The sequence below is a fragment of the Phragmites australis genome, chromosome 13 (genome assembly GCF_958298935.1).
Source record: "Phragmites australis chromosome 13, lpPhrAust1.1, whole genome shotgun sequence".
NCBI lineage: Eukaryota > Viridiplantae > Streptophyta > Magnoliopsida > Poales > Poaceae > Phragmites > Phragmites australis.
In genome coordinates, this window is record NC_084933.1 from 2,112,791 (window position 1) to 2,184,879 (window position 72,089).

Below are 72,089 nucleotides of genomic sequence, written 5' to 3' on the forward strand. Positions count from 1 at the left end.
CGTAGTTTTAGAGGCTAAGACGCTTGCCGCCAAACTTTGGCGTAGGCCACCGTGCATGGATTACTTCTCGCTCCCCTTCCACACAGGACAGGTCGTGCAGCCATACCTCAAGAGCTTCATTGACTGCGCAATGGCTTGCGTGGTGAAGGACCTGCACTTCCGGCTCAACGTCAACGGCGGCGAGGGGTGAAGCTCGTGCAGAAAGAGCGGGAGAAACAAAAGGTGAAGGGAAAGAAGCTGACGGGTGGGACCGGAAGGCAAGAAGGTTTTTTTGCCTCTTCACTTAACTGGATTTTGACGAAAGTGGCAACAAAGGCAAACAATTTTGGCACGATGGCAATGGTAGAAGTTGAAAAAATTTAGTAGCTCACAAGGAAGAGCTAGTTTTTTTTTTTATGGCATTAGGCAATTGTCTCCGATGAAAATTGTTAGTTCCTCCGTAATGTTCTAGGTGCTGATAACAAATAATAGGTAGATTTTGTTGTAGGGCATTCCCACTTCGTAGTTTTAGCTGTAGCACACTGAAATTTTTCTTCTTTGCTGTTGGACACTACAGAGAGGTGGATATTTGTTTGAGTACATCACGGGTAATAGGAGAGAGAACAGGATGAAATATCTATTTTGCCCTTAGGCCCACATGTCAGATCCTTCTTCATCCTCCCCTTCCTCCCCCACGCAGGAGCACGCTGTCGCCAAATCCACCTTCTCTCTCCCCCTCCCCCCCCCCCCCCTCTGGTATTGCCATTGCCATTGCGAGAGGACGAAGAGGCAGTTCATCTGGGGAAAAGGAGAGGCAGGAAGAAGAAAGAGAAAATATTATTATAATCGTGCTAGTGTTCTCCAAGTAAATATCCGCATTTTCATAGTGTCCAAAAGCAAGGATGAAAAATTTCAGTGTCTTCCAGCTAAAGCGACGAGTTAGGAGAGTCAAGGCAGAATTTTGCAAATTAATAAGGCCCTGAAAATTAAAAGCAGAAAAGAAATTTGCTAATATAAAGTAGAGAAAAGAAGCATACTTCTTATTTCGCAGGTGTGCCTTGATCGTGCTAGCGAGATTGCACGACTCTAGAGCATCGGGTGGCCGGTGTTGTCGAACTTGCAAGAGTATGCTGGTAAGAAGTTTCTTCAAGTCAGGCTTTTGGGATGACCGCACAAAAGCCCGGCAATCGAACCTCCATCCAAGCCTGCAATACAGTTGTTTGGCGAGAGTTGTCTTCCCAACTCCAGCAAAGCCAACAATGGACGCCACCCTTAGCCGCCGCTCTCCTTGGTCGGTCAACCACTCCTCGAGCTTGCCCAATGAGCTTTCGATACCAACAAGGCCTGCAGCCTCCACCCCATACAGCGGTGGAAGCCGGCATGCATCCGAATCGATGCTGCTTGGCGAGCGCTTCATGCACCTGTCAGGAAAATATCTATTGTATCGCTGAATCGCCTCCTCCAAACGAGCCCTGAACCGTGAGACCTCGTTGGCGACCCACCGGCTCCGGCTTCGGCCCTGGAGGAGCCTAGCGATCTTGCCGCGGAGTTTCTTGTGGGCGGCGTTGGCGTGGACGAGCTCGTCGAGGAAGTCGTCGATGTCGTACGACAGCTCGCGTACCTCCTCCGCCCAGCACTTGGCCGTCGAGGCAGGAAACTCGACCTCCGATGGCTCCAACAGATAGCCGTCGATCAGATGTTGGAGGTGGTCCTTGAGGAGGAGGATCTTGTGCTTCTCTCCCTCGCGCAGCTCCTGCTCGGGCTCCGACAGCAACCGCTCGATCTTGGCAGGAAGGGAGCGCACAAGCCCCTGCGAAGCGCTGACCGGATGCGCCTCCATCGTCTTCGTCTCCGCCGCTGGAATCTGGAGGGATCAAAGCACAGCACAGATAATCGGATCTACCAGTTCCATTATTGTAGATGGAAGTAGAACATACCTCTGCCGAAAATTAAACAGGTGACAACCATACACAAACAAAAAGGAAATTTTGGAACCATATGTACCTAAGAAGAAGAACGGGGAACAAAGATTCGAGAGCTCTCTCGAAATTAATTTGCTGCCAGAAGTGATGAAAGCGTCGGACATTTCACGCGACTTTACCAAGTCTCAACTTGTGGCCTCATGCTGCCAAAAGACTTGTAGCACGATGAGGTAGCCCACTCTCTCTCTATATATGGCAAAAATAGAAAAATAAACAATATATGTCATCGTATTTGCTAAACGAGATAATATATCGGTGTATTTATAAATCTAATACTCATATTCGGTACCTTCCATTCCAGAAAAAGCATGAAACAGTGGGCCCGGACCATAAGGTGCTGAATATGGCCAACATTATCATATTTGGCACCTTAGTTGCCGAATATGAGCAATAGTGATGTATTCGGTACCTCGGGTGTCGAATACGGCCCGAACAAGTGCGTCTGTCACCTCATGTCTCTACTTTCGACGTGTGGTCACGTCGTGTCATGTCGCTGTCACTTCATGTCTCTCTGCTTTTCGCTATAAAATGAGAGCACATCCGTGAGGAGTAGCATCAGTGCATGCACGAGCCGCAGCGCGAGAGGAGAGCAAAAGCGCTAGCAAAGGAGGAGGAGAGAGGAGAAGCAGCAGCGTATCGCGTGGAGAGGAGAGGAGAAGCATGGTGAGGTGAGAAGTAGTAGCAGCGCAAGGAGAGGAAAATTAGCCCGAAGCGAGGAGGAGCAGCAGTGCGAGATACAATAAGTACTTAAATTATGTTTTTAATTAGTACTTGCATCAATAATAGTAATTGGAGTGTTTAATCTGTTTAATTACATTTGTTCAATTATTTGCTTAGTTTGATTATATGAGTCTGATTATTTGCTTAGTTAGTGTAATAGTAATTAGCGTGAATTTGTATAATAGTAATTAGCGTGATGTTGTGTAATAGTAATTATTTGCTTAGATTAGTAGATTGTATAATAGTAATTAGCGCGAATTTGATTAGTAAAAAAACTCGGGTTGGATAAAAAAATTCGATTCAAATCACAATGCATCGATAAATTGTCAAATTGAATTTTTTAATTAATAGTGGTGTGCGTCGGTTTAATTAGTTTTTAATACAATCCATTAAAATAGTGATGCACACATGAACTCTTAGCCTTAGTTAAATAAAAGAAGCAGCTATGAAGTAAAATAGAGAAATATTTTTGTGTCTTGTACTCACCGTACACTCCATTACTACCATCAGCTCACTCAACACAAAGAAAACTATGAATAGGTTAATAGTCCAGTGTAAATTTATAATGAGATTGAATATTTGCTCAATATAACTTTTTTTAGTTTAAATAATATTTTAATTCAATATTGAATATTTACTATTTCATTTTTATGCAATAATGATGATTTAATTAGCATTGTTAATTACTTAAATATTTAGCATGTGTATCGTGCAAACATATAAGTAGTAATTTTATTAGATGTACCTTTGTTTAGTAGATACGATATGACTTTCCATATTTATTAAGGAGAGAGTCCCGCAGTTTTGTACGGGAGACTCGTAACAATTCAGAACTGTCAGCATATAGAGAGTTCAGTTGAGGTATCTAATGACCTAGATGACTTGAAATCACATGTTATGAGTCTTTTGTGTGTAAACCAGCAATCTCGTACTGTTGTCCTGGAGGGTGTGCGAACATGAGTTATTCCAAACAGCTCGATCGTTGTCCATACGTTGTTCGAGATGAGAAGGAACGACGCATGGGCTTTGTACTCACGCAAGACATTGGAGGAGAACTTTGATATGGGGGTGTACGTAAATATAGTGCCACGGCTGGTACATGGTGATGTAGTGAGTATCGTGGAAGGATCAGGCCAGCAGGTGATACATGAGAGGATGGAGGGCATGTTGGGAGGGCAGTTCTGGTAGAGATGGAGCTAGAGTAGACCATTCTGATGTAGATGCAGGATGCATAGATGATGAGACCGGTGGTAGCGAGGATGAAGAAGATGCTGACAATGATGACCCGGTGCCGGCGATCCAGTACTTTCGTAGTGCTGGTTTGCTGGATTGCGTCGTCGTTGAGTATAACACCTTATCTAACTAGGGATACCAGAATAGGGGCATTTAGGGTAACAATTTTGTAATAGGGGAAGGTCGTCCACTTTATTAACAACTATGTTGTAATGATAAGAAGGGACCATAAGTGCGCCCGGTCTAACCCTACAGAGTATGAGATCAGGTGTTTCAAGCACCCGATTTGTCCTTACTTCGTACGAGCACATAAGCCAAAATATGAGAACTATTTTGTGATCAGTAGACACACCCCACATACATGCAGCGAAGAGGCTATTAGGAATGTGAGCCACGCCGTTGATGCAAGGTTCATAGCCCAACTCCTCATCGCCCTTGTTGGCTCGAACATTTGTTTGTCACCAAAATCCATTATGGAGGAGGTGCAGACTAAGACGGGTATGCCGATCAATTATCACACCGCGTGGTGAGCGAAGCAGAAGGCGTTGATGATGCTATTTGGAAGCTTCGAGGAGTCTTACAACTATTCTCCGAGGCTACTACAAAAGATTGCCATGACGAATCTAAGGACTCAGTGGGCGATGGCGGATGAGCCGATCAAGCTAGAGGATGGGTCATACAACACCACAGACCGATATCTCATTAGGTTATTCTGGTCCTTTGGACAATGCATCAAAACTTTCAGACATTGCAGGCCGGTTCTATGTGTGGATGCCATATTTCTGAGCGGCAAGTACCATGGTACCCTATGACAGCGATGATGGTGGATGCAAATAATCAGATCATTCCTCTCGCCTTTGCAATGGTTGAGAGTGAGAATAATGATAGCTGCATGTGGTTCCTCACTTTGTTGAGGACACGTGTCGTGGGCAACAAGGAACGAGTTTGCATCATCTCTGACCGCAACAAGGGCCTTCTGCATGCATTGGATGTGCTGCATGATTGCACAAACTACTCCATTGCATGGCCTTATGTGGAGAGAAGGTGGTGGATGCGCCACTTGGGAGCGAACTTATACACAAGGTACCATAGCAAGTCTCTTGTAAATAGATTCAAAGGTTTGTGTCTGCAGAACCAACAGACGAAGTTCAACGAGATATGGAGAGAGTTAAATGAGGTCACTCGCAAGATGATAGCAGATCAACAAGAATAGGAGGACCATCTGCGAACATAAATGGTTGGGGGACAAACTATCGTTAGCCGTTCACGTGCTACGCTTAGCCAGTGGATAGCGGGGAGGCCGGCGGAGCGTTGGGCCCTAATCCATGACACTCACGGTGCTAGGTTAGCACTTATAATTTAAATGATCATATCGAACCCTATCTTATGCAAATAGGCCTTCTAAATTTTTTGTATCCCATGTTAGGTACACCATCATGACAACGAACATAGCAGAGGTATGCAACAATGTCCTAAAGGGAGTACAGGGCCTCCTGTTGTGTGACATCATTGAGCTCACATTCTATAGAACAGCGAATTACTTTTGAGACCGTGGTAATACTGCTGTGAATTACAGCACGCGGTTCACACCTAAGGTGGAGGCAATCTTATTCAGAAGGAGGAACAATGCACGCTTTCATTAGACGAGAATCTATGACATGGCCAACAATGATTTTGAGGTCATGTGCCACCATAGGTATGCTTCAGGGTATAGCGCTGGGGACACCATGTAGCAATGTCAACTTGGCCTCACGAGCTGAAGTGCACAAGCAATAAGCCAAAATTGCACCATATCCCGTGCTCGCATGACTTAGCCGCTTGCAGGGACATGGGTGGCAATGGCGGATCATAGTACGTAGCACCGTACTTTACGATAGATGCATTGAGGAGCACATGGTTTCCAAAGATGCGGTCCTTCAACATCGGAAGCAGCTACAAAGCGATCGAGGGGCCGACGTGGGTACCTTATCCCCGAGCACGACGCACGGATCCTGGAAGGGCTAGATCCACGAGGCTGCAAGGTGACATGGATGAAGCAGATGCTGTTGACGGCCTACGCAAGTGCAAATTTTGCAAACAACATGGCCATGATATAAGGACATACCCGACCCGGCAGTAAACTATCATGCACTATCGAACTGTAGTGTTTTAGAGTTGTTGCATTTTATTGAACCATGAAACTTGTTTTTTACCTATTTATTTTTTTTGAGTGGAAAAGTTTTTCCTTAAACCAAAGGTCCAGCTAAATTGATGGCTACATAACTGGTTACAAAGTCCGGACAATGGTCTAGCCATAACCTAGGACCATTCCCAACAAGACAAGCCCCAAATTTTGCTAGAGCATCTGCTACAGAATTACATTCCCGTGGGCGAAACCCAACCTCGAAAACATTGAAATATAACGGTAGCAGACTTAGAGCCTCCATAGCGAGAACACCCACCGGGGATAGGTCAAATGAAGTAGTTTTTAGAGCAGCAACTAGGTTTGTAGCATCAGATTCCACAAATTTTTTTGTCATTCCCCATTCACTAGTTTGTCGAATTGCTATTAGGACAACAAACAGTTCAGTGTGCAAAGCATTTGCTGCTCTGTCAATTCGGCATGCACTTGCTGCCTGAAACATACCGGCTTCATCCCTCACAAGAAAACGCCAACCTCCAGAATTGTTCCTTTCATTGAAAGAGCCATCAATATTCACCTTTAGGATTTGACTTGGGGGAGGAGTCCAATGTGCGTTCCAGCGGATGTTCGACTTTTGTGGTTTCTTCTGTAACCGATCAAAGTCCGACAAAAGAGAGGCTATACACCGACTGATTTCTCTGCTATTTTTGTTGCTCCCCTTTGAATTGATCTTGTTCCTTGTTGACCACCACACCCATAGCAATGCACAAGCTATCAGCTGCAGGTCTGAGTCCAAAGCCCATAGAGTTCTGAACATCTCATGTGATGTTGTGCAGTTCAACAAACTCACCTGGATTTCCTCCATATTTTCATTTCTCCAAACTTCCTTAACCCATTTACATTTCAGGAAAAGATGACCTCCATCCTCATCAAATCTGCTGCACACTGGACAGAGGGTATCAATGTGGACTCCCTGGCGAGCAAGGCAAGTATTCATCGGAAGGCTATTATGACCCAACCTCCATAAGAATAATTTCATCTTGTTCGACACCTGCAACTGCCAGATGTTCCTCCATATCGACCTGCAAGCCTTGGCATCGTTTGATGCTTGTGAATCACACATATGTTTTTGATCTCTTAGACTGATTCCCAACTTATATGCCGATTTCACTGAAAATTGTCCCTTTGAATCAAAGTGCCATGCAGGCATGTCATCAAAATTCTCTTCTAATGGGATTGACAAAATGGCATTAACATTGCTGGGACAAAAGATAGATTGTAGCAGCATTGAATCCCACTTCATTGTGACAGGGTTGATCAACTCTGATACACGAGTTAATATGCATTGGCTTCTATGCGTAGAAGGCATGCGGGTTGTACCTCTAGGGATCCATGGGTCACTCCATATGTCACTAGAAATACCGTTCCTGACTCGCCATATCATTCCTTGCTTTACTAGTTGTACAATATACTCCGCCACATGTAGGATAAACCTACCCTTGGTGTCGCCTTGAGAAGGTTACCATCCTGAAAATAGCGAGCCCTAAGGACCCTAGCACAGAGAGAGTCCGGGTCCGTCAGGAACCTTCAAGCTTGCCGAGCCAACAGGGCCTGATTGAAAAAATGCAAATCTCTGAATCCCAGGCCCTCCTTTTCTTTGGGTCGGGTCATCCTTTCCCAGCTTATCCAATTTATTTTCCTATCTTCTTCCTGTTGACTCCACCAAAAACGTCCAATAATTGTGTTCAGGTGATTACAGAAACTTTGTGTGAGATCAAAGCAAGACATGGCATAAGTTGGTATTGCTTGGGCTACTGCCTTTATCAGAATTTCTTTCCCTGCTTTTGATAGTAATTTCTCCTTCCAGCCCTGGATGCGCCCCCAAATCTTTTGTTTAATGTACTCAAGATTTGGTTTTTGATTGGCCAATAAAAATTGGTAGTCCCAGGTATTGATTATTGTGCACTTCATTAGATAAGTTCAATTGATTCAAGGCCCACTGTTTCTATGAAGCTGGTGTGTTTTTACTAAACTTGATTGCTGTTTTTCCATTTTCATATAACTGCAGCAATTCTTGCAGGTTCCTTGCCGCATCATCATTTGTCTTCATAAAAATCAAAGAATCATCCGCGAAGAACAAATGGTTGATTCTTGGAGCACCTTGGCAAATCTCAATCCCACTGATATTGCTATTTTGGTCAGCCTCCTCAAGCAAGGCAGAGAGGCACATATAATAAAAAGATACGGGGATAACGGGTCTCCTTGTCTTAACCCTAGCAGCGGCGTGATCACATTTGTGAGTACATCATTCACCTTGATTTAACATGAAACTGTAGTTACACAACACATTACCAATTTTATCCATCTTCTTGCAAACCCCAATTTTCTCATCATGCCTTCCAGGAAGCTCCACTCTACTCGATCATAGGCTTTACTCATGTCTAGCTTCACATATGCCAAACCCTCCAAACCACCTCTTTTGTTCTTCATATAGTGAATCATTTCATATGTTATCAACATATTGTCTGTGATTAATCTTCCAAGAACAAAAGCACTTTGATACGAAGAAATGATTTTTGGGATTATCACTTTTAGCCAATTGGACAACACCTTTGATATTAGTTTGTAAAGAACATTACATAAGCTTATTGGCCTGAGGTCCTTTATGTGTTTTGGATTCGTCACCTTCAGAATGAACCATGAAGCTTGTAACATATTCTAATTTGTTATTCACATACTTATTGAACCATGAAGAGTGTAGTATATTATTTTTTGTTATTCACATACATATTGAACCATGAAACTTGTAATATATTCATATTTGTTGCTCACCTACTTATTGAACCATGTAGCTTGAAATCACCGTCATAGCTCATGCTGGTCTTCCTGAGCTTCTTTAGCGGCGGTACGATGAGAACTATAGAGGACATATGATTTTCATAGGGCAACAAGTACAACGATTATATGTGCTTTTTAATTGCCAAGATAATTTGCTACTAACTCAGTACATGTATTGGATACCTTTTACAGTTGCTTCCGCTGCGAGCCCAGAGTGTCCACACGATTAAGGGTTGGACCCTCGATTCCACGAGCCACTCGCACGGGTAGGCTTACTACCTTTCGCTCTCATGATGGCCAGAGCTCCCATGGTGGGTGGTGGCAGGACACCTCTCCCGCCAATTGAGGAACCACTGCTCACAGGTCTCGTCAACCGGTGGCGTCCTAGGATGTAGACGTTCCACTTTCCTTTTGGTGAGATGACCGTAACATTGAGGAACGTGGCTATGCTAACCGGGTTGCCAATCAGGGGTGCCCCGTTAGTAGTTTCACGACCAACGAAAGAACAGTGGAAGGGTTACGTTGAGGGCATATAATTATTTTTTACGTACTGCACTTCAAATATTGTAGTGCTATTCAAGCTTCATTGACCATCTGCATCTTGTAGGTTTGTTGTGCCATATGACAAGAAGGATGTTGGTCTCTCTATGTCCTGGATTCATGGGCTGCCACATATTAGTCCATGCCCATCGGATGTGGATAAGGATATAGTTATACAACACTATGAGGTGTACTTGTATGTCCTGCTGTGAGGCATCATGTTCTACAACACGGCAGACGATTATGTCATTCCCCATATTGTATGGTTAGTGAGTCAGCTCGCTTCACATCCTTATGGGCCAACATCTTACAATTTAGGATCTGCTGTGCTGGCTGCCATCTACAGAGGATTGTGTGATGCAACCAATGATCAAAGAAGAAAGGATCTGTAACAGGCTGCCTACACCTCTTACAGCTATGGAGCTAGGAGTACCCCCCGGTTTGTCGGCCTTGGATGCTCAAGAGCAACTATCCAGTCCCCATCTCCGATGGCATTGCAGATGATATGAGGCCTACTATGGGGTATCGGTGGATGCATGCTAGGCTGAGATGGAGTCAGCAACAAGACCATGGTAGCTACTCCCGGGTGATCAGTGATTTGGACGTCCTTAGCGCATATCTCTTGGAGTGGGATCCATGGCATATGGCACGAGTGGCCGAAATTGCGACTGGCGGGCTCATCGCATCATGTTGTTGGCGTGACTCGGGCTTATGGATGACTATATACTTCTTGTTGTACATGAACAACGCGGAAGTATATTCTTTTGAGCATGTTAGAGACAGTTCGAGTACCGATAGGTAGTGCTAGTACCTCCCCCACGAGACGCCGGTCGGGCGCACGAGTGAAAGGATCTAATGGCCCTAGAGGGGGGAGGGTGAATAGGGCACTAATAAAAAACTACCGAATTCTAGAACAAAGAGCAACCTTAGCCTAGAAATGAATAAAAGCAACTAGGCGACCTAGCAAGCTAGAATGATAAGCACAAATATGCAAGCATATAGAACATAAGTAAAGTGCGGAATAGAAACTTGCATGAAGGAAATGCTAGAAGCGAAATGCGGAATGTAACAAGAGTAGGGAAAGGCGATACCGAGTTTTTCCCGAGGTATCGAAGAGTTGGCACTCTCCACTAATCCTCGTTGGAGCATCCATAAAAGGATGTCGCTCCCCCTTGAATCACCAAGACTCAAGTACTCACTAGTGATTGCCACTTCTCCATCTCCGAATTGGCGGGCATCAAACCAAGTACACGAGCTTCCCGGGGCTCCCACAAGACCTCCAAGAGCTCACCGAGAACACCTCCAATCTCCACGATCGGCTAGGTGTTGCTAACCACCAAGAGTAACATCCTAACTGGTTCACTTGATCCCAATCAAGCTTAAAACAACAGCTAAATGCACACTCACTACTCTTGAAGCACTAATAGAGTCCTTAATCTTCAATTAAGAACTTGCAAATCACCTCAAATGCTCTCCCTTGCCTCTAGATGATACACACTATGCATGAATGCTTCTGGGTTGCAAGAGAGTCGAATGGAACTAAATGAGGGGGTATATATAGGCTAGAGGTCCAAATCTAGCCGTTACCAAACCACTCACTTTTTCTGTGAATACCGGATGGTCCAGTGCACACGCCTCTGTTAACACCAGACAATTTGGTGAGTTTACATTTTCCACACGCTGATCTGACAGTTGTTAGTAGTCGTTGCAAAATGCTCCGGTGTTCTTCCACATAGCATCACCGGATAGTCCGGTGAGTTATAATCCATTTTCTCCGAAAATACCAAGCTTCTGTTAAATAGTCTAGTGATAACTTCTTTAAGTCACCAGACAATCCGATCAGTTCAACTCATATTTTTTCCAAAAAAAAACAATCCTTCTGTTAAATAGTCCGGTGTATGCGTCCTTTAGATCACCGGACAATCCGGTGCATGTAACTTCAAATTTCTCTGAAAAATGACTCTTCTGTTAAATGCTCCGGTGCAAAAATTCCTTCCATCACTAGACAATCCAGTTAGGTCATTTGAAATCTTCACAGAAAAGAAAAATAGTCTGGTGAGTATAATCCTTCTCACACCGGACAATCCGGTGAGAACAAATGTTCTGGAACTCGTCCAATTCAATCGACTTTGAGTTCTAACTTCTCAACTTCTCACACATAGGCTTCTTTGAGCTAGTGCTAGATTTTCGCAAGTATGCATCCAACTATGTCTAGACTCAACTAGGTCAAACTACAACACTTAGACCCCTTTATAGTACGGTCAAAAGACAAAAAAAGAGACCTATATCTACTCTAAGTGTCCTTCATCATCTTGTGACACTTAGAACTAGAAGATTTTTAATCTTGACACAAATGTCCTTTGATCGACCAATAAAATTCTATGAGGGACCAAGAAAACCCATTAAATCATTGTGAACTAAAGAGTTTTGATTCCCTTCAAAACATACGCGTTAGTCACAATGATACGATTGTCATTAATCATCGAAACACTTACTACTTACCTAGGGACCTAGATGCTACACAATCTCCTCCTTTTTGGTGATTGATGACAACACAAATAGAAATAAGAAAATGAATATGAAGAACACCCTATCATACTAGGCATTGAACGGTATATAACAATTAAGCAAGAGAAAGCCTAGCACTAGAACAACCTATCATGCTAGTAGAATAAGAATTAAAACTGAGCACGAAAGGAAACACAATGCGATGACAAGCAAAACACATCAATTAAGAATCAAATAGCTTGTCGTTACATCAAAATTCATAAAGATCCAACACTCCGACCCAATACTACCCAGGCTCCCCCTAAGTCTATGAACTAGAAAGCTCACTAGTCACTCATCTACCTCTCTCCAAAAGACTCCCCCTATCACCTAGACTCTCTCCCCCTTTGGCATCTAAGCACCAAAAAGAGCCCGAGAAGACCCTCTAGCCTCAGCATCCTAGCGACTGGTGGGAAGAACTCAAGATCTGAAGAATCCGACTCACTGTCACTCAAGTAAAATGTATGCGGGAGCGCTACCTCGGCCGCTGCAAGGGCCTGATCCTCTGCTGCTACTCTCTCTCTAACATTAGCTAGCATATGCTCTTGAGCATGAAACATCGCACGCTGGCCTCATCTCCTATCTGAAGGTGTTGTGGGAGTATACACATTATAGTGTGTAAGCGACTGCTCGTAGGCCTGGACGAACTGGGAGAATCTGACTGAATGTGCAATCATGTGGGATATGGAATGTGCATAAGGCTGTTGTCTAGCCATGGTCATCCCCTCAGCAATCACATCCTCAATCTCACAAAGGATCAAATCAACCACATCAAATCTGTGGTGAGTGAGGATGGAAAGTATCTGCCACTACTGCAAACTAGTGATCACCTCTCCATATCCAATCCTCGGGAGATGGCTGCATCTCAATGCCATATGTAAAGCATTTGCCTTAGGGATCAGCATATCTGGCACTCTCGGTGATCCTGGAGCAAAAGGCGGCCTGAAGATAGGTCGAATCTCGTCGTCTGTTGGCAAGACTCCACCAACGAGAGGACGACGGGGTGGCTGAGCGTGAGGATGAACAACCTTGTGTAACCACCGAGAGCTCGCCTGAAGACCCAATGTCTCTAATATGTTGTTTCGGTAGAGTCTGTAACTCTCACCCTGGAACATAAACTGTATGAAGTTCCTCTCGGGTGCTATCCAGATCGTGGCATAGAACACTCGCACCCAATCCTCAACATACTTGCTCACTCCAGACACCAACTCAGCTAGTCCAGGAATAGACTCAAAGTGAGCTCTCATATCAACTCCACCAGCTGCCAACTCAAGATAATGCCAGTTAATATTCTTGTGCATACTCAGACTGACTCTCCTCTTGAGATAAGAAGCGTGAAAGCTCTCCTAGAGAATAGTCCAAAACCTGGGGTTGACCCCTCATCCCTCTGTGGGGGTAAACCACTAGTCTATCAGCACAAATCTGAGCTTCTTTATCTTGGGGGACTTGTAAGAGGTCGAGTCCAATAATCTGATCTCCCCCTAAGGCTGTGGCTCCTCTGTTTGCTCTGACTCAGAATCTACCTGAGGCTCCTAACGAGCCCTCTTCCGGCTTTCGTGGCTGGATGGAATCGATCCCAACTCGGCTGCTTGACGAGAGCGATTGGACCGACGCGGTGGAGTCATATTTGTGCCTCTAATCTGCAACCCTCGTTGAGAAACTGGAGCATTGGTGGCTGCAATCGCTCGATCCCACTCCTTCTGCTCCTTTGTTTTCTTCTTCTTAGGCTGCTCGATGGCCTTGCCCTTGTCGCGACACTCACGATCCATCTAGAAGATCAAAAGATGCAATATGGATGAGCGAGAGCTTTGGGTTTTTGAAATTTGAATGAAATTTGCCCGAAATTGAATCCTTAGCCCTAATTTGTGGACAATTTAGATGAACATGCTAGGGATTCAAGATTGTGACACTAATTGAAGTACAATTGCATAGGATATGACCTTAATTGAAGCAATTTGACTCATTTTTGCTCTAATTTTGCATAAATTTGAGTGAATTTGAGGAAATTCGAGCTAGGGTTTAGGAATTTTGGAAAACTCGATGGAATTTATGCTCACCACGAGAAGATGTTGCTCTTGAGTCTTGAGATGAGCTCGTGTGGCTGGCGGTGAGCTAGCGGCTGCGGTGGTGAGTTCTAGCGGCGGCGGCGCTGTGGATTTTGCAAGTCGGCGGCAGCGACAGAGTGGAGACGGCCCAGCGGCGAGCTTTAGTGGCGGAGGAGGGGTGCGGATGCACGGGCGACATTGCGGTGACGAGTCGGCGGCGGAGGTGGAGGCACTCGAGCGTCGGCTCGAAAAGAAGAGGCCGATCGAACGAGAGACATATGACAGATGGGTCCCACCGATAATATGAACACCAGATAGTCCAGTGATGACACGAATGAGCATCGGATAAAACACCACACCAAATAACAGAACCTCTGTAATTTTTCATCTCCGCTAAAATCTGAACACCGGATAGTCCGACGTCTGACCATATGCTCACCGAGCCATTTTGTCTTAAAAATTCCAATAAGCACACCAGATTGTCCGGTGAAGTAAACTTTGAACTCGTCAGACTATTTCTTTCCCCTGAGATTTTTTTGCCTCTAAAATGAACACTGGAAAGTCCGGTGAATCCAACTTAAAGAGCACAGGACAGATTTCCAGATACCTTAGCAAATGCTGACAACCAAGCATCGGATGATCCGTTGAGATTAACCAAGAGAGCACTGGATCATCCGGTGAGAAGGAAACATTTCTGCCGAACTAAAATCTCGCGCTGTGTCCAAACTTCAAACAACCACACAACGAAAACACATGTTTGGACCAGTTTGAGTGAAATCTCACCCTCTCAAACACTCATTTTTAAATATTTGCCAAAAGGCTATCTTATAATAATTTCAAAATAGGCAATAAAAACCAAGGAAAGAGGAGGAAAACTCTAAGGAAATGTTTGAGCCATATTGCCTATGAATTCAAAGATTAAGGCTTTAAATTCGCTAGGACATGACTCAATAGGCATTAAGCACTTATATCTTTCTAATCACACTTATAGAGGTGTATGTTCACATGGAAAGCGAACAACATTCTCAAAGAGTAATATCCTCCTTTTTGATCTCTACCGCCAATGCACATGTAATGCATAACAGTGCATGAATTTAAACATGAGTGCAAATTATATGGCATGTGAATGCATAGCATAAATTAAACTATCTTATCATATTACTTCCCTTCTCAAGCTTCTTCATGGTGAACCTAACAACATGCCTTGAGAGAAACTAGGGAACCACCATCTCAAGCAAAACCCATGTTAACCACTATCTTGAGAAGGTTAGACAAGCGCCTATCATGAATGCATCTATATGACAAAAACATCACATGACATTTGAAGCATCTATAAAGTTTAGCTCACTTCGCAACCTACTAAATGTGGCTTTATCTAGAGGTTTTGTGAAGATATCCGTCAATTGATCTTTCGATCTTACACCACTAAGAGATATATCATTTTTAGCCATATGGTCTCTAAGGAAGTGATGGCGAATATCAATGTGCTTTGTGCGAGAGTGTTGAACTGGATTATTTGCAATTTTTACGGCACTTTCATTGTCACAAGGAGTGGAACCTTCTCTAGATTAACACCAAAGTCTAACAAGATTTCCTTCATATAAAGGATTTGAGCATAACATGCTCCGGCGGCTATATATTCGGCTTTCACGGTAGACAAAGCTACGGAATTTTGCTTCTTAGAAGACCAAGAAACAAGGGACCGCCCTAGCAAGTGGCACCCACCCGAAGTACTCTTACGATCCACACGGCATCCGGCAAAATCCGAATCTGAGTAACCCAAGAGTAGGAAACTAGCACATTTGGGATACCACAAGCCTATGCTAGGTGTATGCTTAAGACATCTTAAGATTCTTTTTACGACGCTAAGATGAGATTCTTTAGGGTTAGCTTGAAAACGAGCGCACATGCATACACTAAACATAATATCGGGTCTAGATGCGGTAAGGTAAAGGAGAGGCCCAATTATAGAACGGTAAAGCTTTTAGTCAATCGATTTACCCGATTCATCCAAGTCGAGATGTCCATTGGTAGGCATTGGAGTCTTGATTGGCTTGTAATCATCCATCTTGAATTTCTTGAGAATATCCTTCGTGTACTTCTCTTGATGGATAAAAGTCCCTTCCTTCAATTGCTTGATTTGAAACCCAAGGAAGTAGTTGAGCTCGCCAATCATTCACATCTCGAACTCTTTTGACATCAAGTCCCTGAATTCTTTGCAAAATTCCTTGTTAGTTGAACCAAATATTATATCATCAACATAAATTTGACAAAGGAAAAGCTCATTGTCGATGATCTTTGTGAATAATGTGGTGTCCACCCTTCCGATCTTGAATCCTTGATTGATTAGGAAGTCACGAAGGCGCTCGTACCCAGCTCTTGGGGCTTGCTTGAGTTCGTAGAGTGTCTTGTACAACCTGTAGACATAATTAGGATATCTATGATCCTCAAAACCGGGTGGTTGTTCAACATATAAAAGTTCATTAATGAAGCCATTTAAGAATGGACTCTTCACATCCATTTGATAAAGCTTAATGTTATGATATGAAGCAAATACAAGAAGGATACGTATAGCTTCTAGTCTTCCCACGGGAACAAACATTTCGCCGAAATCCAAGCCTTCCACTTGTGTGAAATCTTGAGCGACTAATCTTGCCTTGTTTCGAACCACCACACCGTTTTTGTTTTGTTTGTTGCGGAAGACCCATTTTGTACCAATGACGTTCTTGTCTTGAGGCCTCTCTTCAAGTATCCAAACTTCATTAAGGGTGAAGTTATTAAGTTCATCTTGCATTGCCATCACCCAATCCGGATCCTTGAGGGCTTCTTCTACATGAGTGGGTTCCACACAAGAAACAAACGAGTAATGCTCACAAAATGAAGCGTATTGAGAGCGAGTTCTTACTCCCTTTGATGGATTCCCAATGATCAAATCAATTGGGTGATCCTTTGAGATATGAGTTTGCTTCAATTGTGGCTCTTATGGTGTGTCTTGCGGTGGTCCAACGTCTTGAGCTTGAGCTTGAGCTTCCTCTTGAGAGATGTGTGTATCATGAATTGTAAGATGTTGTTCATCCTTTTCTTCATCTTGATCCACTTGGGGTGTTAAGGAAGTATGTGGAGTGGAAGTAGTAGGTATGTCTTCGTTATCCTCCTTAGACTTGATATATTCCCAATAGCCATATTCTTCATCACTTATCTCAAAGGTTCATCATCTTTCTACATCACAAGCAATACCTTCTCCTTGGGAGCCATTAGATTCATCAAACTCCACATCACATGTTTCTTCAACATAACAGGTGGCATTGTTGAATACTCTATATGCTTTAGAGTTAGATGCATAACCAACAATAAATCCAATATCACAACGACGCTCAAACTTCCCTAGGCGTTCTTTTTTTTTTGAAGATAAAGCACTTACAACCAAACACTCGGAAGTAGGAGATATTGGGTTTCCTCCCAATGAGAAGCTCATATGGCGTCTTCTTCAATAGTCGGTCGAGATACACTCTATTTGACGCATGGCATGCCGTGTTGATTGCTTCCGCCCAAAACTTCTCCGGCGTACCATACTCATCCAACATAGCTCTTGCAAGTGCAATCAATGTCTTGTTCTTCCTCTCCACCACACCATTTTGTTGAGGAGTGTAGGTAGATGAAAACTTATACTTGATGCCTCTTTCTTCACAATACTCTTCAACTTGAGTATTCTTGAACTCCGTCCCGTTGTTGCTTCGGATCTTCACTAATGTTGCTTCAAACTCATTTTAAGCTCTTTTTGCGATTTTTTGAAGATCCAAACGGTCTTGCTCTTGTCATCTAGAAAGAAAGTCCAAGTGTATCTTGTATAATCATCAACAATGACAAAGCAATAGATATTACCACCAAGACTTTTGTAGGTGGTTGGTTCGAAGAGGTCCATGTGTAGTAGCTCCAAGGGTCTTGATGTAGACATCATAGCCTTGTAAGGATGTGAGCTTGCAACTTGTTTTCCCGCTTGGCAAGCACTACACAATTTGTCCTTCTCAAAGATTATGTCCTTCAAACTGACCACCATTCCATTCTTGAATGCCTTCTTGAGTTGGCTCATTCCAATATGAGCAAGTCGTCGATGCCAAAGCCAACCCAAAGATATCTTGGTGAAGAGGCACGTTGTCAAGCTAGCTTCATTAGACGAAAAATCCACAATATATATATATATATCCATGTATAAAGCCTTTAAAGATTAGATTATTATGCTTCTTGCTAGTAATGACAACATCAACATCACGAAATAAGCATGTGAAGTCTAAATCATATAGTTGAGCTACGGAAAGTAAATTAAAACCAAGAGACTCAACTAAAAGTACATTGGAGATAGAGAGATCATTGGATATTACCACCTTACCCAAACCTACCATATTTGCTTTTGAGTTATCACCAAAGGTGACTTTATCATATCTGCCTAGTTCATCTTCTAGAGAGGTGAACATCTTTACATTGCCGGTCATATGTTGTGTACAACCACTATCAAGCACCCAATGCTTTCCGCCGGCTTTGTAGTTCACCTACACACATGGGATCAAGCTTTTTGTTTAGATATCCAACCAAGTTTGGTACCTTTCATGTGAGACACAAGATTCTTGGGCACCCAAATTTGCCTTGGAAGCTTGCCCTTTGCTTGAGTTCCAATGAACTTAGCCATGACTTTGCCACTTTTAACTTATGCAATAGAAAATGATGATCATTAAATGTAGACTTGTATTTAGATGGCAAAATGAGAAGGGGTTTGGAAGGAATAGGACACTCCCTTTTGTGGTGACCAGTGACTTCACAATGTTGACAATAGGAGCCAACTTCTTTGATGAAGCACTTGTTTATCTCCGGTGACTTGATGACCTTTTTCACCGGGTTGGGGAAGCAACCGATGCCTTTCTTGTTGTAGCACATAGCATTCTTCATGAGGATTTCTTTATGCCTGTACTCCCCCTTAGTCAACCGGGCCACACATGAATTTAAGCTTGCAATCTCATCCCTAAGCTCCTTTTCCCTTGCATGGTTAGTCTTTAGAGATGATACATCATCACATGAAGTATGAAGATGAGCAAGTTATTTCAAGGAGGTCATCACAAGATGTAGATGCATTGATCTTAACTACTTTAATAGTAGATAATTCATTTAGAGAAGAATTAATGGCATCATATGCAAGTTCAAGTTCTTGATATTTGCATTTCAAGTCAACATGCTCAAGTTTTAACTTTCTGTTACTAGCCTCAAGAGACTTGCTAGATGTAATTACCTTATCATTTTTCTTAAGCACATCATTGTATTTAGCAAGCAATTCATTATGACTAGAACTAAGCATAGCATTAGCATGTTCAAGAGACTTGATTTTAGCTTTTTGTTTCTTGATGATAGTAGCATAGTCATTCATGAGCTTAGATAGATCACTAGGAGAAAGAATATCATCATCACTACTATCATCTTCATCACTACTCACTTTGTTGTTACCTTTTACCATGAGGCACATAAGTTGTGGAGGTAGGGGTGCATCATCATCATTGTCTTCATCATCGCTTGAGTCATCACTTGAGCTTTCGCCAGAGACCTATTCACTAACAATGTAGGCCTTGCGTCCTCTACCCTTCTTGTTGAAGAGCTTCTTCCTTGAATGCTTATCTTGGCTCTTCTTCTTGTGCTTGTCCTCATCTTCATTTGCTTCAATCTTCTTGCCCTTGTTCATGTTTTTCTTGTTGAGTTCAGGGCAATCATATGGTATGTGGCCAAGTTCACCACAATTGTAGCATCTCTTCTTGTCTTCTCCACCGAACTTATCAAATTTCTTTGGGCAAAATTTGTTCTTCTTGGGATCATAGTTGTAGCCCTTATTTTGGAATTTTGAGATCATCCTTGTAGTTCTTCTCATGAGAAGAGCAAGCTTAGTGTCGGAGTCATCATCATCATCACTATCTTCTTCATCGTTTTCGCTTGATGATGGGAGCTTCATCTTCTTTTTCTTCTTGTCAACTATCTTTGCCTTGAGAGCAAGATTTTTCTTGGATGAAAACTCATGATCTCCAAACAAGAACATCTCATAAGCACATATCTTCCCAACAGCATCGGTGATGGTCATGTCATTGATGTCTCTTTCATGAAGAAGGGAGATGACAATATTGTATTGCGGCTTTGAAAACACTATCAAGATCCTACGAATAACGTCTTCTTGAGACAATTGAGTTAGTTCAAGAGAGTTAATTTGTTCTACAAGTATATTCATGCGAGAATACATATCATTTCACAATTTATTTGGAAGCATCTTGAATTGATTGAGAATATTCATAAGCACATGATATCTTTCCTCATGAATTTTCCTAGACCCCTCATGAATTTCATAAAGAGCGGTCCAAATCTCATTAGCACATTCCTTGCTACGAATTCTAGAGAAAACCTCTTCACTAATTCCCTCAAATATAGCATTCTTAGCCTTAGCATTCCATCTAACTTGTTGGTCGGTAAAAGGGTGATCAAACCCAATGGAAGCGGCTAGCCAAACTTCGGAGGAAATAGCCTCAAGATAGCTCGCCATGCGAACTTTCCAATAGGCGAAGTTCTTTCCATCGAACCTTGGCACTCTACTTCCATTCCCCGGGGCTATTGCTCTAGAATTTTAAGCCTATCAAGAGCACGATGCTCTAATACCAATTGAAAGGATCTAATGGCCATAGAGGGGGGGGGGTGAATATGGCACTAATCAAAAACTAAACCAACTACCGAATTCTAGTACAAAGAGTAACCTTAGCCTAGAATGAATAAAAGCAACTAGACGACCTAGCAAGCTAGAATGATAAGCACAAACATGCAAGAATATAGAACATAAGTAAAATGCGAAATTGAAACTTGCGTGAAGGAAATGCTAGAAGCAAAATGTGAAATGTAACAAGAGTAGGGAAAGAGGACACCGAGTTTTTCTCGAGGTATCGAAGAGTTGGCACTCTCCACTAATCTTCGTTGGAGCATCCACATAAGGATGTCTCTCTCCCTTGAGTCAACAAGACTCAAGTTTTTACTAGTGATTGTAACTTTAGATCACCAGACAATCCGATGCATGTAACTTCAAATTTCTCTAAAAAATGACTCTTCTATTAAAATGCTCCGGTGCAAAAATTCCTCCCATCACTGGACAATCCGATGAGGTCATTTGAAATCTTTACAGAGAGAAAAAAATAGTCTGGTGAGTTTAATCCTTCTCACACCGGACAATCCGGTGAGAACAAACTTTCTGGAACTCGTCAAATTCAATCGACTTTGAGTTCTAACTTCTCAACTTCTCACCTATGGGTTTCTTTGAGCTACCTAGTGCTAGATTTTCGCAAGTGTGCATCCAACTATGTCTAGACTCAACTAGGTCAACCTACAACACTTAGCTCCTCTTTATAGTATGGTCAAAAGACAAAAAAGAGACCTATGTCTACTCTAAGTGTCCTTCATCATCTTGTGACACTTAGAACTAGAAGATCCTTAATCTTGAATCAAATATCCTTTGATCGACCAATAGAATTCCATGAGGGACCAAGAAAACCCATTCAATCATTGTGAACTAAAGAATTTTGATTCCCTTCAAAACATACACATTAGTCACAATGATACGGTTGTCATTAATCATCAAAACACTTACCACTTACTTAGGGGCCTAGATGCTACAACGAGTAAGTGTGATATTGTAGGTAGCATTAGTACCTCAGGTGATCAATATTAATATATTATAACTATGTATGTCACATACAGGAGGAGCATATAAGGGATCGGAGGCATGCGGGACTGGGCATCCATGAATGCCGAGCACATACAGAGGTGGACAGAGTCAGCCACGGTGAACGTCATTGTTCCTGGTGGACAATACGACGATGGCACCTATTGGGAGTACCTTTCGTGGTACTGTCCGCGCACGCGTGCCACCTTACTCAGCGAACTTGTGGAGCCGGGCCTCAGACCGTTCCTCAAGAATCGTGTCCGCTTTCTTCATGTTGTGGTAGGTGATATGGTACTTATAACAATTTTAATTGGTTAAACCTCCGTATTAATAACATGTCCCTCATCTCATACAGGCTGAAGAGATGTACTTGGTGCATACGCAGGCGGAGTCGACTTGCAAGCTCTTCCACAGACAATGTCTCAAGATTGAGTAGGGTCTCGATCGAGAGGGCAATCTTGAAAAACTTTTATGGCACAGCTTCTAGGCACACGATAGCCTCCTCATTGTGCGGATCGCCAAGGGTGTTCAGCTGGTTGGCGATGCCGGTGATTCTCATGGTGAACCCGTCCACTGCCTCACCATTGTGGAACATGAGCGCATCGAATTGTTGATGGATTGTTTGCACCTTCGCCTTGCGGACACGATCGACACCAACATACATCGACTTGATGGCGTCCTAGGCTTGCTTGGTGCTGATCTTCGCAGCGAGAGTGCCGATCATATCCGATGGCACAGCACGAAGGATGAAATCGATCGCCATCCTGTCCCCCTGGAATTCAACACCATTGATATCAAAGACCGTCCACATACCCCTGGCCCGCAACATTACCTTCATCATCGCCGCTTAGTTGTCGTAGTTCGTGCGCATGAGCACCGGATAATTGGCTACGCCTCCAACTTTCCTCACCACCCTCTGATGTACCACCAGGCTACGATCATCGATGCCGCCGCCGCTGCTGCCATCAGCACGACTCCTTGACGCGGGGTCGGTGACTGGGAATGTCGGGATGAGCGCGAATGTCGAGGCGAACGGGAGCCGGCCATCACGGATCGGGAGCACACGGCCCTGATGCCAAATGTCGTTGCTAATCACACACTAAGACGCACACACGCGATGTATTGGACACGAGAACTGAAGCAAAACAAAAAGCAAGAACACGCAGGGAATTTTGGTGCCGGGCTGTAACTCCTCACAGCGGGTTTTCTTATGCATATATATAGACCAAAGTAAACATGCAGCACAAGCGTTTAACACCTGACTCATTCGCGACGCGTCAGGATCCTCTGACTTCAACATCACTGTGACTTTATCACTGATATATAGGACTGGTGACTCATGGCCCCACATATCAGTGACAAAGTAACGGTAACATTGAAGTCAGAGGAACCCGGTCCATTCGCAACAATGCACACCGCAGGGCTGTGCTTCTGGAAGGCGGCGGCGCCGCTCCCGAGCAACAGTACCCAGGGCTGGGCTGGCTGAGCTTTGGGCCATAACAGTTGGCTCTGATTTGACAATATCAGCAACCTTGCAATGCAAACTCAGTGTCCAGCCCAACCTTGCATAAGAAGGGGACCCAAACAAACTTCCATTGGACAGTAGACTACAGAATTAACTCGGCAGTACCAACTTGACGGCATCTTCCCGGACATATCATCGATGCAGAGCACATGTGCCATCTCGGTAGTGCCACATCACATCAACACCGTCTCTGCACGATCAGCATCAGCAAAGCAATAAAGCATGTGTTACGAGAAGAAAAAGGAGGAAATCGCGACTCTTTCTTGATTAACCAGAGGCCATGAAGCTTTCCACAGCCAACGACATACCATTGGCAGAGCAAAGCAGAGCTAAAGGATGCAACAGCAGAGTGGTTGGAGACTTGAGAGCACTCGCCGTTAGACCATTTCCAATTGATTTTCGTTAGGGTTTAAAATCTCTCCATAAAAGGATTTTCGTTTTTTTAGTATTCTAACAGTTTCATTTCACGGTTCTCGTCACGAAGGATTCCCAAGTTCATTCTTTTCAGATCGGGATTATCTCTTTTTTCCCTTCATAAATCCCTTCGAACAGAAGCTGTTGAAGAAGAGAGAAAATAAAGGAAATAGGAACGGAGAGGGAAATCGAAAAGAGAACGAAATGAAGAGAATATGGTTATGATGATCTTATGACTTCTTCAGCAGCCAGAGATGATGGACCACATGCTAATGGAATTCACTTTCGCGCAGCAAATTTGGTTCCATATTCTGGATCAGTTGGATAGGTGAGGCTCACCTAACGCCATCTTGCGATGATATGGAGACATAGATTAGGGCACCTTCAATGCGAAAGTACTTACAGAAATGCCTAAGCAGAGCCACCTTATCAAACACCTATATAAAGTATCTCTTCAATAAGCATCCTACGAGGTAATAAAAACCGGTTTTATTTTGGTAAGCGCCTCTCGAAACACCTTCACTGAAGATGGAGTTAGTGGGTTCTGTTCTGTCACGATCAAGGGGACAAGCGGCAAAGCGCGAGGGCATCTCCATGAAGAAAACAAAAGCAGAAAACGCGAGGGCATCAATTCGATTGTTGTCCTTTTTTTTCGATAATGATTCGATTGTTGTCCTTGAATTATTGCTGGCATCTGTGAAAAAGTTTGATTGTTCTATTGTGGATGGGGCCTGTCGATGGAAGGCTAAACTGGAGAGCACTGGCAGCTGAAAAAGCCTCCACTTCCTTGCATCACGTGAATAGTAGGGAATAAGCTGTATAAAAAACTGTGGACTGAGCAGCACAGGCTAAACGCGCAAGGCACAATAAAAATGAAGGAAAAAGTAACTACAACGATATAAACATATTGCTTCACTGCACTAATAAGCGAGCTGATTTTTTTTTTGATAAAAAGCGGAACTTCATTTAAACACAAGTAATTCTACAAAGGTGAAAGTCACCCCAGGAAGAAGATTGCAATGCCTCGAGTACTGAACATTGTTGATCATGAAAGAGATTGTTACACATGAAAGAACTGGATGTCCTGTCAGGTTGATTCCAAGCTTTTCGGGCCAGGCTGTGAGCCATCTTGTTAACTTCTCTTCGAATCTTTCTAGCTTAGAATAGTATTTCTCTATTGTTGTTAAAGAACTCAGCAAGAATTGGTCGCAAGTTCCAGTGACCCGGCTTTGTAATATCGCCTTTGTGCAGGGCTGTCACCAAAGTTTGATTATCTGAAATATAAGTCACTTGGTTGAGGCCTAGAGACTTCACCACTTTTGCTGCAAGACTGACAGCTTGTGCTTCGGCCATCAAAGGTCCATGAGTTTGAAAGATCTGTGCCGTGATGAATATACCTGCAAACGATGAATTTGGAGCTGTGTTGCGAATGAAAAGTCCCAGACCTGCTTTTCGAGGTTCAGTTATTTGCGTATCTGGGAGGATGGCGGCATCAGTGTAGCACCTTGGACCTGGGAGTAAAGACCTCAAATTACTTTGCATACCTGAAATATTTAGTTGTCTTTGAAGTTGTTGTGGACCTTGTTCCCCCTCCTGTATGTGTTGCACTGATCTGGAGATATCATCTTGATGTGCATTGGCTGCTCCTCCAATCTGAACACGTTGTACTATAACATGTGCTTCTATATGGTCTTGTACGCCATGGGAATGCTTCGTGAGTGCAGTGCTGTTCTCTTGCTCCTGTATGCATTGATTATTGTGCTGTGTACCTGCAAAAGGGTTAAAAGCTTGGACGGTGGCATTGGTTAAATGGTGAACCTGCTGAACTGTCCAAACTTTCGAATTGAACCTATGATCATTTCTAGCTTTCCAAATGAACCACAGAGTTGTAAAAACTTTATGGATGTGAACTTTATGAACACCAGTTTGAAACAAAAAAATGATAGGAGAATGAATCCCAGTATCATCTTCTGGTAAAACATCAGATCTTAAAGGGGGTCAGCTGAGAACCAAACAGCTCTTGCAAAAACACAAGTGAAAAACAAGTGATGATCATTTTCTCGAATGCCACACCTTTTGCAATTTTCATCTATGTGAGAGGAATATCTTCCAGCTCTCTCACCTGTGGCTATGGCTTGCCTCAATAATCTCCAGGCAAAAGTTTTGACTCTTGGCTGCATTAATCCATCTTTCCAGATCTGATTCAGCAATGTTAGTATAGGAATTGGTAGGGATCTCTCACCTTGTTGTGGAATGATAAGCGAGCTGATTTGTTTGACTCGGAGCATTCAACTGCACCCACGTGCTACTCAAAATAAAAAAAAAGGAACTGGACCCACATGAAGATGTGATATATTGCTAAAATTAGTTTTGCATGCGCTTTGGTTCAGCTACTCATCTATGCAAGTTGCACAGTTCAATCAAACTATGTCCACGAGAGCCATAATCATCTAAGCAAGTTGTATTATCTACCTATTTATTACCTTGGTAAATGCCCAACAAAAAATCCTCTTTCGCTCTTAAGGTTTAGAAATTATCACTTTAATAAAAAAAAGAAGCAAAGTGTTTCCTTTCTTCCCTTTTATTTTTTGAGGGATCTATAGAAGTCACTACTATAGAACCCCAATCACTGCTGGCTCTAAAACCCCTTTCACTGAAGATTTTGGAGCTGACAGTGGGTAACAGGCAATGGTAGTCGGAACTACCACTTTCGGCGCGAAGGACTGACAGTGAAAGATGTTTTCACTGCCGACAGGCTGGTGATTTTATCATACAATGTTTTGCCTCTTCAGCCTCCCTCCCCTCTCCTCTTTGTCCTCTCTCTCTATCCTCTATGTCCTCCCTCTCTCTCCTCGATCCCTTCGTCTCTCTCCTCGATCTCTTCGTCTCTATCCCTCTCAATACATGCATACAATGAGACATATATTTAATATCATACAATGAAGGTGCTGGACATCGACAAACACATATATACATAATAGTTCTCACAGGTTACCCCGAAAAGTCAGTCGAGTTGAGCCAGTCCAGTATCCCTCTATTTCTCTCGCGATGAGGATCGTGTCTCCGCACCGACGGCTGATGGCATGTGTACTTCCGGAGATGCCGGGGGGGGGGGGCGATGGTGGTAGAGCAGAGGACCCAGCCAAGCCTGATCGACCACAGCGTTGCTTATGCTCCAGGCTCGCCGGTGTGTCAAAAACGTCGAAGTTGGACACCTGAACGCCACTACGGCTTGACCATTCGGCCTCCTCCACAGTGCACTGATGGGCCACCTTCTTGTGCTCATCCACATTGCACTGACAGGCAAACCTCTCCTCCTCCTCCTCCTGAATACGCTTACGGGACGCTACTTCTTGCTCCTCGCCAGCGCAGAACAGACATGCCAGCCTCTCATCCTCCTCCTCCTCCTCCTAGGCACGCTTACAGGCCGCTGCTTCTTTCTCCTCCTTCGCATCATCATTGAAAGCCATTTTGTCAAAGAGTCGTCCGATGGTACCAACTCTGAAAGCTGGTCGAAGGCCACAACAGGATCCTTCGAACCAGGTGCACTGATAGCGGTTGCACTTCTACCACGGCTTCTTCGAGGCGATGGCTGGGGAGGTGGACTTCTTCTAGGAGATGGCTGAGGAGAGGGAGATCTTCAAGGCTACGGTGGCCCAGGGTCTCGTGGAGAGTAAAGGCTCTCGGTATCTGTCCCCGGTGGAAACACTATATAGGTCTTCTCTCACGCGATGAATGTGTGCTCGTTCTCTCCTATAGTGTCTGCCCCCTCCACTACGGGGTAGTCCACCTCAACATGGTAATACTGATCAACTGTCTCATCTACTTCGACCACGGCATAGCCCTTTGGTATCGAACGCCCGTGAAAATATTCATGGGAGCCACGAGGATAAGCCACGCCGGAAGTCACCTTGATGGTAATATTTCTAGCACCAATGTGTAGTTCACATAGTGTCTGTGCTGCGATGAGGTCCACGGGATATGTGATGGGGTCAGCTCCCGGAACTATCGTGGACGCATATCTCCTCTGACAAACATGGGGGATGGAGCGTGCAATATTAGAAGATGTTGCTGGTCATTTCTGTTCGCTCACAATGGCACCCTGTTGATGTATGAGGGCTTGTTGTACTGTTTGTTCTATCTTTTTCTTTGTATATTCCCTCTCTTTTTGTAGCGCTTATTCAAGCATTTCATCATCCTAACTTGTTGTGCCTCTCGTTCTACATCTCGCTCTGCTTAGGATCTCTTTCGACTCTTGTAACTGTCGATGTCGCTTGGGAATCCTTATTTCCAAACTATCACCCCAACGCTTCATGTGTGATCACTGTGCTCTTTGTTTCCTAGTGCCAAGGTGAGCTGGTCCCTATCCCTGTCTGGTTTGAAAGAGTCATGTGCCAAGGTGAGTGTTTCTTTCTTAATGGCAGAGGTGGCTAATTTGGTAGCAACTGTAATGGTAGAACATCCAATGGCATCCAACCGCGGGGATTATAGTTAATGTTTTGACAATGGTTATGGTTAACAAATCAATGTTCGGATGTTTTGATTTTTCTAAGAATTTCAAGCTATTTGTTGGATTTTTTCTTTTTTCCTCTCAGATTTTCTTGATTTTAGGATAATTATGGTTTCTTGGAAACCACTTGTTGCTTTTATATATATGGATAGGGATTAGAACGGAGGGAATAACTATTACTAGGATATCTAGTGGTACTCAAATTTAATTGAATTAACTTGTATATATATATATATATATATATATATATATATATATATATATATATATATATATAGCCCCAAAAGTATATAAGAGCGTCTCCAACAATCCATTAAAGCTAATTATAAGAGAAGCCACGCCAAATTTTAGCCAAGGTGGGTGAGAGAATGAATGCAGAGAGAAGTAAGCTACTACTACCTCCATTTCAAAATGTAGGACCGGCGTTTTAGCTCTTAGCACACATATTAAGAAGACATTAAACATAAGAAAAATAGAGGTAGATGGACTAAACGGCCCTCAATCTTGGGACTTGAGAGCCTTTATTCTCCGGTCACTCAGCATGCACAACACATAGTAAATGAGGGTAAAATGGGAAACAAAGAGAGGAATTGAATGCTACAAAAGGTTAGACGTCCTACATTGTAAGAAATTGTTAGAATGCTAAAACGCTCTACATTTTGGATTGGAGAGAGTTCCTCTATTATGAAATAGATGATGTTTTAGAAACTTTATTTTATTCTTAAATACATGACGTTTTAGTTTTTTTAGTTGGTGTTTTCCATGAAAGGCTATGCTAAATGCAATTAGAAAGTGGAATTTGAATTGAATGTGTGGGGGTGGAGTGGTGGATTAGGTGCCATTAAGGGGACATGGGAGCAAGTAAGTAGGGAAACATGTCATGAATGTATGAATTAATTCCTAGACATATTAAAGACTGAAATGATATCTAAAAGAGAAAGGAGAGAGTACTAATTAGTAGTCAGTCTATAATAAATTCTAAGGTGCACACATACTCTAATTCACCTCATTACATGTGGACCCTTATTAAATTTTAAGAGTAAAATATAGTTGTACTTATAGCTAGTAGCTGACTATACTGATGGAGATGTTCTAAGAGCTAGTACTAAGCTTTCTAAAATTACGTGGTAGCACTATTTATGTAAAACCCATATGTTACTGTTACAAGATCATGCATTTCTTCAAAAAGTTGGAATCCATGAAGTCTAACTTTGTGTAGTAAAAGGGCTTTACAATATATAAAAGCAAGTCCAATAAAAGGGCTTTAAGCCGGTCCAGTCAACAAATCTGCTGACATAATGAAGAGGGGGAAGAGAGATGATCGGTAAGCTCTCAGTAAGATGCGAGCTCTATATAAAAATCGAGGAGAGAGAAAGAGACAAAAGAAACAATAATTATACCAGTTTTATTTAATGTTGTCTTATTACGACGGTATAGTCGAAATAATAGAATATTTTTCTATTGTACATGGTCTAAGAATATCTCTAGCAGATGCTTAAAAATTTATTATTTATAATATTATTATAGCATTCTCTAATACTATTATAACATCTTTTATCTTTTTATCGTCAGCAACTACTATATTTGTTACCTTCTAATCTCCCCCTCTCAAACTCACATGCATACTCTGTGAACAGTGATATGAGCTTCTCTTTTCATCCATAAATTTGCTATGATTGCTACCGCCGTTTTCCTGTAGCATTGGAAAAAGCGATGAACCTGATTCCACTAGAGGCAATGCGGATGATATCGATCGGTAAAAGGACGACTGAACAGGGATACGGCCGGTTTTAAGCCCTAACTCACCACATTAACCCAGCAGTGAAGCAGCAGTCAGCAGTCCAGAGCAGAGTACCAATGCCTATGATAACTACACAGTAGCCTGCAGGTGCAGCTGAGCTTCCTTGGCCTTTTTTGTGTGTGCCTGCTGCCTAGTCTGGCACTGATCGTATCTCAATCTTTTCCCTTCGATCCACCAAGAAGGTTGAGAGCAGCAAAAGACGCGGAATCCGATGGAGCAAGCGGCGGCAACAAATCTGGCAAACCATATCATGGGGAGCCTCTTCAAGGAAATCGATACCAAAATCAAGATGCTCAAGGGCGTGAGGAGTCAGAGTGAATCCTTGCGAAGGGAGCTTAACATGCTCGTTGCTCGCAGCATCGATGAGCTCACCGACCGCGGGGATGCTCCCCGCACAGCTGTTGCGCGAGAGTGCGGTGAACAGATGCGTGAGTTGATGCATGACATGGAGGATTGCATCGAGCGCTTCCTGCATCGCATTACATGTGACGAGGAGGCGGGGCCGCTGCGTGTGGCTGCCCACACGGTGAAGACGCTTGGCATCCGTGGCAAATTCGCCAAGGAGATGAAGAAGCTCAAGCAGCGCTTGCAGGAATTCGGCAGCGGCCGATCCCCAGTCGCCGCCGCACCGCCAGCAGGGCCTCGATGCCTTGCTATCGAGAACAGCCCTGTGGGCATCGCCAAGGCCAAGGAGGATCTTCTCGTGCTTCTAGACGAAGCAGAGGGCGAGGCCGAGAAGCTGAGGGTGATCTCCATCGTGGGATTTGCCGGCTCCGGGAAGACCACCCTCGCGAACGCGGTGTACAAGAGCGCTGCTGCTGTGGACGCCCAGCGGTTCCCTCTCCGTGCCTGGGTTCGTCGATCCCACTACCGAGATGCCAGTGGCCTTCTAAAGAAGATAATCAACGAATTCTGGGGAGAAGCGGGAGAGGCTGATACTCGGGAGTTGGATGAATGGGGTCTTGAAGAGTATCTCCAACAAAATTTGGGAAAACAGAGGTACGTCATGTTGCTTAATTAGCAACAATTTTTATTTTCAATATCCCCCTATTTCGCCGTCATATAATCCTGTGTCTATCGGCTGGCCAAGCGAATTACTTTCTTTGCCTTGCATGAGTTGATGTTCATTATTTGAGTACAAGTATTTTTTTCTTTACATAATTAGATATTTTGGCTACATATTTGAGTACAATTATTTTTTCATTATTTGAGTGCATCTCCTATATAACATATGTGCTTGCAAATAAATGGACGAAAACACTCTCATGTGCAAATCGTGGGCAGTAGGATTTGGAACCAAGCTTGATGGGTGAAGTCATATCTAAGGCCTCCGGTGTCTTTTATCTGAATTGTTATATCTCGGTTACACATATGACAGATGCTAGATATTTTTCTTTTTCTCCAATGGTTAATTCTGAAATTTTCTCATAGTCCATTATTTGTATAGGTATAGAAATGTGTGTATCTATGTACTAATAAACATTTGCTTTTCCTTTGCCATTTTGTCTGTTACAGGTATATAATTGTCCTTGTTGACATGGACATGAGGCATTGGCGTTGGATAGAATTAACTTTTAAAGATAATGGCACAAGCAGCAGGATAATTGTGACAACAAACATGCTGTCCACGGCTAAGCAATGCAGCAGCAGTTATGGTGACGGCTATGTGTACCGGATGCCAAATCTTGGAGATAAAGATTCTGAGAAAATAGCTCTCATCGATCAACAGGCACCTGGTGATCCTGCTTCGCGAACGGCGCTACTGCAGAAATGCGATGGCCTCCCACTTGCTCTTGTTAGCGTCGCAAGTCATGTCAGAAGTAGAATTCATGGTAGTCCAACAAGGGATCACTGTACCAAACTGTGCAGCCGCCTTGGTTCCTTCCTGCATGAGCAGCCTGACCCAAGCGGGGAGGTGGATCCCTTTGCAGAACTTCGAGGTGTGCTCATGGATAACTACACCAGCCTACCATACTGCACAGGCCAGCCCAGCTTGCTGTATCTGGGCATATTCCCAGATGGCCGCAGCCTGAAGAGGAACAAAATAACCAGGCGATGGGTGGCTGAAGGATACGCACGAAGTAAGGATCCTCGACGCAGTGAGCAGGAAGTAGCAGACGCCAATTTCAAGGAATTTATGAACCGGAATATCATTCAGCCTGTGGGTGTAAGCAGCCGTATTTGCAAAGCCCTTGGCATCGTGCACGAGTTCGTGGTGCACAAGTCCATCTCCAACAATTTCATCACTCCCTTCAATGCCCCAGAGTTCAGGACAGATTTTACCAGTAACGTGAGGCACGCGGAAAAAGTTCGTCACCTCTTTATCAATGACAGTAATGTCACAAGCTCCAGAACCAAATTGAACATGAACTTATCTTGTGTTCGGTCGCTGACAGTACTCTCTGAGAGTGCAGGTGAGGCCCTTTCTAAGTTTAGCGAGTACAAAATGATAAGAGTGCTGGATCTTGAAAAGTGCAGGGACGTGAATGATCATCATCTCAGAAGAATATGCAGGCTGTGGAATCTGAGATACCTAAGCCTCGGGGGCAGTATTACGAAGCTTCCGACGACAATTGCAAAGCTGAAACTTCTGCAGACACTCACTGTAAGCAAAGAGGAAGTGACTGAGCTGCCAGTGGAAGTTCTCGGGCTGCCCTGTTTGATCCACCTGATTGGAAAGTTCACACTTCCCAAGAAACTGCCTAAGAAAGAAAGATTGAAGAAACTATGTGAGGAAAATAAGCTGCAGACCCTAGCCGGATTCATCGCCAACGGGAACCAAGGATTTCTGCAACTTATAGTCCATAGCAAGAACTTGAGAAAGGTTAAGATATGGTGCGAGTCCACTGGAGAAGTTAGAGACATCAACAACTTGAATAATGACCTGGTAAAGGCCATCCAGGAGTATAGTAAAGATCCCTTGGTTCATGGACAAGTTCGCTCCCTGTCAGTTGACTTTCAAATATTTCCTGAAGGCGACTTGCCTGTAGGGACAATATATCATCTCAGCTCACTGAAACTACACGGCAACTTATCCACAGTGCCTCGGTTACTTGCCTTTCTCTCGGTAGAAGAACTCACACACTTGTGCCTTTCGTTAACTGTTCTTACACGGGAGCTTCTATCAGCCATTAGTGGAATGCGTTACTTGGTTCATCTGAAACTGATTTCTGACAAGGTTTCCGAGGGTCTCGTCATAGAAATTGGGGAATTCGAAAGACTGCAACGTTTATATTTTGTGGTCACTCGACCCGATGCTGTCGCCTCACGTATGCATGTCCGACATGGATATCTGCCAGAACTTGTCTCACTCCAGTTGCTCTCGAAGCATCTAGCTGGTACTTCCGGCATCGAAATCAGGCACTTTACAAAGCTCCAGGAAATCGAACTTCATCCTGAAGTCAGTGAGGCAGCAAGACAAGAATGGGAAGCAGCAGCAAGGAACCACCCTAACAGGCCCAATGTTTTGCCTTCCAAATGTGTTGATCATCCGGTTGCCAGCGCGGCACCGGTAGGTGACGAGCTCAAAGAGAATCCAGTTGCCGGCGCCGCACCAGCAGGCGATGTGTCTGCAGAGGATCCAGTTGCCGGCGCCGGAGCAGCGGGCGATGAGCCTGCAGAGAAGCCAGCTGCCGTCGCAGCTGTGGTGGCCGATGAGCCTACGGAGAATCCAGTTGCCAGCACCGCATCGGAGGACTTGGCACCTGCGGATAAGGGACCCAGACTGATCGTAGCTCAAAACGAGGCTCTTCTTAGCAATCATGGCGGACTCGCCAGTACTGAAATGGATGACCATCAGCCAACGGAGAATCAAACTGCTCCGGAGGAAGCGGCACCTGATAGTACCATCCCAGCGCAGCCGGTCGAGGAGGCATCAAACCACTCTCCTGTGCAGATGGATCACCAAGATTGCGTCAAACTGCTCAATGCCATGTAAATCTCTTGATCATTTTTTCGATTTCCTTTTTTGCGTTCAGACAATTGTCTTTCTCCATAGGCACTAGCGAGTAGCCACAAAATTAATGCTCCTGTTGCCGACTTCCAATAGATCAATAACTGAAATCACATTTAGAGGATCAATCCATTAAACAGATATATGCCGGATTAATATAATTTTCTTTTATCTAAAACACTAAAGGGATATATGTTGTCCTGGCCTGCTGGCAGCGCCCAATCCTTTCTTCTTTTGTGAAAGGGGTTGGTTTGCAGACATCCTGAAACTCAAAATTGCAGTGAGTAACATCCAAGTCGTAGCATCAACTTCGTTACAAAAGAGATGTGCGTATAATCGCCTATCCCATTTGCTTCTGTATTTATAGATAAAGCAGATTTTTCTTCTAGACTAATAAGGCCATGTAGCAAACAGGTGTCAATTGGTTACCCTATGTATATAAATGTTTGAGCTTTCTTACCGTTTTGTTGTTGGTGAAAGAAAATATATTCCACGAATAAAATGCAGCGAGAGCTTAACTCTATAGAGTGACTCAAGCTTAGAGAATTAGTATTGATGAAGGGATTGCCTATAGTGATAAAAAAATTTGCTGCCCGAGCACCGTGTGCCCATAATTATTATTTATATTATCTTTCAGAGTGTAAAGGTATAAGCATGCCCTTTCTGGGAGTAGAGATACTTGTTACTACAATGCAACCGGGACTTAGAGTCAGTCTGGTAAAATATTGCCAAGCCTAGACCAAAATATTGCTACTCTGATGACATCACCTAACCGTGATAGTAACAATGGCGACAAGTGGCCACAACACCGTAGTCGGCTGCCGACTACGGCGCAGGTCTTGTCCAGCGTGTCAGGCCAGCCCCCGATTAGACCGGTATTAAATGCCAATCACATCGTGAAAGGGACCACGTGGCCGGTGGACCCCTTACCGGTAATCTTTCTAGGGGGCCTCACCCCCTCCAAGGCTCAAGGGGTCTGCAGCCTCCAGGATCTGCAGCCTCGAAGGCTTGGATCTCCTCGGTGGCTCTGGTGCCTAAGGATTCCATATGTGTTTTGAGGCTTATGATCTTCGGACTTAGGCCAGCGGAGCTAAGTGCGTCAGGAATCCTTGATGGTGACACCCCCAAGGATGGTGACACCCCTCACCACACACACTGAAAGGAACCAAGAGGTATCAACTGGGAGGTACTAAACTTAGCACTTCAGTATCAAAGTTTAGCACCTCCCAAGTTATAATTTTGGTATCTCTAACGACCATAAACTTCATATTTGAGTTGCCTCTAAGTGTTTACGTCATTCAAAAACTCAACTTGTACATATCTAAATTAACCAGGCCACCTTAGATTATTGGTGAGGTGGTTTTTTTTTATAAGAAAGGGATTTTATAACCTTAAACACACATTACAGAGATGGGCTTGTGTTTTCCCAATCAAAAGTTTCTAGGGCCTGCTTGATAGGGCAAGTGAGGCCATGTGCTAGAGCTTCACAAGAGTACAAGCAAGGTACAGAGGCGTGGTTCTATCTAGCCTGCCTAGCTAAACTATCAGCTTGCTTGTTTCTTTCTCTCGGGATTTTGATAACCGACTGAGGACTGTCTTCTGCTATATGTTTCAAAATACTTGACACTGTTGACTTTACTGTTTAAACTTTGTCCGGTAATAAATTTTATTCTACTTTATCAAGTAGAACGAGAATGATATTGTTGGATCTCCCTCCAATGAACTTTATAAATATTATGTGTTTAGAGCTATTTACATACATATTTGATTAAAATTTACAATCAAAATTTGAATAGTAAAATCAACAGCACTAATTATTTTGAAACAGAGGGAGTACTTAGATGAAGCGGTGTAGAGTGGGCCGAATGGACCAGTGTCTTGGTTGATCTGTCGGTTCTCGTGTCTGGGCTGCTGAAGCCAGTACCTGACTGTCAGTCAGGAAATTTACTTCCTGCAGCTGTAGGTGATTCTTGCCGCCAGGAGTAGTGCATAAGCTTCAGGTTATATATTATGAGGTGACTTTGGTGTAGCCGTGGTTGCCTGAAAAATATTGGTGAGGTGGTTGGAGGAGGATAAAAAAGCGAGAATAAATATATAACTTGAAGAAAGGAACTAAGAGATTAAATTATACAGAAGCAAATATGCAAATTAAGCTTGTGGCGAAGGTATAAAATAGAAAACTTAACATACGTAAATGGTTATGTTTTTGCCATTTGATTTGTGAAGTACTTATGTGGTAAATTGCTGCACTTGCAGGACCGAGTCATGGCCAAAACTTATATGAAGAAACTTCATCTAAAATTTTGAAATTGGCGAGACATTGAAGTACTTATGTTGTGTAATATAAGTGTGCTGTTTTCGCGGTTCTCATGCAATATATGCCTGTTTCCACATCAGTCGATGACATTCAGCTGCTACAAAGTTCCAAGTGTTGTCGTATTTGGTATTTTGAAATTCCTTCAGCTGGTTGTGTGAAGTGTCCACTTTAGCATTGAATTAAACTGGCATTGTATTTTGATCCAGTTGTCGTATCAAACAATATTCTTGTACCTGCTTGTGTTCTATTACAAGAAATGCAAAACGCTATGTGTGCTTTATGTTGGTGTTATATTCTGTACGGATATTGATTTATGTTGATTTGACATTGTGATTTTGTAATATTCCCTGTTAAAGTGATAGTATGTTCCAAAATCCGAATTACATGTCAGCTGCGGAGCCAGCACTATGACCTCGGTAGTAATAGTTGCAGATTTCCACTGTCGGCTCATGACTAGGGCTGACAGTGATATATTAGTGTTGACTTATGTATAGGGTTGACAGACTAGGGTGGTTATCAGCATGGAGGCAGAGGAGGAGCTCGAGGTGCCTGGCCGGAGAAGAAGGAGAGGGCACGGGTGAGCTCCTTGTCAACCTTCCGCCTGAGGGAGGGGTCGAGGGTGAGGTCCAGGCGTAGCTCCTCGTCAGGCTTTCCCCAAGCGCAAGGTTGAGCACAAATGGCGAGAGCGGAGCTCTCTGTTCTGTTCGTGTTAGGTGGAGAAGAAGGCGCCGTGTATAGACCGTAGAGTTATTAGTGCCAGCCCGTAATATGAACCGGCACTGATACTCAGTATTAGTGCTAGTTTGTTTCAAGAGCCAGCACTGATACTGAGTATAAGTGCCAGTTCAACCCGACTCAATCGTTGATCGAGCGCGAGAAGTTATGAACCAGCATTGATACTTCATCAGTGCTGATTCTATCATATCCGGCACTGATGGGGTGGCATGGATGACAGTTTTTGTTGTAGTGTGTAGAACACTCAGGAAGGTGACTCCTCCGATCTGTCCCAGGTGTAGAAAGAAGATGTGCCGCCATCAAATGTTGAAGAAGGTAGTCTGAGAAACTACCTCAATATAGAACAAACAGATACCAATGGAGGCGATGAAGTAATTCATAAGTAGATGAATGAATCTATTGTACATATGATCGTATAGGTTCTCAATACCTTTTTCACTTATATGTAGATGCTTGATGCTCCAAAATGTCACGACAATGATCAATCCCAGGAGTGGCATCGTGTCTGAGGTCCCTCGAAAATACCTAGGGGATGATTTGTCATCACGGAGGTCTCACCAGCTTGGGAGCCAACTGTACTAGAGAAAGTTCTAGGGTCATACAAGTCAGTTTGTGGGATAACTGTTAAGGATCGCGTGCCCATCAGCTACAGATTATGGACTAGCGAACGAGGTGATCCACACGTGATTCCTGATTCAATCAAGATCAATATTTTGTGGCTCATCATATTAGGGAAGTTCGAGTTCCCTGAAGAGACAAATATTGAAGCAGTTAAGTGTAATGCACTAATGATCATGGGCCTTTCATTCAAGAATTGGAAGAGCACTGAACAAAACCTATGTGCAGAAAGGTACAACGCCAGATTTTAGAAAAATTGCCGCAACTGCAAGATCATTGGCAAGTCTTTGCGAAGTACAAGTTATCAGAAGAAGCACAAAAGTTGAGTGAGGTGAACAAAGAAAACTCAAAGAAGAACCTTTACTCCCACAAAGTTAGAAGTCGTGGGTACGTGAGAAAAGAACAACAATAGCAACAAGAGCTAGATGAACTGCGAGAGAGATGTCACACCAGAGATGGAGGGCTAGAGCGAACGATCGACGTGCTTCTTTGTGGAAGGGGTGCTTCTTACTCGGCTGATGAAAGCTTATGCTTTATAACCTTCAAAGACCATGAAGTGACACAAACTCTTGCAAAAAGGCTTGCGGACGCCCACACGTAGTCTGCAGATGGCTCTTTCAAGCTAGATAGGGATAGGGATGAGCTCACCTTGGCCCTAGGAAACAAGGAGCATGGTGATCGCACATGAGACATTGGTGTGTTTGGTTGGAAATCTGGATTTCCAGGCGCTGTCGATAGTTACAAGACTCGAAAGAGATCTTAAGCAGAGAAAGATGTAGAATGAGAGGCAGAACAAGCGAGGGTGATGAACATGTTTGAGCTTGTGCTACAACATGAGAGGGAACAAATAGATATAAGAATAAAACAAGCAGTACAGGAAGCCATCAGGTTTGAACAGGGCGTCATTGGGAGCAAATAGGAACAACTGGCAACGTCTCCTAATATTGTACGCTCCAGCCCCGGTGGTCGTTGGAGTAGTTGTGCATCCACGAGAGTTCCAGGAGCTAACTCCATCACTTATCCCATGGACCACATTACAGCACAGATACCGTGTGAACTACACATTAGTGCTATGAACATTACCGGCAAGGTGGCTTCCGGTGTGGCTTATCCCCGCGGCACTCATGAACTTTTGCACAGACTTCTGATACTAGAGGGCTACGCTGTGGTCGAAGTAGATGAGTTAGTTGACCATTACAGTCTTGTTGAGGTGGACTACCTTGTAGAGGAGGGGTACAACACTATAGGAGAGAACGAACATTGTTTCATCATATGAGAGAAGACCTACATAATGCTTCAACCAGGGATAGCTCCCGACAACCGCTATTCTCCATGATACCCTAGGCCGCCGTCGTCTCGTAGATCCTCCTCTCCTCAGCCATCTCCTAGAAGAAGTCCACCTCCTCAACCATCATCTCAAAGGAGTCCACCGCTCAAGGAGCGACACCATCAAGAAGACAACTATCATCTCAGAAAACACGATCAGGTTCCGCAGCATCAAAGAAGACAACATCATCTAAGAAGTCGGTGCCATCTAAGAAGTTGGTGGAACCTAAGGATGTATATTCACTTAATGCTGAGCAAACCAAAACGATTATGGACGCTAGTGTAACAACTTTTTTCCATCCTCCAGCACCTCCACCGAAGCCTGCGGTGCCTGAAGATAGCATGAATTTTTTAATGAATATAGCCAAAGTTAAACAGACGAGGGCGACTTCAAGTAAGCAACCGACTGACTATGAACGCATCAGTAAGAAGCAAGCCAAGAGCAAATCAGGTCCAATCGTTGAGGATGCTCCAAACATTGGGGGCTTTCTGGCTACTTCTGGATTAAAAGCAGAGCAACTAGCACGGCTTGTTGCGGGAGCAGAAATCCCAAAATTGGATGTTAGATGACCGTTTGAGTTGGGCAAACCTTTGGTCAAACCAGATATAGAAAATAACCTTACAGCTCAAATTCATCGATTACATCTGTGGTACTTGGAGCAGTTCAGACAGGGTATACATGTGTTCCCTGTAAGATATAGAGATGAAGATTTTCTCAATGGGGATAATTTCTTCTAGGTGAAATTCAAGTGCTTGTATGAATTGTACCAGGAGATGCCCTCGACATGTTCATAATCAGAGCATGGACTCTGTAAGTGACTTATGTATATAATTCATGTTATATGATGTACCTTAAAATTGCATGGCTAACTTCTCTCTTCCGTAGAATGGAGATCCACACATACAGACAAGAATTTGATAATAAAGTAGGATTCATCGATCCTAGACTTGTCAACGAGAAACTTGTACAGAAAAATCTAGACTTCACCGAGGACTACTTGTTGAAGTGTCTGATTCACCACCAACACAAGACCTTTGTACTCTTACCCTACAACTTTGAGTACGTGTTTGTGTGCTAGGGTGTTCTGTTTTTATGGGCAACTCGATTCTAGTACTAATTTGCTATTATGACATATTTCTATAGTTTTCATTAGATCCCCTTGTCATCCACTTAGACTTGAGCAAGATTATTGTCTTGGACCCACAAAAGAGAGATAAGTCAACTTACCAAGACCTCATCGACATGCTAAACTAGTAAACTTGATCATTTAATCTTCACGTCTATTGCATATAAATTTAATTGGTATTCATATTCACGTATAGGGCGTACACAAGATACTGCGAAAAAGTGTTGTCTACTTTCCATACGGGAAGCAGTATAATGTAAAAACTGACTTTCTGGTATGCAGGGAATACTCATGTCTTGTATTTCCTACTAAATAAAAATGTTAAATTCATTCCATTGATGAATCCTTTCCTCTTAAAATGTATGAGACAGCCACCCGGCAACAATCTCTACGGGTTCTATGTTCTTAGTTTCATGCACACATTCAATAGCGATGGGGACGCTGTCATGTTTAATGACGTTGAGGTATAAAATTACATATCAATACCTTCTTTTAAATTTCTATACATGCTCAAAAACTAATTCTTTCGATTCTTCAAACGCAACACTTCAAACACCGCACAAGTGCGATACTCCCTGTGGAAATACGTGCCATTCAAGAACATATCGACGGGTTCTTCGTCGAACATGTTATTAACGCAAACGGAGAGTTTCATGAACCGATTATACCGTCACCGTATGAGGGACCTTCAGATGACACTATACCTTCTAGTAGAGAGTCTGCAATAAGGAGGAAGTACACAGAAACTTTGATAGCGTATATATATTCAGATGGCACCATATTTCTCAATTCGATGTGCTACATCCTTTTAAAGAGGACGTCAACCTAGGTTTCATGGAAGACACCGACGAATCTCCCTATGTACGTCATGATCATAATGAAGGGTGAATCATTAAGCCATATTAAGTAGCTTTATTTGCATATTAATGAAGGACATGAATTACTATGTATTAATGAAGGTATCTTTATTATTGATTTACATTAAATATGTGTTTCATTGTATTCATGTATTGAGAGGGGGAGAGAGAGACAGAGAGAGGAGAGAGAGAGGAAGGAGAGAGAGAGGAGAGGGAGGGAGAGGCAAGATATTGCTGGTTCAAGGCTTCAGCCGGTAGTGATTCTCCGGGGATCACTACCGATCGAAGCCTTGAGCCGGCAGTGACTCTATGGGTATTATTGCCGACCGAAGCTTGAGCCGGCAATGATAACCACCTTTACTGCTGACGCTACGGGTCGGCAGTGATAGTCAGGGACTATCACTGGCTGTTGCCCACTATCAGCTGAAAAACCGGCAGCGAATGGAGTTTAACAGCCGACAGTGAAGATGATTTCTATAGTAGTGATTAGAGACTTTATTATTTTTCACGACCTTGATGACAGAGGTCATTACTCATTACTATTTTTTATGACTTAAAATGATAGAAAGGTCATCATCACATATAATACTAGTTGCATGTGACGAGCTAACCACTGCAGTTATTATAATGCAAGTAAGGATAATAATTGTGCCGGCTGAAGTAAATTATGAAGAAAAAAGAGGGAGCGAACCCGAGTGGTTCCTTGAGCTTCCTTTCAAAGCCAACGATCCCGATTCGAGCCCGGCGTTGGCACCCAGAGGCTCCTCTGTTGAGAGTGTGATAATTGCTACTAAAATATAATAGTAGCATGTGAAGAGCCATTTTATCAATTGATGTCTAAAAATCTCATCTGCGAGATGCCCGGATCAGACTCGGTTTGAGCACACGTTAGAGGCATTATTACTTCTCACGACCTCGATGATAGAGAGGTCATATATTATCATTTTTCACGACTTCAATGACAGAAAGGTCATCGCATATAATAACAGTAGCGTGTTACAAGCTAACCACTGCAGTTATAATAGAATAGAAGTAAGGATATAATTGTGTCGGCTGAAGTAAAATATGAACAACCATTTTATCAATTGATGTTTAAAAATCTCATCAGCGAGATGCCTAGATCAGACTCGGTCTTAGCACACGTCAGAGGCATTATTATTATTCACGGCGTCGATGATCGATGACAGAGAGGTCATTATTATTTTTCATGACTTTAATGACAGAAAAGTCATTATTCACGTCAGAGGCATTATTATAATAGCAGTAGCGTGTGACAAGATAACCACTGCAGTTATAATACAAATAAGGATAACAATGGTGCCGGCTGAAGTAAACTGTGAACAACAATTCTTCAAAATTGAGCTTAAACTCTCATTAGCGAGTTGGCCAGATCTGACTTGGTTTTTGCACACGTCAGAGGCATTATTAATTTTCACGGCTTTTGGAAGACAGGGAGATCATTTTTGCGCCTGCCGCTATGTGACTGCGGCAGCCCGTGTTGCTAGAAGGAAATTCTACGAGATCTTTCACCAAAAGGTCTATACGAGACTATAATCTATACCGTCTTTTACTGATCCAATAGTTGGCACGTGCAACTGAGAGAAAGAAAAGAGATACTCCATCCGTTTGCAAATGTAGGTCGTTTTAGACTTGTGCACAAGGATTAAGAAAATAGATCAAATGACCTTGTTGCTCTTTATTTATTCTGCATTTAAAAAGATAACTCATTCATTTGTGAGAGTGATAGTATTTATTAAACAAGGGTAAGATGAGAACAAAATAGAAAAAAGTGCATAGAAGTTTGAGAATGACTTATATTTAGAGAATAGTTGAGGAGGTTAAAACGACCTACATTTACAATCAGAGAGAGTACATAGCTGAAAGGATCGAGTGACCCAAGAGGGAGGTGAATTAGGCACTAATCAAATTTTTACCGATTTTAGAGCACAAGACAACCTTATCCTAGATGAAATGAAATGCTACTAAATGAACAAGAAAGAACAAGGCAACTAAGCAAAAGAACCAAGAACAAGAGGAGATAGAAAGCTTGCATGAAGAAAATGCTCAAAGTAAATTACGGAAATGTAAATAGATGGAGAAGAGAACACCGATTTTTTTCCCGAGGTATCGAGAAGTTGGCACTTCCCCCTAGTCCTCGTTGGAGTATCCACCAAGGATATAGCTCCCCCTTGAGTCACCAAGACTCAAGTGCTCTCTCCGGATTGCCACTTCTCCATCTCCGGATTGGCGGGCATCAAACCAAGTACAAGCTCTTCCCGGGGCTCCCACAAGACCTCCAAGAGCTCACCGAGAACACCTCCGATCACCAAGACCGTCTAGGTGTTGCCAACCACCAAGAGTAACAAGCTTCAAGCTTCACTTGACAGAGACCAAGCCTAGACTATAGCTAGATGCACATCTTGTTACTCTCCAAGCACTAATGATGTCCTTAACCTTCAATCAAGAACTTGGAATTCACTTAAGTGCTCTCTCTTGCTTCTAACTATCACACCAAGTGTATGAGTTGCTACATTGTCGCAAGGGCACCTCTTGAAACCAACTGAGTGGGTATTTATAGCCTAGAGATCAAAATTAGCCGTTGGCTAACCACTCTCATTTTTCTGTAATCACCGGATAATCCGCTGGCTATATCCTTAAGATCACCGGATAATCCGGTGGGTTCAAACCCAGAGCCAGCTGGCACTAGCCGTTGCACGGCAACATTTGTCCGGTGATAAACTCCGGTGAACACGCAGTCATCACCGGATAATCCAATGAGTACAACTCACCCGACTCTTTGAATTTCAGAACCTTCTGCAAGAAATACTCCGGTGATATTTTTGCTCTCACCGGATAATCCGGTGAGTTCAATTTGTCTGAGTTTCTTCACAATATTTCTCCGGTGGTCTGCCAGCTAAGTCACCGGATAGTCCGGTGAACGTAATTTTTCACTGTGGCCCGAAGCAATGCTCTTTGCAAGAAATAGTCCGGTGTTCATATTATGCAGTCATCGGATAATCCGGTGAGTACAAAATTGTTTTTCTCCGAAAATTTTCTCTGCTGGAAAAGCTCCGGTGGTCACCGGGCTTCCATCACCGAATGTTCCGGTGTAACACTTCTGAAATTTTTCATATAATTCGGATGCCTCAATTAGTGTTTATCCAGTGAGTATTAGACATCAATCAGAGGATAATCCGGTGAGTGATATATATATATATTTTTCTGAGCTCGTCCAATTCAACTCTCTTTGAGCTCTAACTCCTCGACAACTTCACCATGGACTTGTATGCTCTACCTAGTGCTAGAATTTAACAAGTGTGCATCAGCTATGTCTAGACCCACTAAGTCAAGCTACTACTTTTAGCCCCCCTTTATAGTACGGTCAAAAGACTAAAAGAAAAGAAGACCTATACTACTCTAAGTGTCCTCCATCTCCTTTGTGACACTTAGAACTAGAAGATCCTTAATCTTAAAGCATATGTCCTTTGATTGTCCATATAAGCACTTTAGGGACCAAGATTACCCAAATATCATTGTATACTAAATTTTTGATTCCCTTCAAAACAAATTGTTAGTCACAGTAATATGGTTGTCATTAATCACCGAAACACTTACCACTTACCTAGGGGCCTAGATGCTACAATCTCCCCCTTTTTGATGATTGATGACAACACAAATAACAATAGAGATATGAATTTGAAGAGCACCCTATAATACTAGGCAAAAGAATGCATATAGCAATAAAAGCGAGATAAAGCCTAGCGCTACAAAAACTATCATGCTAGAATAGGTAAGAATTATGCGAGCATGAAAATAAACACAATGTGATGACATGCGAAACACATCCATATACAGAGCCAAATAGCCTATCATAACATCAAAATCCATAAGATCCAACATTTCAAAACTAGCTACCCAAAAATCTAAGCTCCCCCTGAATTAAAATCTCACTAGACCCTCCAGCTACTCTCTCTACCAACTCCCCCTATTACTAGACTCTCCCCCTTTGGCATCTAAGCACCAAAAAGAGAAAACTAGGACACGACTAAGCATCCGGAGCTCGAGAAGACGGAGGACCCGACGCTGTCGAAGAAGGTGCCACGACGAACTGAGAACCGTCGGCCTCGGAGTCGGAGTTGGACGGACTGTGACCCGCAGCTGCTGTCGCCTCATCGATCTGATGTTGCACTGACTGAAGAGTAGCGTCTGGAGCGTCAAGTGCTAGCTCAGCGACTGAAGAAGGCACAACTGACAGCTGAGGGGCATGAGGAGACACGACTGGCTGCTGCTGCTCGGGGACTGTCGGCTGTGGGGTGTCCTCGAAGCTCAGAGGTGCAGTGGGTAGAGGTGAAGTCAACGATGGTAACACTAGCCTCTGAGACATCCCGGCAGGCTGAGAGTACACTCCGGTAGCCAAGAGAGCTGACAGAGGGAAATCGGACCCCGGAGTACGCAAAAGTGCACTGGCACTGCCTGGGAGAGGACTCGGGGCAGGAGCCAGAGCAGGTGCGAGAGCTGGCAACTGAAGGCCCTGTGCCTGGAAAAGAACGGAGAACAATCTGGCGTTGTTCTCACGGTCTGCCTGAAGTGCTGCAAACATGGCCTGCTGCTGCTGCTGTAGTGACTGCATCAGTGCAAACTGCTGCTCCTCTCGGCGGCGAGCATCCTCTCCTTGAGCTACCTGCTGCTGCTGCATCTGCCGAAGGATAAGAGTGATCTCCGAAGGCACTACAGCAGAGGGCTCAGTGGTAGCTGTCTCAGTATCTGAGGAAGGAACTGAAGTCTGAGGCGCACCCTGAGTAGAACCACCGGCCTCAGCATCGTGACATCTCGGGAGTGGTGAATGAACTCGATGTCCTCCGAGTCACTGTCGTCGTCATCCAAGTCTATGAAGGCATGAGGTAGCTCTGCCTTGGCCTCTGCAAGGGCCTGGTCCTCAGCTGCAACTCTGTCTCGCTCCTCTGCTGGGATCTGCCGCTGAGCCTGTGCCATAGCACGCTGTCCGCGACGTCTGTCCGTCGGAGCGCTAGGAATATAGTCCGGGAATCGCTTCGGGGATCTCTGGTAGACGTCAAGATGCTCTGGATAATGAATCGAGCGAGCCAACAAATATGAGATGAAATGCGCGAATGGCTGCTGTCTGCCCAGACCCTCTGCTATGTTATCCTCAATCTCACACAAGATAAGATCTAAAATGTCGAACTGCTGATGAGTGAGGATAGATAAGAGCAACCACTGCTGGATACTGGTGATAGCCTCTACGTTCCCGATCCTAGGCAACAGGCTGCGTCTGAGTGCAAAGTGAACTGCCCTCGCCTTCGGAGTCAGCATCTCTGGCAGTCTCAGTGAACATGGAGGGAAGGGCGACCGGAACAACGGACGGATCTCGTCATCCGTCGGGAAAACACCACCGGTCAGAGGACAACGAGGAGGATGAGCGTTCGGATGAACGACCTCATGCAAGAATCTGGTACTCTCCTGAAGCCTCAGAGCCTCGAGCATATCTGCCCGGTACAATTTGTAGAACTCTCCCTGGAACATGAACTGAATGAACGACCTGTCGGGAGCGATCCACGCTGTTGCATAGAATACTCTGACCCAATCCCCAACATATCTGTCCACCTGAGTGAGGAGAGCGGTGAGACCGGGGAATGCATCAAAGTGTCATCTCACATCTACTCCCCCTGCAGCTGACTGCAAGTACTCCCATCTCAGCGTCCTGTGCTGGCTCAACTGAATGCTCTTCCTGCCAAATGAGCGATAGAAGCTCTCCTGTACCACTGTCTAGAACCGGGGATCAATCCCCTCCTCTCTGACCTCAGGGAACCACTCCTCGACTGGTACGAATCTCAGCCTCTTGATCCTCGGACCCTTGTAGGACGTGAGATCAAGCAAGCGGACCTCTCCCTGAGCTGGAGGCTGCTGCTCAGACTGCTCGGACTGCTGCTGCTGCTGCTGCGCCTCCTCTGCCTCTAGCTCCTGGCGAACCCTCTTCCGGCCCCTTGACCGGCCGGAAGGCGTCGAACCTGACCTCCCGGAAGCACGAGTACGGGTGGAACAACGTGTAGGAGGGGTGGTGTCGTCTCTGATCACAAAACCCTCCTGCCTGTTGTAGGCATCAACAGCAGCAAGCGCTCTGTCCCACTCCTTCTGAGTCTTCGACTTCTTCTGCTTCGGCTCCTCAACTGCCTTGCCCTTGCCCTTGTCACTGCAATCAGGACCCATCACGATGAAGGAGAGAGAGAGGAGGTGGCGGTGATGAGGTCACGATGGCTGGAGACGATAGCCGGCGGCGCAGGAGGGGCGGCGGCGGTGAGTGGGGCACGGCGGAGGCGGCTCTGCGTGCGGGAGCTCGGGGCAGCAACGGGCGACGAGCCGGCGGTGGCGACCTGGTGGCGCTGGTGGACGGCGCGACTCCGGCTGCGGCGCTAGGGAGCTGGGAGGCGGTGAGTCGGTGAGGTGGCGCGAGGACGTACGGGCGGCGGCGAACAAATGAGAGAGCCGGCCGACCGGGAAGACATATATGAAAGGTGGGTCCCGCAGTTTTTGAAAGCACCGGATAATCTGGTGGAGGCAACAGAGAGCACTGGATATACCACCGGACTAATTCTTGCAGAACCAACTTTCATAGACCGAAATCTTCTTCTGTTCGCCGGATGTTCCGCTGAGCATATATTTAGCACCGGATGATCTGACCGGATATTCCGCTGATCACCAGGAAAAGACAGCGGACTAATTTTTGCAGAACTAAATTTTTAGAGGCCGAAACCTATTCTACTCACCGGACTTTCTGCTGAGCACAAGATAACATCACCGGACTTATGTTAAGATTTTGAAGTTCACATAACTGATGAGCACCGGAATGTCCGCTGATAACTAAACTGATCACCGGACTATTGCCATGGTTGAACTGATCTGAGACAGAGATCACAGGATATTCCGCTGGTAAATTGAAAGGAGCGCCGGACTATCCGGTGATATGAGAAAAACTAGGTTGAACTAATTTCTCTCACTGAGTCCAAATTTCAAATAACCACTCAACATAAACACATATTTGGACCAGTTTGAGTGAATCCCTTACCCTCTCAAACTCTCATTTACAAATATTTGCCAAAAAGGCTCTAACATATATAATTTTTGAAATAATCAAATAAGAGCCAAAGAAGGTGGTAGAAAACTCCAAGGAAATATTTGAGCCATATTTCCTATGAACTTAAAGATGAAGGCTTTAAATTCGCTAGGACATGACTCTGTCGGAGGATTAACTCCTGTCGCAGGGATCCCGAGAGACCCCTTTTTAGAGATTCGGCCGGGGGGATGATCCTGAGTAAGTTCGTCGGAGAAATAAATGGAAGTGGAAGTAAATGCAATGGCCGGTGGTGGGGGGATGATCGACCTAGTGCAAAGGGAAGTAAATGCACCGGAGTTTAGACAGGTTCGGGCCGCACGGGGGCGTAATACCCTACTCATGTATGGATGCAATAACTTATCCCAAGGGGGATCCCTCAGGGATATATCTGGTTACAAGAATATAGTGTCTAACTAAGATCTTGAGGCTCCTTGTTCTTCGGCAGGAGCTCTGCTCAGGCTTGCTTGCAATGTTTTCGTCTGTTGGCTTGGTTTGTTGTGGAGTTCGTCTTCTTTGTCTTAGTGTGGCACGGTCGATTGCTTGGGCTTGTGTTCAATCCAATTGTCCTGTCATTCTCCTCCTCTTCTCTCTATATGCCGATCCTTTTATGCACTTGCCGGCCGCGACATACCCCGAACGGGAAGGAAGGGGCACAAGTTCCAAGACGCCACGACTGAGAAAGGCGTCATCATTCCCAATGGGCGAAGTGACAGGGGCGGTGGAAAAACGCGGCGCGCGTCCGGTCACTCGTCACTGTGGACGCCCTGGCGACGGGCGCGCGTCCGGTTACTCGTCACTGTGGACGCCCTGGCGACGGGCGCCGTTGAGAGGGCCCACCGGGCAGCCACAGAGGCACCCGGCGTGCCCGCCCTTTCTTGCTCCTCTGCCACGGCAGGGCGGCAGGCGGAACGCCTTGATCCTGGCAACGTTATCCCGAGATACACCGGATGATACGGGATGGGGACCCGTGCAATTAATGGCCCCACGCCTCTCTGCCAAAGCATGGCAGGGACTGACACTGCGGCGGGAGCAGTTAGGGATGTCAGGCTGCGCACACCCATTAAATGCGGCCTCGGACCTCTGACTGGTTGACACCTCATCGGCGGGCCCCTCGGGGGCCCTTCTGGATCGTCGGGGCACCGAGTGCTCAGGGGTACCGTTCACCTCCCCGAGCACCCTCTCCCGAGAACTCTCGCACGAACCTTCAGGGAACCGAGTGCTCGGGGGCTACCACGTGCAACCCCGAGCACTCTCTCCCGAGCACTTTTGCACTGACCCTTCGGGGAACCGAGTGCTCGGGGGCTGCCACGTGCCAGCCCGAGCACTCTCTCCGGAACTTAGCCCTTCTGATCGTCGGGGGACTAGGGTATTCGGGGCGACTGGGCACCTCCTCGAGCACTTTCTTCCCAGTACTTGGACTCTGCGGGTCATCGGGGAACTGGGGTGCTCGGGGACCAGAGGCTGTGGCCCCGAGCACCTTCTCCCGGAACTTAGATTTTCCTCATCCCACAGGAGGGACCTCGCGGGATGGTGACACGTGGCGGACGGCTGGCCTGGCCTCGGGACTCAGGGACCCCCGGTTCCTGATACACCGACAGTAGCCCCCGGGCCCATGGGCAGGTGATGGCACGGAGACTTCGGATGGGCCCTTCATTGCGGACGAGGCCGAGGCTAGCGTGGATGCCACATGGCAGGCTTTCAAGAGGTGGCCCTTTAGACCCGGGCCTCTGGTACGGCCCAGCGGGGAGACAAGCGGACGCGTGCCCACAACTCCTGAAGGGCATGACAATGGTACGGGCGGCACGCGCGGCTGCCGTGCAGATCGAGGAAAATACGCCTGGCAACCGCTGACGCCGCACGATCAGCGGGAGATTCGCCTGGTAGTTGCGTCGACCGAGGAAGCTGTCCCGCCGAGCGAACCATTGGCAGGCGATGTTTGAACTTTGAGATATAAAAGGGGGAGGGGATCGATCCGCCCCCCTCTTTACGCCTTCTTGCGATCTTGCTCTTGTCTCCTTCGTGCTTCGGAGCCCTTAGAAACCCTTCAGGCGATCGGAGCGCTTCTCCTCCTTCCTCTCCACCACCAGACAACCTCCCCTCCCGTAGAGATGCCGAGAGCCGGAGGAGGCCGTCGTGACAGGACTCTGGATAGCGTGTTGCCGAAGTCTCGCCTGAAGAATGAAGAAGCGGCTGATAAGATCAGGAAGCTGCTGGTCCCCGAGGGCCAGCAGGGAGCCGCGGTGGTGACACCGGCGAACTTCCCGCCGGCGACGACCGTTCCCGGGTGAATCGTTTTGTTCACTTCTTTTGTGGTGGCGGGGTTGGTGCCGCCGTTTTCAACTTTCTTCCTCCAAGTTCTCGACACCTACGGCATCCAACTGGTGCACTTGAGCCCCAACTCCGTCGTGGTGCTGGCGGTCTTCGCGCACCTCTGCGAGATGTTGGTGGGGGTGGTGCCTTCGGTGACGCTTCTCTGGCATTTCTTCGTCCTGCGGCCGGCCGGGAAGAAGAGGGGGTACTCCATGGCGGACCTCGCGGGGTGCTGCAATCTTCGGCTGCGAGACGGCTTGGGAGAGCAGTACATCCCCCAGGTGCTACGCAGCAAATGGGAGGAGTGGCGGCGGGACTGGTTCTTCATCGATGTCGACCCCCATGATCATCTTGCTCTACCGGAAGTGGCGGCGGAACCCCGGAAGTCGACGTGGGAGGTGCCACCGTCGGAGGACGCGAGGTTGGAGCCGGTGTTCGAGCGCATCAGATTCCTGCGCGACTCCAGGCTGACCTTGGTAATGGTGGTGGCGGACTTCTTGCGCCGTCGCCTGGCGCCCCTGCGGGAGCGGGCACGACCGTGCTGGCTCTACACCGGGCCCGAAGATATCACCCGGACCCAAATCGGCGCAAGCTGGGATCTGGGCCCAGCGGAGCTGAGGGGTATGACCCGAGTGGTGACCGGCGTGGAGGACACGAGCCGGGCGGTGCTCCCGTGGCCGGAGATGGCGCTTTGCGCTAACCCCGAGCGCGCGGCGATCTTGGTGAAGCTGCCGGAGTTCGACGCCCAGGGGCTCGTCGACCAGCCGAGGAGCCGGAGCCCCGAGGCCCCCGAGCTCCCTGGGTTGGACGAGGTGGTCAGCGAGGAGGCTGCGAGCAGCCCAGTGCGGGCCGGTGGCCCGGGCGCCGGGTGCAGCGAGCCACAAGCTAGCGGTAGAGCCGCTGCGGGAAGCAACCGCCACACCGGAGAAGAGGGCACCACCGACAGCACAGCGACGATGGCGCCGGGAGACCGGGGGAAGCGCCCCCGAATCTACATCCCCGTGCCGGACTCCCCGCCGTCGCCATCGGCGATGGAGGCGTTCCCGGCCCTGGAGCAGCGCCTTGTGAGGATGGGGCCTGACTCGGCACCTGGAGACCACGCGGCGGCCCCGCCGAGCCCCCGACGAAAGAGGCGGCGGGAGGATTCCGGGCCGGCACCGCCGGACCCGGAGTTCAGGCTCCCGGCGGCCAAATGGCAGTATCGGGGAGCTACGACTGCGTAAGTTCCATTCTTTGCTTTTTCTTGGGCGCTCTTCGCCCGAACTAGACTTCGGTTTTGACCTTCGCCTATCTCCTGCAGGCCACCCACGGGCGCCGCCGAGGGTGAAGGAACGCCGGCACTGGCGCCAGAGCCAAGCCCGCCGACTGAGCCGAGGCAGGCGGACGCAGCGATGGCGGGGGGGCCAGCGGACGCGGCGGCCGAGGGGAGGACGGCGGAAGCGGCGGCCGAGGGGATGACGGAGCCGTCGCCCGAACCCTCGGCGCTAGTGGAACCTACCCCGGGCATGCAGAGCCCGGGGCGGATGGTGGCGGAAGCAGCGGCCTTGCCGGGGCCGGCGGATGGGGCGGCCGAGGCAGGAACGCGGCCGTCGCCCGAGTGCCCGGCGCCGGTCCAACCTACCCCGGGCGTGCCGAGCCCGGGCGGATGATTGTGTGGCGACCGTTGGGGACCCCGAACCCCCTGGAGGCGGATCGCGGGGAAACCAGCGCTCCACCGACGCCCGGCCGGCCTGCCGACCCCTTCCTGGCCGCGATCGAGGGCGTGTAGGTGGCGGTCGAGCGGCTGGGCGCGGCGGTGGACGCGAAGGAGGGGCAGCTTGAAGCGAAGTGCGCCCGGCTGGACTTGGAGAGGGCGCAGCTTGCGAGCGCCCAGGAAGAGGCCCGCGCGGCGGCTGCGTGAGAGCAGAAGCTTTTGGAAGATACCTGCGCAGAGGTCGCGCGGGAGCGGTAGATTTTGAAGATCGCCCGCGCCGAAGCCGCGCGGGAGCGAGAAGACGCCGCCCGCCTGGCTGAGGCGTCGCGGCAGCAGGCTGCCGAGGCCCTTGCCAGGGAGGCGCGGGCGCAGGAATGGGATGAGGTTGTTGCCGGCCACGAGAAGGCGGCGGATGACCTCCGGGCTGAGCTAAACCGACGAGAGGGCGAGGCCGAGCGGACGCGCGCCAGCCTCCAACGTTGGAAGGAGGAGCTCCAGAGAACGGACGGAGATGTCCGTCGGTGGGAGGAGGACGTCTCCATCCGGGAGGTCGACAACGAGATTACAGCGGCGGAGCTGGGCACTCGGGAAGACTCGCTGACCCGCCAGGGAGAAGGATAACGCTAAACACGAGGCGGAGCTGACCGCCCGTGAGCGTGCTTTGTCCGAACTGGTGGCGCGGACGAAGCAAGCCGCCGGCCCGGCGACCGACGCAGGCTCTTCTGGCGTGGCCGAGGGCCAGGGACTCGAGGAGCAGCTGCGGGCCGTGAAGGAGAAGCTCGAGGCTGCTTTTGTCTCGCGGGTCAACTTGCAGCAGATGCTGGAGGAAGTACTCCGGCGGATGCGGCGGGCCGTGGAGAGGCCGGCCTTGGGCGACTCGTCGCGGACGAGAAGAGTGATAGCCCCGCACGACAAGTCCTGGGGCTTCAACAAGTCTACGAGCGCCTCGAGGCGCTGCCCTGGGCCGTCCAGGAGCTCCCCGCCCGGGAAGGACGCGGCTTGGCCCAGGCAGTGGCCGAGCACGTCCTAGCCTGCTACCGGAGCAGAGACCCAAACTTCCCGCTGAAGCCAGCGCGGGAAGGAGTGGTCGAAGCCGAGCAGAGACCCAAACTTCCCACTGGGCGGCGCGGGAAGACGACGCCGATGCCGACTCTGCCTCCAATTAGGCTTTTGTAGTAGTTTCCTCTTCTTTTATTTTTGTCTTGGCTGGATGTAAATATGGGAGCGATCCCTTAGAAATGCTTGTATTTTCCTTGTGAATATAGTGGGAGCTTTTCTTTGGGCTTGCAACTCCAGTGTTCTTGAGTACTTAGTGTTTCTTCCGATGTTTTGCCTTGAAGTCCCGGGGAGTACTCAGTCGGACCGTTCCTGACCATTTCGTCCTCAGTCCCGATCGTCTTTCTTGGCGCGTTCAGCCCCTGAGCCCTCGCGAGTCCGCATCGACTAAGTCAAGAGACAAAGACACAAACTTCCTTACTCGGGAGATGGATCGATCCAGCACGGAACATGTCATGACCGGTGAATACCTTTTCACCTTGCGACCACTCAGTCAGCAGACCGGAGACACGCACGAGCGGGAATGCAACCAAGAGTCCCCATGGTTCAGTGGTGCCCGGGCTTAAGACGGACCGAACCGAGCACTGACAGCCTGCCCCTGAGGCCTAGGCTCCGGACTACTCGAGTGGCTCGAGCGATAGGATTACCCAGGGCACCCAGGGACTCGGTAGTGCTCGGGGCCCTTAAAAGCGGACCGAACACCACGACCACCACGAAGGACTTCGGTCGGACATTACCGCACGTGCGATACACCTTTCTATGGACCGTTCTGTCGTTCTAGGAAAAAGTAGACACACGGTAGGGTTTTGTGCGCGAGGAGATCATCTCACCGGGTAGATTAGAATACGAAGGCCCCCGAGGATGACTCGGGAACAGAATACTATTGAACGTAAATTTGTCTGAATTTAACCACTCACCGGACAGCTGTCGGCCTTCCGGCCAACCGATCCCGGAGGGGCGTGTGCTTCCGAGCTCGGGGTGCCCGGGGGCTTGGTTCCTTCAGCCAGAGCGCCCGAGCGTCAAGGGGCACGCGAGGATCCTGTGGTCGGGTGATCTCGACCACTCATGCCTAAGCGGTAGGACCACCCGAGGACCCTTGGGGCCGATCAGCGACCTGTCGCGGCCCTCGCGGTCGAGCTGCTCTTGATTGTCGACCTGTGACTTAAGAGAGGATAGGGAATTTCTTTGCTTTGTGCGCTCTGTCAGTGCGGTACTTGTTATAAACTGCTCTCATTTTCGACCCGAGACCTCTCGAATACCCAGACCGACGGACAAGAGCGTGCAGAGGCGTAACCCAGAGGTCCTATGGTTCGGTGGCGCCCGGGTATGACAGACCAGACCGAGCACCAACAGCCCGCCCCTGGGGCCTGAGCTCCGGACTACTCGAGTGGCTCGGGCGATAGGATTACTCAGAGCACCCAGGGACTCGGTAGTGCCCGGAGATCAGCCACGATACCGAACGCCACAGCCTACCACATCGGACGTAAGTCAGCGGCAGCTGCCCGCACGCATACCGATCGGGATTCTTTTATCAGCGGGGAAAATGAGAGAGCGAACTTTTCTCGCACAACCAAGCACCTCACCATACAGATTAAACATATGGAATCTGGAAAAAAGAAATTGACATACGACTGCACATTAATATTTACAATGAATTGACAAATTTTACAAGGTTGGGCGACTTACTTACCCAGCTAGTGGTAGCCCCCGGTCAACTTGGGCGGGGGAGAAGCCCCCGGCCTGGTTGACCTGAGCAGCGAGAATGGCCATCTACGGGTAGAACCTGCGGAGGTGCTCGATGTTCCATGGGTTGGGAAGCGGTTGCCCGTCTTCTGCCGCCAGCCTGAAAGAACCTTCTCGCGGGACCCCGATCACGGTGAAGGGACCCTCCCACATAGGGGATAGCTTATTCTTTCCTTCGCGCGACTGGACGCGTCGGAGAACTAGATCCCCCACATCAAAGGACCGTGCCCGGACGTGGCGCAGGTGGTAGCGCCGCAAGCTTTGCTGGTACCGAGCCGCCCCGACGGCGGCACGCCACCGGCACTCTTTCAGGTAGTCGACGTCGTCGCGCCTTTGCTGCTCTTGCTCACCCTCAGAATATGCATGCACCCGAGGGGAGCCTAGAGTGAGCTCGGAGGGGAGGACCGCCTCAGCGCCGTACACCAAGAAGAATGGGGTCTCCCCGGTGGCGCGGCTTGGCGTGGTCCGATTAGCCCATAGCACGGCAGGCAGCTCGTCCACCCATCCCTTCCCGTGCTTTGCGAGCACGTCATAGGTCCAGGTTTTGAGGCCCTTCAGTATCTCCGCGTTGGCGCGCTCGACTTGCCCGTTACTCCGAGGATGAGCGACGGAGGCGAAGCAGAGCTTGATGCCGAGGTCCTCGCAGTAGTCCCCGAATAGGGCACTCGTCAACTGGGTGCCATTGTCGGTGATGATCCGGTTCGGGACTCCGAAGCGACTGGTGATGCCGCGGATAAACTGGAGCGCCGTGTTCTTGGTCACCTTGATGACTGGGACCGCCTCCAGCCACTTGGTGAACTTGTCGATGGCGACGTAGAGGTACTCATAGCCCCTGATTGCTCGCGGGAATAGACCCAGAATGTCTAACCCCCAGACCACGAAAGGCCATGACAGGGGGATGGTGTGAAGAGCCTGAGCTGGCTGGTGAATTTGCTTTGCGTGGAACTGGCACGCCCTGCAGCGCTGAACCAGCTCGGAAGCATCTTGGAGAGCTGTAGGCCAGTAGAAACCTTACCGGAAGGCCTTCCTGACCAGCGTGCGGAACGATGAATGGCCACCACACTCGCCCTCGTGGATCTCAGCGAGAAGCTCGCCGCCTTCTGCCCGGGAGATGCATTTCAGGAGGACACCTCCTGCGCTACGCCGGTAGAGATCCCCATCTAGTATGGCATAGCGTCTGGACTGCCGAGCAACTCTTTCAGCAGACGCCTCATCCCCGGGGAGGGACTTTTCCTTCTAGTACCCTCGGGTGTTGGACATCCACGAGGCATCTTGAGAACATTCAGCGAGTGTAGCACACTCGCCGGACGGCGGCACCCTGACGGGGCTTCCCACTGAGGGCACCGCCGGGGTCCCCTGAATTGGGTTCGAGGTTTCCCCTTCGTCCTGTTCGGCAGGCAGGACGGAAGGCCGTGCGAGTCTTTCTTCAAAGACTCCGGCAGGGACGCGCGCACGGAGGAGGCCAGGCGGGAGAGCTCGTCGGCTAGAGCGTTGTCGCGGCGAGGGATGTACCGCAACTCCAGGCCATCGAAACGCCTTTCCAGCTTCCTGACCGCTGCCACGTATGCCGCCATTTGAGGATCCGTGCACTAGTACTCTTTGGACACCTGGTTGACCACCAGTTGGGAGTCCCCTTTGACCAGGAGGTAACGAATCCTGAGCCCCACCGCAGCTCGGAGGCCGGCGATGAGACCTTCATATTCCGCCATGTTGTTGGATGCGCGGAACTGCAACTGCACGACGTACCGGAGCTCTTCACCCATTGGGGAGGTGAGAACCACTCCGGCCCCCGCGCCTTTCAGCGAGAGGGAACCGTCGAAGTGCATGACCCAGTACCCGGGCGCATTGTGCCCGGGATACGCAGAAATATCTTCTGGGACGACCTCGGGGACGGGTGTCCACTCTGCCACGAAGTCAGAGAGCGCCTGGCTTTTGATCGCCTGGCGACTGATAAAGTGCAGGTCGAACTCCGCCAGCTCCACCGCCCACTTGACAATTCACCCAGTGCCTTCTCGGTTCTGGAGGATGGGTCCCAGCGGATACGTGGTAACCACCGAGACCTTATGCGCTTGAAAGTAATGGTGCAGCTTCCGGGAAGCGATGAGCACGGCGTAGAGCAGCTTCTAAGCCTGGGGATATCTTGCTTTGGCCTCTCGGAGGAATTCACTGACGAAGTACACCGGTCGTTGTACCCGGCGGGCCCGGGCGGCGGCTTCACCCAAGGGGCTGTTACAGTCCCCAGGCTCGGCGGCGTGGTCGGGGTTGGCCGGGTGCCCGGGCTCGACTCCCTGGTTGGGAGGAGTAGAGTGCTCGGACTCGACCCCTTGCTTAGGGGGAGCCAAGCGCTCGGGCTCGACCCCTTGCTCAGGGGGAGCCGCGAGGACTGGGGAGTGCCCGGGGGCGGTCGAGAGCTGGGACCCAGCACCTGGCCCCGCGCACTCGTTGCGCTCCACCACCATCACCATGCTTACGACCTGAGGAGTGGCCGATGCGTAGAGCAGTAGGGGCTCGCCTTCGGAGGGAGCCACCAGCACGGGTGGTGAGGTGAGGAACTTCTTCAGACCGCAGAGGGCCTGTTCGGCCTCTGGCGTCCAGTCGAAACGACCGGTCTTATTCAGAAGCTTGAAGAGGGGGAGCCCTCGCTCCCTGAGCTTGGAGATGAAGCGCCCGAGGGCCGCCATGCAGCCGGTGAGATGCTGGACCTCTTTGAGTCGAGCCGGGGGTCGCATCTGCTTGATGGCCCAGATCTTCTCTGGATTGGCCTCGATTCCTCGGCCGAAAACCAAGAAACCGAGGAGCTTGCCCGCCGGCACCCCGAAGACACACTTCTCGGGGTTGAGCTTGAGGCGGGTGGTGCGGAGACTGTTGAAAGTCTAGGCAAGGTCCTCAAGCAGGGTGGCGCGGTCTCGGAACTTGACCACGAGATCGTCGATGTAGGCCTCGACGTTGCGGCCAACCTGTGAATCAAGGGTAATGCGAATGGCGCGCTGGAAAGAAGACCCAGCATTGCGCAAACCAAAAGGCATTGACATATAGCAGTAAGTCCCCACCGGAGTGGTAAAAGCAGTTTTTTCTTCGTCCTCAACGGCCATGCGGATCTGATGATACCCGGAGTTTGCATCTAAAAAACATAAAAGATCGCATCCCGCGGTTGCATCTACAATTTGATCAATGCGGGGCAAGGGGAAAGGATCTTTAGGGCAAGCCTTATTTAGGTCGGTGTAGTCCACACACATGCGGAGCTTGTCGTTGGCCTTCGGGACCCTGCCGACCTTGACATTGCAGATGGTGGGGGACACTACCAGGGGCAGTCGCCCCACGGCTGTAGTACTCGCGGGGTGGTCGGCCATGCTGAACGTGATCGGGGCGTCCGACCACCTTAGGGGCCTGGCGGCTTCCTCGCTCGGGGTTGCCGAGCACACCTCGCGCCGCATGACCTTGATGCCACATTGCGAGGAAGGCATGTAGGCGCCTCCGTCGATGAAGGTGACGGTATGCTCGGGCTCCTGGAAGCCGAGCTCGGTGTTGCCGGAGGCGGCCTCAGTATCGCCTCCCCCGCGGGACTCGTCGCGCTCCCTCTGGCGTTGCTCGACGAGACCTTTGATCGTACGACACTCCGTGAGATCGTGCCATGTGGTCTGGTGTATGGGGCACCATTTGCCTGGCTCGGGCCCCGCGGGAGCGGGGACCCTCGCTGGAGCAGGAGCCCGGCCAGGTGCCGGGGCTCTTGCGGGAGCCGGTGCCCTAGCTGGTGCCGGGGCCCTCGCGGGGGCCGGGGCCCGAGGAGGGGCCCTGGTAGGGGCCCTTGCGGGCGCGGGCCGTCTGTCGGCGGCCGCCCGGCGTTCTTGCCGGCGGTTGGGCTCTTGGGCCGGCCTATGGGCGGGGCCCTGGGCCGATTCGACAGGAGCAGCTTCGCGCTTTCTTCTCTTCTTCTTTTCCCGCCTATCGGAACGGGAAGAACTTGGCTAGTCGGCGGTGGGGCGCGGAGCATGCCATGCCCGGGCCTCCGCCGCCTTGGCGCACTTATCGGCCAGTGCGAAGAGCTCCGCAGTGGTTTCGATTTCGTGCGTACCTAGCTTTTCGAGCATCCACTCGTCGCGGACGCCCTGCCGGAAGGCGACGATGACAGCGTGGGGGCCTACCCGCGGGATGGTGTTGCGGACCTAGCTGAAGCGTTGAATAAAGCGCCGCAGCGTCTCCGCCTCCTGTTGCTTGACGGCGTGGAGGTCGCACTCCAAACCGGGGCGCGTGAATGTGCCTTGAAAATTAGCCACAAACTGGTGGCAGAAGTCATCCCAGGAGCTAATAGACCCTGGGGGTAAGTTCATGAGCCAAGAACGGGCAGAGCCCCTCAAGGCAACATGGAAATAATTTGCCATCACCTTTTCACTGCCCCCGGCTGCTTGGACGGCCGTAGTGTAGATCTGGAGGAACTTGACGAGGTCGATGGACCCGTCGTACTTCTCCGGCAGCTCAGGGCGGAACTTGGAGGGCCATTTGACCCGACGGAGCTTAATGGTAAAGGCACGGCAACCGGTGACGTACCCCGTGGCGCGGGCGGTGGTCCTTGGTGGTGAATGCCGGCGAGCCGGGGATTCCCGGCGATCATGGGCCGGGAAAGAGGAAGCCTGATCCTCTGCCTCGGCCTCCTGCCGGGTTTCCCGCTGGCGCTCGAGAGTGACGCGCGCATCTTCATGGCCCCTCCGCTCGTTGAGACGCAAGAGGAGGTCCTGGGCTTCGGACGTGGCCAGGGGGGTGGCGCTCCGCCTGGAGGCCCCCCCAGCCCGTGCGAATGTTGCCCGTTGATGAGCCAGTTCTGGCAGCGCCACGCTGGGTGGTGGCGCGAGAACTCCCGGCCAGCACCTGGCGGCGAGCAGTGCCGACCAGGGCGACGACGTCTTGGATCCACCGGCCTTCCGAAGTGTTCAGCGTTGCCTGGACGGGCGGATGCCTGAGGAGAGCATGCGCCGCAAGCAGCGCGCTCCCCAGGCCGGCCTCGCTAAAAGCGAGTCTACGCCGAAGTGGCACCCGGCGCTGTCCAGAGGCGGACCTGGCGGCCGGAGTTTCGACCACCTGCTGGGGGTCGGGCGGCGCACTGGCGGCAGCAGCCCTGCTGGGCCCAGCACCCTGGTCCCCTTGGGAGGGGAAAGCCGCGCGCACAGATAGTGGCTGCTGCTGGAACGCAGCAGCGACTAGGGCCTCCTGGACGTCGGGCAGCATTCCCTCACTGGAAGTGGATCCGGAACGCTGGAGACGGTGTCCACCGGCCATTTTTTCCTGCGGAAGAAAACAAACGAACAGATTCAGGGATGTTCCCCCCCTACCTGGCGCGCCAACTGTCGGAGGATTAACTCCTATCGCAGGGATCCCGAGAGACCCCTTTTTAGAGATTCGGCCGGGGGGATGATCCTGAATAAGTTCATCGGAGAAATAAATGGAAGTGGAAGTATATGCAACGGCCGGTGGTGGGGGGATGATCGACCTAGTGCAAAGGGAAGTAAATGCACCGGAGTTTAGACAGGTTCGGGCCGCACGGGGGCGTAATACCCTACTCCTGTATGGATGCAATAACTTATCCCGAGGGGGATCCCTTAGGGATATATCTGGTTACAAGAATATAGTGTCTAACTAAGAGCTTGAGGCTACTTGTTCTTCGGCAGGAGCTCTACTTAGGCTTGCTTGCAATGTTTTCGTCTGTTGGCTTGGTTTGTTGTGGAGTTCGTCTTCTTCGTCTCAGTGTGGCATGGTCAATTGCTTGGGCTTGTGTTCAATCCAATTGTCCTGTCATTCTCCTCCTCTTCTCTATGTATGCCGATCCTTTTATGCACTCGCCGGCTGCGACATACCCCGAACGGGAAGGAAGGGGCACAAGTTCCAAGACGCCATGACTGAGAAAAGCGTCATCATTCCCTCTAGGCGAAGTGACAGGGGCGGTGGAAAAATGCGGTGCGCGTTCGGTCATTCGTCACTGTGGACGCCCTGGCGACGGGCGCCATTGAGAGGGCCCACCGGGCAGCCACAGAGGCACCCGGCGTGCCCGCCCTGTCTTGTTCCTCTGCCACGGCAGGGCGGTAGGCGGAACGCCTTGATCCTGGCAACGTTATCCCGAGATACACCAGATGATACTGGACGGGACCCGTGTAATTAATGGCCCCACGCCTCTCTGCCAAAGCATGGCAGGGACTGACACTGCGGCGGGAGCAGTTGGGGATGTCAGGCCGCACACGCCCATTAAATGCGGCCTCGGACCTCTGACTGGTTGACACCTCATCGGCGGGCCCCTCGGGGGCCCTTCTGGATCGTCGGGGCACCGAGTGCTCAGGGGTACCGTTCACCTCCCCGAGCACCCTCTCCCGAGAACTCTCGCACGAACCTTCGGGGAACCGAGTGCTCGGGGGCTGCCACGTGCAACCCCGAGCACTCTCTCCCGAGCACTTTTGCACTGACCCTTCGGGGAACCGAGTGCTCGGGGGCTCCCACGTGCCACCCCGAGCACTCTCTCTGGAACTTAGCCCTTCTGATCGTCGGGGGACTAGGGTGCTCGGGGGCAACCGGGCACCTCCCCGAGCACTTTCTTCCCGGTACTTGGACTCTGCGGGTCATCGGGGAACTGGGGTGCTCGGGGACCAGAGGCTATGGCCCCGAGCACCTTCTCCCGGAACTTAGATTTTCCTCATCCCGCAGGAGGGACCTCGTGGGATGGTGACACGTGGCGGACGGCTGGCCTGGCCTCGGGACTCAGGGACCCCCGGTTCCTGATACACCGACAGACTCAATAGGCATTAAGCACTTATATCTTTCTAATCACACTTTTAGAAGTGTACGTTCACATTGAGAGCGAACTACAATCTCAAAGAGTGATATTCTCCTTTGTGATCTCTCTACCACCAATGCTTAAGCAATGCAAGACATATGCATGAAAGTAGACATGAGTGCATATTATATGACATGTGAATGCGAGGCATAAAATTAATCTATCTTGTCATATTACTTCCCTTCTCAAGCTTCTTCATGGTGAACCCTTCAACATGCCTTGAGATAAACTAGAGAACCACCATCTCAAGCAAAACCCGCGTTCACCACTATCTTGAGAAGGTTAGACAAGCTCCTATCATGAATGCATCTACATGACAAGGCATCACATGACATTTGAAGCGTCGATTACATTCAACTCATTTCGCAACCTACTAAAAGTGGCTTCATCTAGAGGTTTTGTGAAGATATCCGCCAATTGATCTTCCGACCTTATACCACTAAGAGAGATATCATTGTTTTCCACATGGTCTCTTAGGAAGTGATGACGGATATCAATGTGCTTTATGCGAGAGTGTTGAACGGGATTGTAGGCAATTTTTACGGCACTCTCATTATCACAAAGGAGTGGAACCTTCTCTAGACGAACACAAAAATCTAACAAGGTTTGCTTCATATAGAGAATTTGAGCACAACATGCTCCGGCGGCAATGTATTCCGCTTCTGCGGTGGATAAGGCTACCGAGTTTTGCTTTTTAGAACTCCAGGATACTAGGGATCGCCCTAGCAAATGGCACCCACCCGAGGTACTCTTGCGATCCACACGGCATCCGGCAAAGTCTGAATTCGAGTATCCCAAGAGTAGGAAACTAGCGCCTCTCGGGTACCACAAGCCTATGCTAGGTGTATGCTTTAGGTATCTAAGGATTCTTTTAACCGCGCTAAGATACGATTCCTTAGGATTAGCTTGAAAGCGAGCGCACATGCATACACTAAACATGATATCGGGCCTAGATGCTGTAAGGTAAAGGAGTGACCCAATCATAGAACGATAAAGTTTTTGGTCAATCGATTTACCCGTTTCATCCAAGTCGAGATGTCCATTGGTAGGCATGGGGGTCTTGATTGGCTTGCAATCATCCATCTTGAACTTCTTGAGGATGTCCCTCGTGTACTTCTCTTGATGGATGAATTTCCCTTCCTTCAATTGCTTGATTTGAAACCCAAGAAAGTAGTTGAGCTCGCCAATCATTGACATCTCGAACTCTCTAGACATCATGTCACCAAATTCCTTGCAAAACTCTTTGTTAGTTGAACCAAAGATAATATCATCAACATAAATTTGACACAAGAAAAGCTCATTGTCAATGATCTTTGTGAACAATGTGGTGTCCACCCTCCTGATTTTGAATCCTTGGTTGATGAGGAAGTCACGTAGGCGTTCATACCAAGATCGTGGGGCTTGCTTGAGTCCATAAATCGCCTTGTGCAACCTATAAACATGATTAGGGTATCTAGGATCTTCGAAACCGGGGGGTTGTTCAACATAAACAAGTTCATTAATGAAGCCATTTAAGAATGCACTTCACATCCATTTGATAAAGCTTAATGTTATGATGTGAAGCAAATGCAAGGAGGATACGGATGGCTTCAAGCCTTGCCACGGGAGCGAATGTTTCGCCAAAATCCAAACCTTCAACTTGTGCAAAACCTTGCGCGACAAGTCTTGCCTTGTTGCGTACCACCATATCATGTTCATCTTGCTTGTTGCGAAAAACCCACTTTGTTCCAATCACGTTCTTGTCTTGAGGCCTCTCTTCAAGTATCCATACTTCAGTGCGAGTGAAGTTGTTAAGTTCTTCTTGCATTGCCAACACCCAGTCCGGATCCTTGAGAGCCTCATCTATATGTGTGGGTTCCAAACACGAGACAAACGAGTAATGTTCACAAAATGAAGCAAATTGACGAGAGCGAGTTTGTACTCCTCTAGATGGACTTCCAATGATCAAGTCAATCGGGTGATCCTTGGAAATGTGTGTATGCTTCACTTGTGGTTGTTGAGGTGTGTCTTGTGGTGGTCCAACATCTTGAGCTTGAGCTTGAGCTTCCTCTTGAGAGATATTGACATCATGTGATGGAAGTGGTTGATCATCCTTGTCCTCATCTTCATCAACTTGGGGTGTCATGGAGGTGTGCGGAATGGAAGTGGAAGGTACATCTTCATCATCCTCCTTAGGCTTGATATCCCCAATTGCCATATTCTTCAATACGTCTCTCACAGGTTCATCACCTACATCATGGCAAGAAATACCTTCTCCTTGGGAGCCATTAGATTCATCAAACTCCACATCACAAGTTTCTTCAACAAAACCGGTGGCATTGTTGAATACTTGATATGCTTTGGAGTTTGATGCATAACCAACAAGAAAACCAATATCACAACATTTTTTGAACTTGCCTAGGCGTTCCTTTTTCTTGTAGATGAAGCACTTACACCCGAACACCCGGAAGTAGGAGACATTGGGTTTCCTCCCAATGAGAAGCTCATATGGCATTTTCTTCAATAGTCGATGAAGATAGACTCGATTTGATGCATGACACGCCGTGTTGATTGCTTCCGCCCAAAACTTCTCCGGTGTACCATACTCATCCAACATTGCTCTTGCAAGAGTGCTCAAGGTCTTGTTCTTTCTCTCAACCACGCCATTTTGTGAGGGGTGTAGGTTGAAGAGAACTCATGTTTGATGCCTCTATCATCACAAAAATCTTCAATTTGAGTGTTCTTGAACTCCGTGCCGTTGTCACTCTGGATCTTCACAAGTGTGGACTCAAACTCATTTTGGGCCCTCTTCGCAAACTTCTTGAAGATCCCAACGGTCTTGCCCTTGTCATCTAGAAAGAAAGTCCAAGTGTATCTTGTATAATCATCAACAATGACAAGGCAATAGAGATTACCACCAAGACTTTTGTAGGTGGTTGGTCCGAAGAGATCCATGTGTAGAAGCTCCAAGGGTCTTGATGTAGACATCATTGACTTGTATGGATGTGAGCTCGCAACTTGCTTCCCTGCTTGGCAAGCGCTACACAACTTGTCCTTCTCGAATACCACATCCTTCAAGCCAACCACCATTTCATGTTTGAACACTTTCTTAAGTTGGCTCATGCCAATATGTGCAAGTCGACGATGCCAAAGCCAACCCATGGAAGTCTTGGAGAAGAGGCATGTAGTCAAGCTAGCTTCATTAGAGGAAAAATCAACAAGATAGATATGTCCATGTCTAAAGCCTTTAAAGATTAGATCAGTATGCTTCTTGCTAGTGATGACAACATTAACATCACTAAATAAGCATGTGAAGCCTAAATCACATAGTTGAGCTACGGAAAGTAAGTTAAAACTAAGAGACTCAACTAAAAGAACATTGGAAATAGAGAGATCATGAGAGATTGCAACCTTACCCAACCCTACCACATTTGCCTTAGAGTTATCACCAAAGGTGACTTTGTCATGATCGTCCACTTCATCTTCTATAGAGGTGAACATCTTTACATTGTCGGTCATATGTTGTGTACATCCACTATCAAGCACCCAATGCTTTTCACCGGCTTTGTAGTTCACCTACACACATGGGATCAAGCTTTTTGTTTAGGTACCTAACTAAGTTTGGTACCTTTCACGTGAGACACAAGAGCTTTCGGCACCCAAAGTTGCCTAGGAAGCTTGCCCTTAGCTTGAGTTCCAATAAATTTAGCCATGACTTTTCCACTTTTAAGTTTATGCAATAGGAAATGATGATCATTAAAAGTGGACTTGTATTTTGAAGGCAAAGTAGGGAGGGGTTTAGTAGGAATTGGACACTCCCTTGTGTGGTGACCGGTGACTTCACAATGTTGGCAATATGAACCAACTTCCTTGATGAAGCAATTCTTGATCTCCGGTGACTTGTTGACCTTGTCCACCGGATTGGGGAAGCATCCAAGGCCTCTCTTGTTGTAGTACAACGCATTCTTCATGAGAATTTCCTTATGTTTGTACTCCCCTTGGTCAACCGGGCCACACATGATTTGAGATTTGCAATCTCACTCTTAAGTTCTTGCTCCCTTGCATGGTTAGTCTTAGAAGATGATGTAGCATCACATGAAGAGGAGCATGGTATATCAAGAAGATCATCACAAGAAGTAGATGCATTGACCTTAACAACATCAATATTAACCAATTCATTCAAGCTATGATCAATAGCATCATAAGCATACTCAAGTTCTTGGTATTTGTAAATCAAGTCATTATGCTCAAGTTTTAGCTTATAGTTACTAGCCGCAAGAGACTTGCTAGATACAACTACTTCATCATATTTTTTAAGCACATCATTGTATTTAGCAAGCAACTCATCATGACTAGAACTAAGCTTGGCATTATCATTTTCAAGGGACTTGATTTTAGCCTTTTGTTTCTTAATGATGATAGCATAATCATTCATAAGTTTAGATAAATCATTTGGAGAGAGACCATCATCATCACTACTATCTTCTTCCTCACTACTCACCTTGTTGTTACCTTTTGCCATGAGGCACATAGGTGGTGGAGGTAGCGGTGGATCAACATTTGTGATGGCGAGGCCGGCGAAGTCCTTTTCTTCATCATCGTTTGAATCTTCACTTGAGCTTTCACCGGAGGTCCATTCACCAACAATATAAGCCTTACGGCCTCCACCCTTCTTGTTGAAGAGTTTCTTGTTCTTCTTGTCTTGGCCCTTCTTCTTGTGATTTTCTTCATCCTCACTTGAATCATCCTTCTTGCTCTTGTTCTTGTTTCTCTTGTCGGGATGAGGACAATCATATGAAATGTGGCCAAGGTTACCACAATTGTAGCACTTATTCTTGTCTCCGCCACCGTACTTGTCAAATTTCTTGGAGCGAAACTTGTTCTTCTTGGGATCATAGTTGTAGCCCTTCTTCTTGAATTTGGAGATCATTCTTATAGTTCTTCTCATAAGAAGGGCAAGCTCGGTGTCGGAGTCGTCATCATCATTTTCCTCATGATCATCATCACTTTCACTTGAAGATGGAAGCCTCACTTTCTTTTTCTTGTTGTCAACCATCTTTGCCTTGAGAGCAAGGTTTTTCTTAGATGAAGACTCATGATCTCCAAACAAGAACATCTCATGAGCACATATCTTTCCCACGGCATCGGTGATAGTCATGTCATTTATGTCCCTTTCATGAAGAAGAGATATGACAATGTTGTATTGCGGCTTGGGAAGCACCATCAAGATCCTACGAATAATGTCCCCATCGGACAATTGAGTGAGTTCAAGAGAATTGATTTCTTCCACAAGCATATTCATGCGAGAATACATATCATTGCATAACTCATTAGGAAGCATCTTAAATTGATTTAGAGCATTCATAAGTACATGATATCTTTCCTCACGAATTCTTTTAGAGCCCTCATGAATTTCACATAGAGCGGTCCAAATTTCATGAGCGAACTCCTTGCTCCTAATTCTAGAGAAAACTTCTTCACTAATTCCCTCAAATATAGCATTCTTAGCCTTAGCATTCCACCTAACTTCTTGTTCGCTAAAAGGTGGCTCAAATCCAATAGAGGCGGCTTGCCAACATTCGGGGGAAATAGCCTCAAGATAGCTCGCCATGCGAACTTTCCAATAGGCGAAGTTCTTTCCCTCAAACCTTGGCACGCTACTTCCATTCCCCGGGGCCATTGCTCTAGGATTTTAATCCTATGAAGAGCATGAGGCTCTGATACCAATTGAAAGGATCGAGTGACCCAAGAGGGGGGGGTGAATTGGGCACTAATCAAATTTTTACCGATTTTAGAGCACAAGACAACCTTATCCTAGATGAAATGAAATGCTACTAAACGAACAAGAAAGAACAAGGCAACTAAGCAAGCAAGCAAAAGAACCAAGAACAAGAGGAGATAGAAAGTTTGCATGAAGAAAATGCTCAAAGTAAATTACGGGAATGTAAATAGATGGAGAAGAGAACACTGATTTTTTTCCCGAGGTATCGAGAAGTTGGCACTTCCCCCTAGTCCTCGTTGGAGTATCCACCAAGGATATAGCTCCCCCTTGAGTCACCAAGACTCAAGTGCTCTCTCTGGATTGCCACTTCTCCATCTCCGGATTGGCGGGCATCAAACCAAGTACAAGCTCTTCCCGGGGCTCCCACAAGACCTCCAAGAGCTCACCGAGAACACCTCCGATCACCAAGACTGTCTAGGTGTTGCCAACCACCAAGAGTAACAAGCTTCAAACTTCACTTGACAGAGACCAAGCCTAGACTACAGCTAGATGCACATCTTGTTACTCTCCAAGCACTAATGATGTCCTTAACCTTCAATCAAGAACTTGGAATTCACTTAAGTGCTCTCTCTTGCTTCTAACTATCACACCAAGTGTATGAGTTGCTACAATGTCGCAAGGGCACCTCTTGAAACCAACTGAGTGGGTATTTATAGCCTAGAGATCAAAATTAGCCGTTGGCTAACCGCTCTCATTTTTCTGTAATCACCGGATAATCCGCTGGCTATATCCTTAAGATCACCGCATAATCCGGTGGGTTCAAACCCAGAGCCAGCTGTCACTAGCCGTTGCACGGCAACATTTGTCCGGTGATAAACTCCGGTGAACACGCAGTCATCACCAGATAATCCGGTGAGTACAACTCACCCGACCCTTTGAATTTCAGAACCTTCTGCAAGAAATACTCCGGTGATATTTTTGCTCTCACCGGATAATCCGGTGAGTTCAATTTGTCTGAGTTTCTTCACAACATTTCTCCGGTGGTCTGCCAGCTAAGTCACCGGATAGTCCGGTGAACGTAACTTTCCACTATGGCCCGAAGCAATGCTCTCTGCAAGAAATAGTCCGGTGTTCATATTATGCAGTCATCGGATAATCCGGTGAGTACAAAATTGTTTTTCTCCGAAAATTTTCTCTGCTGGAAAAGCTCCGGTGGTCACCGGGCTTCCATCACCGAATGTTCCGGTGTAACACTTCTGAAATTTTTCATATAATTCGGATGCCTCAATTAGTGTTTATCCGGTGAGTATTAGACATCCATCAGAGGATAATCCGGTGAGTGATATATATATATATTTTTTTCTGAGCTCGTCCAATTCAACTCTCTTTGCTTCACTATGGACTTGTATGCTCTACCTAGTGCTAGAATTTAACAAGTGTGCATCAGCTATGTCTAGACTCACTAAGTCAAGCTACTACTTTTAGCCCCCCTTTATAGTACGGTCAAAAGACTAAAAGAAAAGAAGACTTATACTACTCTAAGTATCCTCCATCTCCTTTGTGACACTTAGAACTAGAAGATCCTTAATCTTAAAGCATATGTCCTTTGATTGTCCATATAAGCACTTTAGGGACCAAGGTTACCCAAATATCATCGTATACTAAATTTTTGATTCCCTTCGAAACAAATTGTTAGTCACAGTAATATAGTTGTCATTAATCACCGAAACACTTACCACTTACCTAGGGACCTAGATGCTACAATAGCATACACTAGAGAAAACTTTTCTATGAAACTAGATCTTATAAATTTTCTTCCAACGTTGCTGCTCTACCACATCGTTTCCCCGCCAATTGCTGAAGTGATGCTCACAGATGAAGCAGCAACAACGCTGCGCCAACACGTAACATGCAGAAACCACAGTTCTGTGGCATGCATGTGATACGTAGTACGGACGTAAGTACTCGGTTCTGTTCTTGTGCAAAATCAAGCTAAGGGAGATTCGGAGAGACGATCTTCAGGATACACGCACAGAAATGAGTGAGGCTCAAACTCTTTGAAGGGTCGCATACGCAGCTAGCGGCAGAGATACGGGTAAGGAATTACACGTCAAAAGGCTGAATTAGCCAAAATTTTCATTGTGGGATTCATGCGCGCGACGGCCCCTCAGCTAGCGATCGTTGGTCCGAAGATCAAAGCGAACTGGCTCATTATCCCGTGACTCCGATGGCAAATCCTTCTGGTTCCATTGACGCGCGCCAAAACTTCGATTTCAAGAGCTGCAGGACGATCGGTTCTCGTTACGTACGGGTGTGGCATCTCTCTTTTTTATATTTTATATTACAGCTCCAATTATATTTTATATATATTAAGAATTTGGCTAACGTCTGCACGTACCTCCAAATGCAATTCTGCCCGCACACCCACTAATTGGAAAATAACTTGATTAGTTGGTTTCCTAATCAAACCACCTATCCAGATTGGGCATCCCACATGCGCAACGCCTGGGCTAAGCCCACTGCTACTCGGTGAGGAATGCCTGAGCAAAGACAAAGACAAAGCTACTAGGACTTTATCTCTTTTTTCTTGAAAGAGTAAAATATTCACAGATTGATATGATATGCATCTCGTATGAACATGTTGTGGAAAATACAATTTTCATCTCTAGTGCTATTCATCATATATGATAATATGAACATGGTGGTCAGTCTCTATATAACACACAACACACAAAATTTGCTCAATTTCAAACAGTTGCCTCACAAATTTCTAACTAGATAGGTGCACATATCACATATCTAACCTGTGGTGCATATAACACTAAAGTTTAAACTACAAAAATACATACATAAGCAGACAGACTCACATATCACATTAAAGATTGTGAACTAGAAAATTCATATAAAAGACTTGTCATGTATAAATGAATTGCTTCTGAAACTGCATAAGTAATAAGAAAAATATGCTTATGAAATTCATATAAAAGGCTTATCATGTATAAATGAATTGCTTCTGAAACTGCATAATTGATAAGAAAGATATGTTTATGAAATTCATATAAAAGGCTTGTCATGTATAGATGAAATACTTCTGAAACTGCATAATGAATAAATAAGATATGTCCATAAAATCATATAAAACACTTGTCATATATAAATGAATTTCTTCTGAACAATCATACAATATGTTTATTAAATTTCTGGGTGTTGATCTTATTCATTGTAGAAGATAACTCAGTCAATATGTGCTAAAGTTGCCTACACAATAGTGTATATGTGCCTACAGGATATAATATATCTGCCTACATACAACCATTAATTTGCTTACATAATATAATTAGATTTGTTTGCCTACACTAAAATGAAACAATAGTTCATCATTGCACTAAAAAAAGGTTGTTCCTCTGGAAGGAACAAATTCATATATGTTGTATTATGATCTGAGAGGTACATTAGAACCGAATTGATATCGATTATTGCAGTCCTTGTGTAAGCAGATAAAGAGTAGAAATTTACAAGGTCCTCCCAGCCATACAGGTCCATCCAAATTCCTATCAACAAGACAAAATGCATGTTTAGTGCAGTTGTGCAGACTTCTCCTTCTCCCATCTCTCATTGTCTCACGCACACATGTGCAAGGACACGCAGCATGCTATTTCGCAATCAAAACTCGTGATCTCTGTTTCGATTCTCTCTTACAAAAATCGGAACTAGTAAAGCAAATAAGCATAATTTGAAAGGTAAATCAGCGTGATTTGAAGACAAATTAGAATGATTCTGAGAAGCAAAGAAGGATAATTGTAGACAAATTGTAAAGCAATTTGAGACAAGTTCGAAGCATTACATAGGCAAATTCATATGAATGCATAGCGAATCAGTAGAGCACATAAGAGAGCAAAGATATTTGAGGTTGCACCAAAAAGCTATTTGATGTATCAGCTAGGCACATTTAAAGCATTATATAGGCAAATTCATACGAATACCAAAGCAAATTCGTAGATCAGTGAAAGAGAGTGATGGCCATGCTGGGAGTGATTCAGCGGGCACATAGTCGGTGGCCATGCCGTTCTGCAATTGTTCTGGTGCATTGTCACCAACAGTCTCAGCTTGGAGTGAGGCACATAGTCGGTGGCCATGCCATCTGCAATTGTTCTGGTGCATTGTCACTTGGACTGGTATTTCTCCACACAGTATACCTAGCAAGAATGAACTTCGGCAAGTTTATCAGCAGCATGATGACTAGAACAAATCCTTTGAAGCTCCGTAAACTGAGACGTGCAGAATCACTGTCAGGGCTGCCATAAATTGAGGGAAGGAGTTGCATCCTTGAACCATTTGTTTTCAATCTCAGACCCTTCAGACTCCTCTCTTAAGTTCAAGATGGCCTTCAAAAGGTCAGGCACCAAGGGATAGCCTATAAGAAAAGCCTGCAGACATGTAACACATGAATGAAATCAGGCTAGTTGAGCATACCTAGAGATCTTATGATCTACAAAAACATATGTGCAAGGAGCTTACAAAACCAAACCCATCAGTCCTATCGACGGGGGGATTAACTATTTGGAACTCTTTTCTATACTGTGTGATGAAAGCATTTAGATAAGGGATTTCATCAAAGATAGTTGGCACCCCTCCATTGTAACACCCTGATTTTCAAATTTTGTAATTCTCTAAAATTTTCCTAGATTTAATTTGAGTTTAAACAAATAGCATAGGATAAAACCTA

The 72,089-nt window shown here is 46.9% G+C and overlaps 2 protein-coding genes across 3 annotated transcripts in view; one reads left to right on the forward strand and one right to left on the reverse strand.

Annotated features, from left to right (window-relative positions):
• LOC133887926 (disease resistance protein RGA5-like) overlaps positions 1-2,132 on the reverse strand; it is a 21,271-nt gene extending 19,139 nt beyond the window's left edge. For both annotated transcript variants that reach the window (XM_062327944.1, XM_062327943.1), the window contains exons 1-2: positions 1,984-2,132; positions 1,017-1,843 (exon numbers count right to left, since the gene is read on the reverse strand). In XM_062327944.1, coding sequence (XP_062183928.1) covers positions 1,017-1,819 — 803 coding nt within the window. In that variant the 5' untranslated portion in view covers positions 1,820-1,843; positions 1,984-2,132. The remainder of the gene's footprint in view (positions 1-1,016; positions 1,844-1,983) is intronic.
• Positions 2,133-29,981: 27,849 nt separating this feature from the next.
• On the forward strand, positions 29,982-36,618 carry LOC133889661 (disease resistance protein RGA4-like). The gene is made up of 3 exons (XM_062330109.1): positions 29,982-30,984; positions 31,501-33,918; positions 36,194-36,618. Exons 1-3 carry the CDS (start codon positions 30,197-30,199, stop codon positions 36,219-36,221), a joined length of 3,234 nt encoding a protein of 1,077 aa, XP_062186093.1. The 5' UTR covers positions 29,982-30,196; the 3' UTR covers positions 36,222-36,618.
• Positions 36,619-72,089: the final 35,471 nt, after the last annotated feature.

What these genes read in the sequence shown, in the direction of transcription:
- LOC133889661 (XM_062330109.1), top strand. Translation starts at nt 30,197, where the DNA reads ATGGAGCAAGCGGCGGCAACAAATCTGGCAAACCATATCATGGGGAGC. An exon ending in CAAAATTTGGGAAAACAGAG is followed by an intron (nt 30,985 to 31,500) that starts GTACGTCATGTT and finishes TGTCTGTTACAG; the next exon opens with GTATATAATTGTCCTTGTTG. An exon ending in GTCAAACTGCTCAATGCCAT is followed by an intron (nt 33,919 to 36,193) that starts GTAAATCTCTTG and finishes CTGCACTTGCAG; the next exon opens with GACCGAGTCATGGCCAAAAC.